At 39.4% G+C, this 72,089-nt stretch overlaps 1 long non-coding RNA gene across 1 annotated transcript; it reads left to right on the top strand.

Annotated features, from left to right (window-relative positions):
* Window positions 1–16,690: 16,690 nt before the first annotated feature.
* Window positions 16,691–24,750, top strand: LOC311520085. The gene is made up of 4 exons (XR_014711484.1): window positions 16,691–16,817; window positions 16,944–17,040; window positions 19,653–19,780; window positions 24,690–24,750. It is a non-coding gene; the product is annotated as an uncharacterized lncRNA (long non-coding RNA).
* Window positions 24,751–72,089: the final 47,339 nt, after the last annotated feature.

Here is a 72,089-nt window from a genome sequence, read left to right as displayed (position 1 = left end):
AGGTTTGTGATTTCAACAAAAAAGAAAAATGTAATCAAAAATTAAATTTTGCAGGAAAATTTTCATTTGCAATGAAAAGTTAGTCTTGATGACATAATTTTGACCAGCTGTACTGATTTTGTTTCCATTTCTTATCCTATTGCTCTGTTTGGCTTAAAAGGGAACAGTCAACATGGGTACACAGGAATTAATGAAACACTCATTTATTCTTACAGCATTACTTTCATTTCTTTCTCAGTATTGGATAAGGCAATCAACATCCCAACATCTTACTGACTACAGTGTTTAAACAATAAGCACTGGACTAGGGTGACAAAGTGGGGATTTCCCCTGGTTATGTTGTATGTGAGCTATGTGAGTCTTACTGTTCAGCCTATGTGAATCTTTGTTTTGCAAGAGTACTGTGTGTGCTCAGTTCCCTGTGTGCTGCACCAGTGCCTAGCTGGTGGGAATTAGGGTGTGTGACTTTGGCTGAGACCCTCTGGGGCAGGTGAGGCTGCTCCAGCTGCCTGAGTGTATGCTATGGCCGGTGCCCTTCGTAACCTGAGAACCAGGAGGAGGATCCATCCAGGTAACTCTTTGCCTAGGAAGCAAGACAAACACCAGGATGGGGAGCAATGGGGCTGCTGAAGGTCGGATAGCTGGCAGTGGGGCAGTCTGCTCTGGGGGACTAGAAGAGGGGGAGTCCAGGGTATCTGGCCTGGGGTTCCCCCAAGATGGACTTGGCTGAAAGTCACTGATTTCTGTGCTAGCAAGCTCTGTTCTACGCTCTGTTCCTGTCAACTAATAAATCTACATGCTGGCTGAGAGTCCCTGCTAACTGCGGAGTTGGGGTGCAGGGCACTCTGGCTTCCCTATGAGCCGCACCCGGGTGGACTCGCTGTGGGAAGCGCACAATGTGAAAGGGGATGCTGAATGCTCCGATGTCAGACCCAGGAAGGTCAAAGCTGTGTAAGCTTCTTGCCCTGCTGACAGTAAGCTCAGAGGGAGGAGGCATGCTACACCAGTGTCCTGACTGGCTTCATATGGAGTAGTTCCAGAGCATTGGCCCAGTGACTCCATGACAACTATATATATTTAGTCCAATGCTTATTTTGTGTGCAATTTTTTATATGTTCATGACAAAATCTTGAGGTGTTCAGTGGTGTTTAATTGAAATGTCATGTTTTTTGGCTTATGGGATTCTTATACCTAAGGCCATATACAGAGCCCTTTGCAAGGGATACACTATTGTCAAGGCTGATTGCCCACTCTGGCACTTTGAGTGCAGAAGGTGGGGGCCCACAAGGACTCTAATATTGGCCACTCCAGGCTTGTATTTAACTTCCAAGGTTACAGCTTTTCTCTGATCTTGGATTGGTAGATGCTGCCACCACCCAAGTGCAAAACCCCTTTCAGGACCCAGGAAGGTGCACTTTGGAATTCCTTCCTGTGGGGTACCCTCAAGCCCTTTCACTCCCCTTCCAGGGAAGAGCTGAGAAATAAAAACAAAGGAAAACAGCTCCTGCCACCAGCTAATTAAACAACATGTGCACAAACCTCTTTGGACACAAAAATCCGATCCTGTTCTTAAAAAAGGTAAATGTTATTAACACAAAATGAAAGAAAATACATCTGGAAACTCAGGCTATTGATAGATTTAAAAAGAGCAAATACAAGGATTAAGCACCAAGAACAGTTTCTTGAGGTCCATCTTAAAAGTTAGAAGCAAAACAAAAGCACCTGGGGTTAGCTCAGAGGAGTCAACAAGCCATAAAGAAATAAAAAAGGAGATAAACCTAATCACATCTTCCTTGACATTCCCTGATCTACTTACATATCTGGGGTTTCAAATGAGTAGGGCATATTAAAAGGCAAGGTGCACTAGAGTAGTCCTGCCAGACAGTATCAAATGAACTCAACCATTGACAGATGTATATAGATGAAAAGCTTTGGGCCAGGTATGATCTGATGATTTTTCATACCTGGCCCAAAGCTTCTTACAGCATCGCTACCCTGTTCCCTCTCTCCAGAGAGCAACAAGAGACAGACAAAAAGGGAGTTTTGTTTCAATTTTAAAAAGTTATAGCCTTCCCATTGCCTCTTTTGGCCAGGTGCCCACTCACTTCCTTTTACCTATGCATCACAGTGATACTTTTTAACGCTTTACAGATAAAGCAACTAGAGAACAGCTACTAAAAGGGATTTTATAGCAAACTGGCTAGCTAGGTCCATAAAAGGGAACTACTCCACACCCCTTCATTATCATAGCTATATATTGTGAAATGTTCAAAACAGAATGAGAAACTGTGCATTTAGAGTATCAGAGGGGTAGCTGTGTTAGTCTGGATCTGTAAAAGCGGCAAAGAGTCTTGTGGCACCTTGTAAACTAACAGACGTATTGGAGCATAAGCTTACGTGGGTGAATACCCACTTCGTCAGATGCATGTAGTGGAAATTTCCAGAGGCAGGTATAAATATGCAAGCAAGAATCAGGCTAGGGGTAACGAGGTTAGTTCAATCAAGGAGGATGAGGCCCTCTTCTCGCAGTTGAGGTGTGAACACCAAGGGAGGAGAAACTGCTTTTGTAGTTGGCTAGCCATTCACAGTCTTTGTTTAATCCTGAGCTGATGGTGTCAAATTTGCAAATGAACTGAAGCTCAGCAGTTTCTCTTTGAAGTCTGGTCCTGAAGTTTTTTTTGCTGCAGGATGGCTACCTTTAAATCTGCTATTGTGTGTATAGGGAGATTGTGTTCTCCTACAGGTTTTTGTATATTGCCATTCCTAATATCTGATTTGTTTCCATTTATCCTTTTACATAGGGACTGTCCAGTTTGGCCGATGTACATAGCAGAGGGGCATTGCTGGCACATGATGGCATATATTACATTGGTGGATGTGCAGGTGAATGAACCAGTGATGGTGTGGCTGATCTGGTTAGGTCCTGTGATGGTGTCACTGGTACAGATATGTGGGCAGAGTTGGCATCGAGGTTTTTTGCATGGATTGGTTCCTAAGTTAGACTTACTATGTGTGGTGTGTAGTTGCTGGTGAGAATATGCTTCAGGTTGGTGGGTTGTCTGTGGATGAGGACTGGCCTGCCTCCCAAGGCCTGTGAAAGGGAGGGATTGTTGTCCAGGATGGGTTGTAGATCACTGATGATGCATTGGAGATGTTTTAGCTGAGGACTGTATGTGATGGCCAGTGGAGTTCTGTTGGTTTCTTTCTTGGGGTTGTCTCGCAGCAGGAGGCTTCTGGGTACACGTCTGGCTCTGTTGATCTGTTTACTTATTTCCTCGTGCGGGTATCGTAGTTTTGAGAATGCTTGGTGAAGATCTTGTAGGTGTTGGTCTTTGTCTGAGGGGTTGGAGCAAATGTGGTTGTACCTCCGAGCTTGGCTGTAGACAATGGATCGTGTGGTGCGTCTGGGATGGAAGCTGGAGGCATGAAGGTAGGCGTAGTGGTCGGTGGGTTTTCGGTATAGGGTGGTGTTAATGTGACTGTCACTTATTTGCACCGTGGTGTCTAGGAAGTGGACTTCCCATATAGATTGGTCCAGGCTGAGGTTGATGGTATGGTGGAAGCTGTTGAAATCGTGGTGGAATTCTTCTGGGGTTTCCTTCCCATGGGTCCAGATGATGAAGATGTCATCAATGTAGCATAGGTAGAGAAGGGGCGTGAGTGGTTGAGGGCTGAGGAAGCATTGTTCCAGGTCAGCCATAAAAATGTTGGCATATTGTGGGGCCATCCGGGTGCCCATAGCGGTGCCACTGGTCTGGAAGTATATATTGTCACCAAATTTGAAATAATTGTGCATGAGGATAAAGTCACAGAGCTCAGCAACCAGTTGTGCTGTGGCATCATCAGGGATACTGTTTCTGACAAGTTGTATTCCATCTGTGTGTGGGATGTTTGTATAGAGAGCCTCTACATCCATGGTAGCTAGGATGGTGTGTTCTGGAAGATCACCAATGCATTGTAGTTTTCTCAGGAAATCAGTGGTGTCACGGAGATAGCTGGGAGTGCTGGTGGTGTAGGGTCTGAGTAGAGTCTCCACATATCCGGATAGTCCTTCAGTGAGAGTGCCAATGCCCGAGATGATGGGGTGTCCAGGATTTCCGGATCTTGGGTAGATAGAATAACCCCAGTCGGAGCTCTAAGGGTATGTTGATCTGTTCCTGTGTTAGTGTAGGAAGTGTCCTGAGAAGATGGTGCAGTTTCTTAGTGTATTCCTCAGTGGAATCTGAGGAAAGTGGTCTGTAGAATTTGGTATTGGAGAGTTGTCTGGCAGCCTCCTTTTGGTAGTCAGACCTGTTCATGACAACAGCACCTCCTTTATCAGCCTGTTTGATTATAATATCAGGGTTGTTTCTGAGGCTGTGGATGGCGTTGCATTCTGCACGACTTAGTTTATGAGGCAAGCGATGTTGTTTTTCCACAATTTCTGCCTGTGCACGTCGGCAGAAGCATTCTATGTATAGGTCCAGACTGTCATTTCGACCCTCAGGAGGAGTCCATGTGGAGTTTTTCTTGTGCTGTTTGTGGGTATCTGTGTATCAGTGCACTGTTCAGTGTTATCTTGAAAGTATTCCTTGAGTCAGAGACGGTGAAAATAGGCTTCCAGATCACTGCAGAACTGTATCATGTTTGTGGGGGTGGTGAGGCAAAAAGAGTCCCCGAGAAGGACAGACTCTTCTGCTGTGGTCTGTGCAGTATGTAGATAGCAATGGATTTTTCACCTTCAGTCCATTTAGTATGATGTCCATCCATTTGCATTTGGAAAGGAAGATGATATCTGTCTGTACTTGTGTAACACTTCAATCTCCCTATACACACAATAGCAGAGTTAAAGGTAGCCATCCTGCAGCAAAAAAACTTCAGGACCAGACTTCAAAGAGAAACTGCTGAGCTTCAGTTCATTTGCAAATTTGACACCATCAGCTCAGGATTAAACAAATGGCTAGCCAACTACAAAAGCAGTTTCTCCTCCCTTGGTGTTCACACCTCAACTGCGAGAAGAGGGCCTCATCCTCTCTGATTGAGCTAACCTCATTACCCCAGCCTGATTCTTGCTTGCATATTTATTATACCTGCCTCTGGAAATTTCCACTACATGCATCTGACGAAGTGGGTATTCACCCACGTAAGCTTATGCTCCAATACATCTGTTAGTCCATAAGGTGCCACAGGACTCTTTGCTGCTTGTGCATTTAGAGTTCGTTTTTCAAAAGCATATGAGGGATTTAGGAGTACAAGTCCCATTCAAAATCAATGGGACTTGTGTTCCAAAATCCCTTTGGCACTTTTGAAAATCTCAGAAAAAGATGAAAAATTGCAACAACCACAAATTAGCAGAAATGGTCACAGGAAACGGAAAAATTGATATAAGGCTAAAATCCTAGCTAACATAAATCAGGAGGAATTTTTCTAGTTTTCTAAAGGCACCCTTAGTAATATTTAACAGCAAAGCACAGCCATAATTCTCTTAATTAGGAGGAGTATAAATGTCTTCACTGGAAAAAATACTCATATTTTATCCCAGAGATGGCTGCATTTCAATGTTGGCAAATTGATGATTATATCTGTATCTATATCAAGGTTGAATGGGTTTTGGTATCTCTGAATGAATGACACTATGTAAATGTAATTCATTACCATTTACAGAAATGTGTCAAATGACAACCAGGCATTCTGTAATTTTTAGTACCTCTTCCAGCATGAGCTGTAGTTTATCAGTGGTCTCTCCCAGTCAGGCAATATCACCTACATACTCAAGATCCTCCAAAGATGAAGCTTTACATTTCACACCTTGTACTTTGGCCTCATTCAGCTTCATCATCAGATAGTCATAGAACATTAAATAACACTGGTGAGAGAATGCATCTCTGGCATACTCCTGATGCTTTTGAAAACAAGTCTGTAATAAGACCATGAGCCTTCCTATGGCTAAATGTATAGGGTTGCATTTTTTTCACTAGGCAGACTAAATCCTCAGGCACCCCATATTGCTGTAGCAGAATCCACAGTGTTGTTCAATGCATTGAGTTAAAAACAGCTGAAAAGTCCGTAAACGTGACATAACTTCCTTTTGTCACTCTAGTCATTTTTCAGTAGCATTCCACAGAGCAGAATCTATGGGACTTAAGATCAATGGTGGCATAACCAAAGCTGTGCATGTCTCCTATACAATGGAAATGAATGTCCCGATGACTGTGCATGTAGGTGGAAATGATATCAAATGGGTGAATAGCTAGGTCTCTCTGGGTAGCCAGTTGACAACAAGAGGTTCTATAGCTGAAGAAGTCTCATGTCTAATCTGTGTGGCCTAAACAGCATTTTGGCATCTTCAAAGGCCTCTGTTTGGATAACAGGATGTCTGTGAGATAGCTAAGCTATCGTATTCTATGTGGTAGTGATGACAACTCTGCTTTATGGAGCAGAAACAGTGTTAAAAACAGCTGAGGAAAGGAAACTAAATAGTATTCAGTGTAAAATGTTCTGGTGTATTCTTAACATCCATTGATTGATTTTGTCATAACAAAGGAGATAATTAGATGATCCCGTCAAGTTGCTGTCTTGCACATGTTAAGAACAAGATGACTGCAATGGTGGAGTTATGTAAAACGTGCAGAGGAAGGTATGCTTTTACAGAAGATTTATAAACCAGAGGTCAAAGGAAGTAGAGCACAAGCTGACCATGAATGAGGTTGGAAGATGCAATTCTGAGGGATTTAAGTCCTCTCATACTGAATCTTGCCAAAGGAAGAAGATTTGCATGGGACCATTCAATATGGAAGTACACTCAACATTCCACCAGCACTATATCATAGTCAAGTGAATCTGCCACTGTTGCTGCTCCCTAATGACAAACTTCTACAGAAATAATCAAGAAAAATGATTTCCAGTATTCTGAAAAAAAAAATAGTCAATAACAGAATTTCCTGATTGCTTTGACTTCGCGCAATGGAAAATCATGTACCACTCTTGCCAAGTATAGGGTGCATGTTTCTCTGCCTGCTGACAGCACAGTACATCAAGACAGGATACAGCCACTGAAATACATGGAGTTACACTGTTGTAAAATCATCCCCTTGGTCTTGCACTGATAATCATCCCAATTAGACCTTAAAACTAGCGTTCTACATTTCTATTGGTTGAGGACACTTTAGGAGTTAATTACAGCTATGCAGTCATGGTTAAGTATTTAGAACAATTTACTGTTTAAGCTACTTTTCAGATAACCGAGTCCGTGTACCACAATCAAATCTCTAGTGATTGTATCAAAATGCCTTATCTTATAAGAACTATACATTCCAAGAAGTGATGCTGACATTTGGGTTTCAAACACCTTTAACACTTTACCTTTTTATTTATTCAGTTATCCAGTAAAGTTCCTTTTAATTCTTTTTGTCACTTATAATAAATTAGCATTCAAAGTCACCAAAAGAAGACATTGAAGGATGCTGCATAAGCATCTATGACAAAAAATAAGGGGCTATGTCAGCATATATTGTCTCACTGGGAATGTTTGGTTGCACTACATTAATTTCAAAATGGGTCTTTAAACCAGAGACTATATAAACAAAATATATTAAACATTTGGAGCTTAGATCCCCTCCATTAGTTTTTTCAAAAGTGCTATTCCCTACTGTAACCAGTTTGGAACTGCAGCTAGTAATCCAGTTAAGAGCTTTGAAACTCAAATCTATGCTCTGTATAAAGTTTCCTCTTGTTGCACCAGTTGGTGCTTAAATTCTAGGACTGGTTTAAAAGGGCATCATAGCCCATACCCAGGCTTTTAGTTTCATTGAATTAATTTGCATACACTTAATTCATAATAAAACTCAGGATTCCAAAGCTGAGGACAAATTATACGTATATTTCTTAAGCTATCAATATATTTGACAGATCTTAATAATAGTTAATAAATCAGTATCTGAGCTATCTGCAAGTGAGTTACTGTTTGGCCAATGAAAAGTGACAATAAACCTAGGTCTTTATGTAGCTTTATTGCCTTAGCATGCACAGTAGACTGACTGTACAGAGAACTTTAAAAGCAAATAGTAAAGTTACAGTTTAAGCAACACAGGTCCAGGATAAATGAGTATATTTGTCAGGTTCTCACCCTCTCTTGGAACTCTGCTTTGTCTATGGCTTCCTTTTTTAGTGCCCTTTGCTGAAATATTAAATCATTCTGCTAAAGAATGGATTTCAGTTCCTTTTAATCAAACACACATATGATTGTGTAATCTCACTTCAGCTGTGGTGCTGAGTATAAAAAAAGCCCCAACACAAGTTCTTGGAGCTTCAGAGTAAAATTTTTGTCCCCATGGTAATGGATTCCATTGACATCCATGAAAAATATACAAATGTAGTGGATATACAACAGAAATCTGCATTGCACTTGAAAGTGATCTGAACTAACAGAACAGGGTTGGGATGTGAAGGAGATCTATGCCTGATTTCAGTCCTTTCAATCTGCTCCCCCGCTGCTTTCTGACTTGCCCTTCTTTACCCACTTGCCTTCAGGAAAATTGAACAGGAAGGAGAACAGCAGGAAAGAAGAAAGATAGGAAGCAATTTGTTCTGAAGCAGCTGTGAAAGTTGCATGTAGAGGGTGAAGGAGTAACCTGCTCCAAAACCACTAAACTGTATCTCACAATCAGCCATCGCTTTGGCAGCATAGCTAAGACCGTTCCAGTTACAGCACTGGTTGTGATCACTGAAATATGCACTTTGTAAAAATTTTCAATTAGCCAGTAAATGTGAGAAAAATATTTTTCAAGCAGAAATAGAAATGAAATTGTCTAATAAATTTCATTACAAATTATTTGTTCTGCTTTATTTGGAACTGCTGCTATGAAAACTTTTAAGGGAATAATTATGGAATAAAACCGAGACCCACAAGTATTGTAATTCATATAGACGAACCTAGGGTCAGCTTGCTATCCTTGATACAGAAAGCCCTGCGTGGAAGTGTTACTTGATTTCAAAATAAAATTTATGTTACCTAGCAACAGTGGGTCACTTCACCTTGACTAGTCCCTTAGAATATGTGCTATCTACTTATGCTAAACTCTCTGTTTGATCTTGTATTTAGCAATGACACTCTGTGTACCTTTCCCAGATCTGAAGAACTCAGTGTAGCTCAAACGCTTGTCTCTCTCACCAACAGAAGTTGGTCCAATAAAAGATATTGCCTCACCCACCTTGTCTCTCTAATATCCTGGGACTGACATGGCTACAACAACACTGCACCTAGCAACAATGACATTTTTAGAGTATCATTGAAATCAATGACCTTATCCATATCCATTTACTATTTTTTAATCAGGATTGCTCTTGGATTCTGAGGAAGTAGAATAGATTACAAAGAATGTGTTGGTGGAGGCAGGTGGCCCTAATATTTTTTCACAGATTCAGTGAGAATATTTGAGGTAAAGCACCAAAGCTGATGCATTTTGGTGCTCTTTAGGATCACTTTTTATCAATATCTGTTACTCCAAAAATTACTGTAGATATTAATATTAAATAAACAAACTGAAAACAAAGCACAGCAGATTTTGCTGACGTGTCAGCACTTTTCCACTAGGGATCAAATCCACCTATTAGACATAAAAATGGATTGAGAAAGACCTTGGAAGGATAAAATCTGTTGACTTGGAAACTACTGGTCTCTGGTAAATTATGTTTAGGAAAAAAGGTATCAATTTTATCAGGTATCAGGGAAAGTCATAAAAAAAAAGCTTATATGCCCCAGAATGCCTACACAATTGTGGCCATTTTCGTTCACCAGTGAGATGAATAAAACGAGGGAAATGGGTCATTTAGTCTTAAACAGGATCCATTTTTATTTTACGTTTGGATCTTTACATTGATTATGAGTTCTTGCAAATGGCAAAATACTAACATTTCAGAATGTCAAAGAGGATTAAGTTCAACTCTAGATGGCATGGCCAGTATATACTGAGTATCATCTGGATTTGGGATCCTTATCACGTAAAGCGGATGACTTTCTTTTTTTGTAGACTAGATATCTACAGCACAAACATATCAAATGCGTAGGAGAACCACATTCTAAAGTAGATTTCTTGATTTTGTTCCTTGTGTACATATTTTATACTGATTAAGGCAGGATTGGAAACATCAGTAGCAGTACTAAATTGATTTGCACAGTGTTATCAGATACAAAATGAGAGAAAACAACAGTTAAGAAAGACTAGTTGTAAACAGTATGTGATGAAGAAAAGGAAAGTCTGGCACATGATTAAGGCCACATTAAAAGGCAAGGTGCACCAGAGTAGTCCTGCCAGAAAATATCAAATAAACTCAGCCATTGACAGAAGCTGAGAAGGCTCATGGATCCTGCATATTACAATTTACAATGGCTAAGAATCAGTACAAATCTATTCCGACACCCCTAATGAAAGCAATTAAGGCTGAAATTTTTCACTCCTGAGAAATATGATGAAAGGTTTCCAGGTTTGGGGACAAAATTACTTGTTTTAGATCAGCAAAAAACCTCCCTATATCACCATCATAGGATCTAACTACATCAGCCACACCATCAGGGGCTCGTTCACCTGCACATCTATCAATGTGATATATGCCATCATGTGCCAGCAATGCCCCTCTGCCATGTATATTGGTCAAACCGGACAGTCTCTACGCAAAAGAATAAACGGACACAAATCAGACATCAAGAATTATAACATTCGAAAACCAGCAGGAGAGCACTTCAATCTCCCTGGACACACAATAACAGATTTAAAAGTGGCAATTCTTCAACCAAAAAACTTTAAAAACAACAGACTTCAACGAGAAACTGCAGAACTGGAATTAATTTGCAAACTGGACACCATCAAATTTGGCCTGAATAAAGACTGGGAGTGGATGGGACACTACAAAAAGTAATTTTCCCTCTGCTGATACTCACACCCTCGTGTCAACTGTTGGAAATGGCCGACATCCACGTTAATTGAATTGACCTCGTTAGTACTGATCCCCCACTTGGTAAGGCAACTCCAATCTTTTCATGTGCTGCATAAATATAAATATATACCTGCTTACTATAATTTTCCACTCCATGCAACTGATGGAGTGGGTTATAGCCCACGAAAGCTTATGCCCAAATAAATTTGTTAGTCTATAAGGTGCCACAGGGATTCCTCATTGTTTTCCCTATATACAGTATTTCTTATTTCATTTAATTTACAAACTTTAGAGTTGTAGTTCAGTGATATGTTTGCTGCCCCCAAAACCAATTTTATTTTAGTCTAATAGTCCATTAAGAAGGTAATTTGCATTACCACTTAGGCATACACAGTCATGTCTAATGCAGATCTCAGGGTACTTTTTATACTACATACCTCTGTGAACAGAGATCACAGAATAGGGTAACTTTTTTTTTTCATTATGCCCGTCAAGAAAAATCAGGAACAATTTAAACTCCATGATAGTGTAAACTGTATTTAAAGAAAATATTCTTTCTTCCACCATTTAGATTTTTTTAGCCACATCCCTGAATATCAATAAACTGTTGGGCCAAATTCAACACTTGGGTACATCAGAGACTTAAGTTACTGCAATATAACTGAGAGCAGAATTTGGCCCTCAGTCTATTTTTTGAGGTGATTTGGAAGTGGAGTGGACAGACCTTTAAAGTTCCAAATCCATTGCTTAATAAAATAAACTCCTTTAGAGTCAGAGTACACTTATTTCTTCCAAGACTTCTTCATTCTTCTGTGCAAGTGTAATGCACCCATGGCTGGTTCAATTGTGCAGACTGAAATTGAGATCTATGGGTTCAAAGACATGAATTGTTACTGACTGAACTAAAGGACTAGGTCCTTTAGTTTAGCTGCATCAGCAGACTCCAAAACCACTAAATGTTGACTAGCCAATAGAGGGGAGGATGAAATCACACTGGTAATGTGGATTACACAAGTTTCAGGTGATTCACTTGCCATTACATTTTGAAACAATATAGAGTATACATATGTTTATATATCCCTATTAGAAGATATTAGTTTTGTAGGGTTAAATTGTCCATTTTTAGCCAATGATCCAAGAGAAAATTATATTTTACATTAACTCTAAAACGGTAAGTGTTCAGTCTCCTCCATTTAATTCAAAACCAAATGCATTTTCAATGCATATTTACATTTTAAGGCTTACTTTAGTTTTTAAAAAAGGTGAATCTCTAGGGCATCTAACAACTTTTCATATTAGCAAATAGAAAAGGAATATTAATTTCAAATGGGATGTACTGGTGTCTGTATAGTCTTTATGTTCAAACACTGAAATCATAGAATAAGCTGTAATGAAATGTTGCTTGGTTTCCAAGCTTAGCCTTTACAATAGCATATGCTGCTATGGTTTAAAAAGAAATTTCATAATTTCACATATTTGCACTAATTTTCAGAGAAACTAGTCTCTCCAGGTGGTAAAATAGTCTAGCGTCCTTTCAGTTGGAATAGAGAAAAGAAAAATTGCCTTTGTTCCTGGAATATTCCTTGATTGCTGGGTGGTTGCAATCCTTTGTGAAGAAGACTGAATTGCTTTGGTGGTTGAGAAAATTGTCTCCTGTATCCTTCCTGCTGCTGATAGGATGTGTACTGCAGGGGTGGCTGATTAGAGATCTAAGATAACAAATCAAAAACCATGGTTAATAATCCTCTGAAGTAGAAGAGAAATGTATGGGCAACCGTATGCTTCTTTAAAATAGATCAAAATGTATTAGTTTGCATACTATAAACCATTCTGGTTCCAGTAGGTGCAGATAGCCATGGCAACTGCTAAAATAAAAGCTGAAAGCATTGGTGCAATCAAAGCTTTAATAAACAAACGTGATAGGATAATATACTTTCCCTAGAAAATGCAGTAGAAAAGTCAAGTTGTTATTAAGGTCATAGAGTCAAGTTTCTACATTGCTATTCTGTATTCTTTCTAATGATTTAAAGGAAAAGCAAAATAAATAAAATGTTGTCATTACATATAGATATGCATTAATATATGAAAGTTTTCTCATAATAGTGTAAGGGCTTATTAACTCCCTAAATGCATTTTTAGTTGGTAAAATAAAATTCACTCATGAAACTCCTTCCTTTTGTTTGCCATTTCTACAATAAGATACTTGGAAATGTTTAAATGAGGAGGGGGGAATGCAGAGTAAAACAAGTTGAAGTCTGTCAGTTTAGGAGGAAGCCACAGAGCTCTGGGCCTACTGAAGAAGCTTCTCTGACTTGTAGAGAGAGATCTATGATCTTTTCAATTTCTCAGGCACTGAGCATGGCTCTTGAATCACATGGAATCATCTTTAAAGATACCTTGGCCATTCAAACATTAGTATCTGCTAGCATCTATGAATATACAGAGCATCACGAGAAGAGTACTTATTACATATAACCTCATCCAGTGGGAATCAGGAATAAAAGAGTTAAAGTCTGTCCCCAGGTCTTTTGAACTCACCAATCCTTTTATGTAAAACACACAATACCATCTAGAATGGTTTCTACCATGATATAGTTTGCCACTGCATGTGGTGCCAGCTGTAGAATAGTGTTGAAATTCATGCTAAAAGATTATTGTAACAGACATAGCAAACTGGCTTAGCTAGTCAATTTAGAAAGGGATTTTAAACATGGTTTCTTACTACAGTTATAAATCCTGTGTAAATAAGACTTTAAATTGGAATTAAACCTATAAATCACTTAAGTTTTTGCATTCCACAAATATACTGTGATCCTATTTACTCTTTAGCTAGTAGAAGTCCAAGCAGTATGAGCTTTAACAACATGGACAAAAAAAGGACAGGACAAATAAAATTAGGGTCAAATTCTGCACTTATCACATATAAATTCAGTCTTACACCAAATTTACAGGGGAGAACAAAATTTGGCTCTACATCATCCTATTTCAATCAGAGTAAGAATGATAAACTCCTTGTAGTAGTAAAATTAGGCCTGAGAAATAAAATAGTTACAATCTTTTCTAAATGTAAACATGTAAAGGAAAAGAATTTCAGGAAAACGAACAACCTTAAAAGAGAAAATAAAGAGCAAAAAGTTATTAAAAGTGTATTGCAGGCAAAAATACATGCACATAAGGTTTTGCATGCTCAAATTGGAGGCCATCCTCTGAAAATTTAGGCCTTGATCTTCTAGAGGAAGAATTAAATACACAGTTTCAGAGTAGATAGAGAAGGTTTTGAGAGAAGCAAGGAGAAAACAATCTTGGACACACATTTATCTGCTAAAGTTTTAAAAGTGGCATGCTACACCTATAAGTTATAAGCTGCATTCTGCTTTTTGATTTCAGTGTTAGGTTTTTTTGGTTGAAACATTGAGGAAAAGAATTTCAAAACAAAATTATCAGTAAAAAATTTGCTTTTTGGTCATAAAGCTATTTTTGTTAAAGATGCTCTGGGGGAAAACTTTTTAAAAGCTCTACTCAATTTACAAAATACTTATTTAGGAGACTATGGCACTAAGATGTTAATTAATGTCTATTAACCAGAGCTGGTCAGGAATTTTTTGACATTTTTTTTTCCAATCAAAAAATGTAGATTTGTCTAAACCAAAACTTTTTGTGGGAAACGTTGGCTTTGATGAATTTCCTATTTTGAAAAGTTTCAGAGTAACAGCCGTGTTAGTCTGTATTCACAAAAAGAAAAGGAGTACTTGTGGCACCTTAGAGACTAACCAATTTATTTGAGCATGAGCTTTCGTGAGCGAGCTCACGAAAGCTCATGCTCAAATAAATTGGTTAGTCTCTAAGGTGCCACAAGTACTCCTTTTCTGTTTTGAAAAGAAACTTTGAAAAGAAGTTTCAAAACTGTTGAAATGGGACAAGTTCCATTTTTCATTTCAGAGCATCTTTGTTTCACAATTTAAATAAACTGTAGTTAAAAAAATTTAAATCAAAGGATGATATAAAAAAAGAAATGTTTCAAAATATGAAAATGAAACAGTTCAATTGTCCAAACCTAATTTTATTTTCAGATTTTTGGTTTACAAAAACATTTGAAATTTCAATTTTTGATGGGAAAAAGGAATTGAAATTTCCTGGGATGGGAAAACCATTCCTTACCCAACTCTACTAATAAAATACCAGGACTTGCGGTTCAAAATGTAAAACACAAAACTGAAAAATATATTTCTAAGATAAGAACAATCTTTGCAAAATTAACTGTCCCGACAACTGTGCACAAATGGAAAGGACCTCATAGAAGAAATCAGATTTGTTCTAGACAAGAAATCAAGCAAATAATTTCTGACTCTCCTGGCAATTTCTGACTCTCCTGGTCACCGTGTTTATCCTACTATAACCCAAATAAAAGTATCTATGCAATTATGGCCTAGGTCAGTATAAAAGGGAGTATACTCAGAGATCTGCAGCATGCCCAATAATTCTGCTAGTTACACATGGTTATCTATTATTGCTCTTTTCTGGTAGAATTTTAAGAACAAATTGCCAGAGAAGAAGCCAAGCCAATGTCAGTGCGTTGGCAAATTTCATCCTTTCAGACTTTTATCATAATTAAAGAGCAAGATTTCAGCACTTGATCAATGTCTGCTGCTATCAGTGATTCTGCTAGCTAGGCTTACAGTGAAGTAACTTCTACAGCATATATATCATGAAGTTGTGGGCTGCACATTACAGCAAAGCCTATGAGCGAGAGAGAGAGAGAGAGAGTGCAGTGCAAGATTGTACAGACAGCTACTGGCAAAATTCTTATCTAAAATGTCAAATTATGGCCAGGGATTGTGAAGTAGAGATTGTGAAATAGAGGAGAACAATGAAAACACATCAACTCCTCCTCATTCTATTCCTGCCATGGTAAATGTATTTAAATGGTTTACATTAGAACCAGGGGTGAAAGTAACTGAGGCAAGTTACCGGTACAGGGTGGGGCAGCTCCGGTCCCCGGAAGGGACGGAGCCTCGGGTGGAAGGGGTGGGGCTGGGGGGGGGGTCAGCGTTCCCCAGCCAGCCCTTCCAGTCCAGCTAGCCCACGCCGCCCAGGGCTCCTGTGCTGATTTAAAGGGCTGTCGTAGCAACAGCGGCATCCGGAGCCCTGGGCCCTTTTAAATCGCCGGCCCCGGGGCAGCTGCTCCCTTTGCCCCCCCTGCCCATTGTTAAAGCACTGCAGGGTCCTTTGCCACAGCCCTGCCGACGGGGGGGGGAGGGGGGGGCGCAGCAACATTAAAGCGGCAGCGCTTTAATGTCCCTGCCCCTTTCGCCTCCCCTGTCGGTGGCCCTGCTGGGACGGACCCTACCGGCAGGGCCACTGACAGGGGGAAGGGCAGTGAAGTTAAAGCACTGCAGCGGCAGCACTTTAAGGGCGGTCCTTTGCTGCGACAGCGCTTTAATGTTGCTGCCCCTTTCCCCCTCCCCACCCCCGCGTCGGTGGCCCCGCTGGTACGGACCCTACCAGCAGGGCCGCCGACAGGGGAGGCAAAAGGGGCAGGGACGTTAAGGCATTGCAGCGGCAACACTTTAATGTGGGCTGGGTATGGGGCGGTGCCGGCTCACTTTCACCCCTGATTAGAACTAATGTACACTTCAATCTTCCTGGACATTCTATAACAGATTTAAAAGTAGCCATACTTGAACAAAAACTTCAGAAACAGACTTCAAAGAGAAACTGCAGAACTTAAATTCATTTGCAAATTTAACACCATTAATTTGGGCTTGAATAGGGACTGGGAGTGGCTGGCTCACTACAAAAGCAACTTTCGCTCTCCTGGAACTGACACCTCCTCATCAATTATTGGGCGTGGACTGCATCCACCCTGATCGAATTGGCCCTGTCAGCATTGGTTCTCCACTTGTGAGGTAAATCCCTTCTCTTCATGTATCAGTATATAATGCCAGCATCTGTAATTTTCACTCCATGCATCTGAAGAAGTGGGTTTTTTACCCACAAAAGCTTATGCCCAAATAAATCTGTTATTCTTTAAGGTGCCACCGGACTCCTTGTTGTTTTTGTGGATACAGACCAACACGGATACCCCCTGATATTAGAACTAGAGCAATCTCACTCTGGCAGGATTTGCTGGTGAGTGTTTAAAACTACCCAACTAGAACCACAAAACTGGTGACCAGGTGAATTATAGTATGCAACCTTTGGATCATAGCTGTTCATGGAAATTGTGCCTGTTGAAATCATAAGAAATCTCATAAAGTCAACATTTGCAATGTATGCTAGAAGAAGCAGTGTCTCATAGAAGATAATGTTTAAGAATTGCTTTAGTAGATACTACCTTTTGGATGAGCTGTAAAGTTATGGCCTGACCACATGTGGCCTTTAAAGAATCATGACAGGATATAACCACAAAGTCCTGATCAAATTTAAATAGCTAACTGCAGTGTTTCACCCAACAAATGGCTACATTTCAATGGTTGGTGCAGTGGATCTTAAAAAACAAACAATATGCCCATGTTGTCAAATCTGCTTTCTTCAACAGGTAGGAACATTTACACTGTCAAACAAAGGAGAAGTTGAGCCATGTAATCCTTCCTTTGGGCCTTTCCTTTGTGCTTCATAATCGAGAGTATTTGATAGCGCACCATAATTTCTCTTAAGCGATTAAATTAATATTCAAACAAATACAGTGTTGTCAGATAAAATATTCTGGCTGCAAGATGTAGGAGTTTGCAGGATATTTAGTGCTGTTCCTGTAGAACTTCAGTAGTGCGCACAGATGCTTTACTGACCATTTGACAAACTCTGTAGTGATCTCTAGGTTCCTGCAATGTGCATAACTTCAGTGTTCTCTTCACCTAATATGTCTTGCAAAGGAAATAGTTGTAAAGAAATAGATTTATATGCATCAAGTGTATACATTAAAAGAAATCCAAGATGTTTAAATGACTAATTTATAATCACTGAGACAAGGTGGGTGAGGTAGTATCTTTAATTACATTCCTAATAAATAGCCAACTCCATGCAAGTTCAAGCAAATTACCTCCAAACTTAAAACTTAATTATATACATACAGTCTCCTGAGAATGATTATACCTCCCATCAGACAGATGCTCAGGTGTGGATGAAATTTTCTACATTCCAGCCATCCTAATTTGATTGAATTCACTTTCTACATTCTAGAGTTATGTTTCTAAGTGATTGTGGGATGCATGTGTCCTGCCACTTTTGCTATTAAGTCAGTATTATGTCCAGAGGGAACGAGAAATGGTCTGTTGAACAAAGTAAACTACTAGGACCATTATCAGGATGCCTCTGAGGCTGCACATTATGGTGCAGTTTACACAGTAAGAAAAAGTCCCTGCATGTAAGAATCTGAGATGCCATTAAAAAAAGAAAAAAGAAATATGTACTCCCAGAATAACCCATTACTGAACCTCCAGATTCCCCAAAACGAGCAAGAAATTGGCTTGGAGGAAAAGAAAACCAAGTTAGAGTAATAAACAGTAAGTGACTTCCAGATAATATAACATTCAAGCTGGTGCTGCAGACAGAACATTGTTTTCCTTCCCCCATGATGGTTCTGTGTACATCCCATTGAAGATAGAGGAAAATTGATCCAAATACAAACTTTACTGTGCACAAAATTACACATCTTTATTGTGGTGTTCTCTTCCTCCATCAGTAAGTTTTTGGGGACATGAGTGAGGAGCCTGAGTCCCCCCAACATCTTGCTTAGCAAGCGACTCAGACATGTGATCAAGAAGCTGGCTTTTTTCTCTCTTTGGTATCACTGCAAGCCTCCCCCTAATGTACCCAGACTGCTTACTCTGAGGAGGCTGGCAGAGGGAGTCATGACCCTATCTTCTATTCCTATCTGTTTCTCCATTGGGTGCATGAATGAAATGGATCCAGTAAGATGTGTTGGGCAGGTTTTTTGGATGCTATGCCACAAGTCCCAGATGTAATCTAGCCTTTAGTATAAGAAGTCCTATGTTTTAGGAATGAATGATGTTTTTGTTTGTTTTATCATGGACTGTGAAATCAGATAGTTTGCATATTTCAGATGTAAGATTTCATATTCTGTTTTCTGGAAATGTAAAGTGTGGTGATAGTCATTGATACTATTTCATAAATATTTAGCTGTAGATTGTTGGCATTTTCTTCCTTAATGGACAAAGGAGGAAGCCTACAAGTGCCTGCAACAAACAAAAAATGGTTGAGTATTTTGTGTGTTTTCAGCAGCTCCTCATTAGCTGTGTAACAAAAATTCCCAGCCCTGGAAATGGATCTTTCCCTAAACACTGTTGAGGTCCATGGTAATCACTTGTTAAGACTTATTTGACAAGTTATCTGAATAAAAATAGCAGGACTTGAAAGATTGCATTTCAGTGAGCTTTTTTAATACTCTGTGAAACATGCCAGCCAAGTCTCTCTGATTTATATTGAGATTTGTTCAATGTAAACTGCTTTAGAGGCAGTTTTTAAAGTCCCTGAGTTTTAAGTTCTTCTGATTAAGGTGTTTGTGATGTTTTTCAAGGTCCATTCCTGCTCCGATTAATTCCAGAAGTGCTGCAGTGGTTCCATGAAAGCTATTTAAATTTTACTTATCTAAATTGTCACAGCTTGAGATGCAGGGTAAAAGGCTGGTGGCATATTACAGTGACTGAAGGGCCTGTCAATGTAATCAAAGAGACCAAATAGAATGTAAGAAACTGTTTCATCTTGATCTCTTTCATCTGCAGAAACCTGATAGAACCCGCTAGAAGATTCTGGCATAGAAAAATGTTTAGTCCAGTGCAGCTATTTGGATAGACTCTTCAGAACAAAGGGAGATGGAAGGATGGTGTCACCATGCCTCAGTGGGTTGCAGGTGAGGACACCAGATTCAGGACAAACTGCTGAGAAATAGCGCAGACTCACCCCCAGACTGGTGGTTATTCTATCATTAGATTATACCAAGCCAGTAACAACAAAAGTAAACTTCTGTCTCACCACACTGGTTAACAAGAAGTCAAAAATGCTGTCTCCTTAGGCATTCCAGCCCTTGTCGCACCACCCAGACAATAGACTTTATGATGAGTGGTTACTGAAAACCAATTTCCTCAAGCAAAGGGTTCTTCTGATCTCAAGAGATCAGCCACATAACCAGGTTAATATATAACTCATCTTACCCAATAATCACACTATTGCCTATCCTTTAGTAACTAAAATCTAAAGGTTTATCTGTAAGAGAAAAGAAGAAAAAAGTTAAAATGGTTAATAGAGCATATACATACAATCATTGCAAAGTTCTTATATCAGGTTTGTAGCAGTGATATTATGGACTGCTGGCTTGTAAAGTCTCTGGTAACTTCAAAAGATTGGAAGGTCTTCAGTCCATAGTCAATATGCTCTTTTCAGTTGTAAATCCACAGTCCAGAGAGTCAGAACAAGAAAAAGAGGCAAGATGGAGATGTTTCCAGAGTCTTTTATACCCTTTGCCATGTACTTGGAATTTTACTGCCCCAAAACAAAGTTCAGACAGCACAGTTTGCGGAAAATTACAGGCACAAGATGGAATCCAAGGTCACTTAAGTCACATGCCCCTTACATGCTTGCTGACTCACATTGGAAGGTGTTTCCCAAATTCTGGTTGGCTTCTGGCTGGAACATTCACAGGAAGACTCACCAGGTGGGACTATGACCTATTGTGAGAGTTAATTGCCTTTGATGGACCACCAGCACAAAGCCTTCTGGCTTCAATATAGATTTTACCTGGTGGGTGTTTGGGATACATATACATATACATATATACATATACATATATATATATATACAGAGAGAGAGAGAGTTAATATTCAAAACTTCAGGTACAGTGATGATACATGGATTTAAACAAGATAATCATTTTAGCAAATTATAACTTTTCCATTGCATGATACACTTTGTACAAGTTTTGTTGCAATTGTCTAACAGTGGCAATATTAATTACATACATGGTCATATTTCAATCATACAGTATCAGAGGTAAAAGATAGAATATTAGAACCACTGGTAATAGACATTTTAAAATAAAAAGAGATTAATGAGACTAATCTATATGTACACTAATTTAGGTGCTGTGGTGGTGTGAGAGGGCATCCCGGGGCCTACACATGCTAGAATGTGTAAAGACAGTATCCAGGTCATTTGCACCTGTAATCCACTGACAACTCTGCAGTACTATAATAGGCTTTAAATACATTGAGGTCCAGCTTTTGTCCTAGTGTAAGTGACTGCATCTGACTTCATGGGAATGGTTAGTGCAAAACCAAAAGGGGCTGGAGATAAACTTCAGGTTCTCAATAAACTGGACACATACACAGAAAATAAAATATAACAGCTCAATCTGTTACTGAGCAAGCCACAAAAGCGGCCCTGCAGCAAGCTGAAATTCAGCACAGCATCCCTCTGAAAACCATTTAGCACCCAGGCGACTACACAATAACAGCACTGACAAAGGAAAGGGCCACTGATAAATGTGATTTAAGCACCAATCCTGCAAAAACTTACATGTCTGCATAACTTTGAACCTGTGAGTAAACCTACTAAAGGTGAGGGGACTATTTGCATGTGTAAGTGATTGCAGAATCAGGGTCTTAACAGCCAAGATAACATCTATCAGTCTCTGGCAGGTGGATAAAGCAGTCATGAAAGAGTTGAGTGAGCTTGGGACCAGCTGCCCCAGGAGGACCATTGTCATTAGCAATATCAGAACTGGCCAAATCTGGCAATAGAAAAGTTATTAAGCAAATTACTGTCACTGTACTCTTTATAGATATACACATATTAATTAAATTATATTATTTATATTTAAATACACACAATTTATATAACACACACACACACACACACACTTTACTTTCAGTGGTTGTGCATTCCTGCGCTTCAAAATACTTTTCTACAACCTTACCAAATGCACAGAGATAGTTCTCTAATTGTTCCCAGGTGGGCCCACATCTTTTTTTGTTATACCAAGACCAAAAATGAAATCAGCGCAAAATTATGATGGATCAAGAGGGATAAATTAGAAAAGCAATAAGAGCATCTTAATAATTGCAAATAACATTTCAAATCCTTTTAAGGTCTGATCAAAAGCCCCTTTTAAGTCAGAGTATTTTCCCAGGTCTGGCCATCAAAGAGCAATCAGAGCCCAGTACACGTGACATAATACATAGAATTGTGACAATGAAGGTGATGTAAAGCAATACATGACATGTGGGGTTTTGACCTGGAATTTCTGCAGACCTGTTTCATAGAAAAATAAACTGAAAAGGAAATATGTAATCTTAATATCTTGGTACATGGGAACAAATGGTAGGGAGAAAAATGTGATTTAGTGGTGTAACAAAGTAAAAAGTATTTATTACCAGTTCATAAATTTGTGAGTAAGTTATATTTCATGCGGCTAACACAGTAATATATCATTTCTCTACAAAGAGGAAGAGGTTCCTTATAGTATCAAGATTTAAAATACACTTGTACTTTAAGAGGCTGGTTCTATTATGGAATGTTGACCTCCTAACCAATCTAGTTGTGGGAAGAATAACCCATGACTAATGGCCTACTAGCTGCTCAAGTGTCCCTTATTTGCTAAGATTGTAACTTTCAGAAATGTTCCGTTTTATAGATCTGTATGTATAAAAAGCAGCCAAGGCACTACTCAGGACACAATAGATATTTTTTCACATTAGTATTCAATAGATTATTGCTGTCAATAGTTTCCAAACAATTACTTTACATACTTGTGGGACCAATCCCAAAACCTGGTTTTGCAGTAGAGGTGATCTTAAAAAACCCACCACTAACAACCAAACAAAACCCCCCAAAAACCAGAGCATAACAACTGAATTCAGTGTGTTTGGGAATATTTAGTACTGATCTTGTAAGACAGTACATATACCTAATAAGGGTGTTTCACTGCACAGTTTTCACTATATATCACCATTTGTATCTAAATTATTGTGGAATCGAGTACAGTCATAACACACATCTTTCTGGTAAAAAATCAGAGATGTTATCCGTGAAATGATTACTATTATTAATGTATTTTGTTTGGTACCTTCACTAATCCTCAAAAGCCTTTGCAGAATTACAAATTCCATAGACTACCTATAGGGTTAGGTTGTATCTATTAGTCACAGGTCTGAGCAGAGGTGGTATAGATTGTCTGGCTATATTGAAAGGACAGGAGATATTTGACATGGGTTTAATCAGGCTGCAACTTTATTATTAGATGTCTGGGACTAAATAGCAGATAAAAGTGTACAGTGCAGGTAACCCCATGTTTATTCCATAATTACTCCAGGGGGCTTTTACCATTTCCCCCTCTTTTTCCATCCAGGTTCCTCCAGCAAATCCATTTGCTGGGATCTTACCATCCACTCCCTCCCCATAGGAGGGTTAAGATGCGCTGTAAGAATGGGGGTTGGCTCCCTGCCGTACCAATCATAGGAGTCCTCAACCACCCCCCATTTGTTCCTTTAATGAACACCTCTTTTGAAGTAGTTTTCCAAACCATTTATCCAATCACTGTATACCGCTAGCGGGCTGCGAGACAGTTTGTTTACATTGACTGTCCGCATGCACAGCCTCCTGTAGCTCCCGGTGGCCATGGTTTGCCATTTTTCTTATATACATAAATGCATGTTTACAAATTGAGGTGGCTAGACTTCAGTCTCTCTCTCTCCGCTTGTTATTAAGCTTTGCCCAGGTAATTGTATTTTTTAGATATCAGTAAGGAAAAGGGCAAACTATACTCTTCACACAACACAACTTGTCTGCTATTTTCCTCACTAGGGACAACACACTTGTTGCTGGCAAAGAGACTTATTTCAAATTAATATTAGGAATTCATTAAAAATACTGCAATCATTTAATATACCATAGTTACTTGCTAAATGCTAGATCAACTTCCCTTACTACCATTAGCCACTAAAGTCACCTCTTTTGAATCACAACTGTCCACTCCAGTTTCTCTTCCAACATTATTCTATTAAAAACAATGCAGCAATTTATTTTGCTTATTTGTTTGCAAAAAAACATGAAATCTGCAATTTGTTCTATACTTTTAGAAAGGTTTTTAATTCAATCTTTGTTCTCAACAAGGTCAGGTAAAATCAACCAGATCATTTCATTCAGTGGATCAAGTAATTTGCTTTTAGCTTCCTATAAATTTAAAATGCTATGCTGGCAAAGTGACAAATGTACTAATAATTCCACATCTTAGCTTTTATATTTAAGTGCAAAATAATATATGTTGTTTGCTATACTTTTGTAAGTAAATGTTCATAGAAAGTGAACCCATAAGTGGCATGAACATAGATTAAATGAATTTATTTTGAAGTGAATAAAAATTCATAGGATTTTATTTGCCCAGTTCTAATTAAGATCTTAGAAACAGTTTTCTGGTAGATTAGCAATATATACAATATACAACTGCTTTTTGGGGTTTTGTGCAGCTAAGCCTAGGTCAGTTTTGTCTGTATCAATGCCTTTGTAGTCACTGCATTTGGAATGGTATTATTAGAGAAGCTTTCTCACCATTCTGAATTTTTTCTCCATGTAGAAATTTGTTTATGGGTGTTTTAGGAGCCTTACAAAGTTCTACTGATTCTTGTTTCCAGATTCTGGAGAGAAGCCAGTGCCCAGATTAATTATGCAAAGACCAGAACAACTGGTGAAATATTATGAATTGCAATTTTCTATTGCTACACAACTTTTATAATCGCATTTCTGATAGTTGTCTTCTACACCTACAGGGCTCAAAAAGGCACGCTAATGATTGGATTTCAGCCTTACCTTTGAACATCCTTGCTTCTGGAGACTGCTTTCCTATATACAAGTTACATCTTTAAAATTCCTATAAAGTAGTTTTTAAAGAGTTTCTTTTGAATGGCTAGAAGTCCATAGATGTTCAAGTGTTTTCAACATGCTATATAACTTTTAGTGAACCTCTCCCCTACCTCTAAGGGCTGAGAGTAAGTGACAGGATCTAACAGTGATGACTGGTGGAAAAATAAAACATGTGCCCTAGTTCCCAGGGAATCCCCTGACCTTCAAACATTGTTATCAATATGGGCATAATCTGACTTTTGTTTTGACTTTGAGGTTTTCATTTGTTTCTCTTTCACAACCTGCTATATAGAGCCTGGGGCACGAAGGGTGTAAAAAGCAGGTTGGTTGAATCACCTGGACATAAAAGAAATGAAAAAGGGAATTTTTATTAATTAATAATTATTATTATCATCATCATCATCATTATCTATTCGATGAGCCCTAGTCTTGGACCAGGACCCCATTGTGCTAGGTGCTGTACAAACACAGAGCAAAAAGATGATGCCTACCCAAAAGAGATTAAATCTAAGTGTTTAGTGATATTGGGGAAAAGGGGCAATTAACAAGATGTGCAATTATCAAGACCTAACATTTTGCCTGTATGTTTACCTGTCTTGTCTATTTTGATTGTAAGCTATGTTGGACAGGAACAGTGTCTTCCTATGTGTTTGCATAGTGTCTAACAAATTTTGGGCACTACCACAATACATATTGGATAATTATTATTATTATTATCTCATTTATATTTAGAGAACACCAGGGCTTCATTAACAGTGAGTGATGCTATTAAAGTACCTACATTTTTTTTTTTACACAACCTAGAGGATCACTATTTTTTACCAAAAAACAATTCCAGTTTCCAGATCTTCAGGAGCATTCATTCCCATGATATCCTGTTATCACTGTGACTTCTGTGGGAAAAAACTGCATGACACCCCTGGATGTCACATAACAAAGAAGCAGTTGAAAAAAAGACGAGCTAGAAATAGAAGACAGGGCTGGAAGCAAAATGTTGTCTGTAAGTACTTTTTCAGGCTGCATCAAATATACTGGAATGTTAGCTGGCTAACCTATTTATATCACATGGCTGCAGTAGTCTATGTGCAGTAGTCCCAGATCACACAGAACAATAATATGGAGTGTTAAAATGTATGTTTTTCAAATGTGCTTTTCAGACTGTCTCCTAGATATGTTAGAAAACAGGAATATCATTGTTGCCTATTTTAGAAATCAGTATATTGAAAAGGTAAAGGAAAAACTATTTCAAATAGGCCTTTTTTAAAAGGTTTTAGTCAAGACCTTTAAATATGCCTTTTTAAAAGGTTTTAGTCAAGACCTTTAAATATAGTCAAATCCATCAAATTGTTTTTAAAAAACCCTCTTTGTACAAATTTGGGCAAACAGCTAACCTCATTTTGCCCTTTATTTTTTGTAAAGCTTTTAGATTAATTAATTCATATATGAATATAATTTGATAAGACATATTGGATGCATTCTGAAAAGCAGTCATTAATCATTGTAATGTATGATCTCAATCGTGTTTTCTCTCTTTAAAATATATTGTTATATTAATCAATAATTGCTGCAGTCATGCAGTTGTTTGTGTTTTCCTTTTAAAGAATGATGGCAGTCATTCGCTTGATGTTTGTAATGGCAAATTAAATATTTGACTTTTGACTTTCTCATAATAGTCTTCTCCAAAGCAAACTGGATTTCTGTTTGCTGAGTGTCAGAATTGAGAGCTAATGATGTAATCTGATTCTTTACCAGCAAGGGAGAAAAACATTTGGCCTGAAGCAAAATGTTTCAAATCCTTCCCATACAAATGTCAAATCATATAGATCATGCTCTACCCATTGCACACCTTTGATTGACAGATGGTCTATGCTACATTGACTGTGCATTTTTGTAAGTCTTTACTGTGAGTGGCAGTTTAGTAACTGAACCCCAGTGTTGTGTTGTCATCATACACAAATAAATTTATAGTGATGTGGTCTTAAACTTGACTTTTCTGAGATTACTTTAGAATTTACATATATATTTAAAGTCTTAAAAAATGAATATATTACTTTCCATGCTGGATGGGAAAGGCTGTGTGGTCCAGTGGACAGGGCAGAAGACAGGGCATCTGACTATATAGGTTCTATTCCAGTCTCTGTTTGACCTTGGAAAAGTCTTACCCAATCTGTGCTTTGGTTCCCCTGTTGTCAATAACAGCTACCCACTGTAGTGGACCTTACACCAACCTTTGCACAGGATTATTTAAAACATATGGGTGAACTAAAGCACAAAAATAAATACAAGATCAAAAAGCCCTACATACTATAATCCTCTGTTCCCCCTCATAACTAGTATAGTACGGAACCGGCAGTACCAGTCCAAGCTCCCTCATGCTGCCCTGCCAATGTGCTTTATCTTAACTCAGGAGGGACAAAAGGGTCTCACCTTCAGGGGTGAGTGGTTGAGGCCGTTTCTATGTACTTGTTTCATCTCTGGCCTCTGTGCTGAGACTGACATCAAGGACCAGTTATAACATGATTCAGGGACAGGTACATAAGGACTGCTCAGACACTTTCAGCCGAAGCTATTTTTAATGAAAAGTTGGGTTTTGATTAAATTTTTTTTTCAAAAATATCTGCTTTCCACAGAAAATTTAAATGCATTGTTGTGATGCTTTCGGGGTTCACCCAGACCAGTAAGAGGTGTGTCACTGCCTGCCCTGCAAGCTTCTATCCTGTGCAGCTTTGTCTCAGAGCCTTGCCACCAGTAGCATGCTCACAGCATAATGGCCTCTCCTTTGCTTCCCCCAGCCTAGTTTTTCCTTTGCAGGCTGATATCAACAGTCCCCTCCAGTCCTGAGTTTCTCCAAAACTGTCACTCCTGTAGTGTCCAGTCCCACTCACTGCATCCTCACAAAAGTTATCAAGTTCACTGCCTTCAAAGAGACAGAATACACACCGAGCTCCTAGACAAACTAAAATAATGAAACCCTCAGCTTAGTATACAGCACTGAGATAGTTTTGCAAAATTAAAACAAGTTTATTAACAACGGAACCTAGATTTAAGTGATACCAAGTAGAAGGAATAGGGATACAAACAGTTACAAAGAAACAAAAGTGAAAATGTGCTTCTAAGACTAAACTCTAACTTAACACATTAGAGTCTTTTGTTCAAAAATGTTTTCTCACCACAGTCATTCTTCCAGTCATCAGCCAGGATTCTACACAGAGCCCAAAGCACTTGGTTTCTTTGTCTCCTCAGGTAAAGGATGAGACATTTGCTTTTTGCCTCCCCTTATATCTTCCCAAAGTTCATTGACCTATTTGAAGGGGCATGAAGTCTTCCTGGGAGTGCAATCTCCATCTCCCATTGAGATTGTTAAGTGGTCATCTTCCCACCATTGCTTGCCTGATGGCTTTGTTTACCTTGCATGTAAAAGTGCTTTTGCTGGTCTTAGGTTTAATTTATGTTGGAGACACAGTCAAGGCTGTGAAATCCTTTTTGTCTAGGGCAGGCTGTGATTAGGAACTGTGTGCCAAACGCATTTGAGGAACGTATATCCAGCACACATCTATCATTGTTTATAGACTGTCCATGCATACATCACACAATAATATTAATGATCAGCATGTTATCAGTTTTCATATTACACCTTATAGATACAGATTACTACAACAGTGAGTTGGGGCAATGTGTGTGTCAGGTCTGATGAGTTATGGTATGGTGTACCCTTTGCCACTTGACATTGCGAGTTTCCTTCCGTCACAATGGTCAAAAAACGGAATACCTGAAAAATGAAAGATTTTCATTAGGTTATGCCATCGCCGTCCCTCATGAGAGTTGTAGTTCAGGTGCCTCAGCTCCCCATTCTTCTCTATGATCTTGGATTCTCAACTGGATTTCTTCTCCCATGCTCTCTTAGAGACATGAGGCTCACACAATGCATCAAGTGGCTCACAAAGAGAGGAGCACATGGTGCATCACGGAATATGTACTCCAGCCAGGTAACCTGGCCTATTAGGGAGAATGGAAGCATGAGGCTCGTGAACTACAATTCCCATGAGGCACCACAGTGGCATTTCTAAATCAAATGGTGCTGGGTTTTGGCTGAAATAATTTGGTCTTTGATTTATTGCTGAAAAATCAAAATTTTCTGTGGAAAAAAAATCTAATTTTCAAACTTGGTCTAATGTATATTTATCTACTAGTATCTAAATTGAGACCATCAATTCCTTTCACATAGGAAACCAAACAGCTACTACAGTTTTTGATCACTGCCAGTCTAAGCCAGATTCAGATGAGTAACCAACAGGTGAAAAGATAAAGATCTTATTAATAATTCCCAAAAGTCACCACTGCATTTGGCAACCTTTTATCCTGTCTTGGCAGACAGGCCAAATTATGGACATGAATTAGCATGGAAACAGCACTACATTCTCACTCCTAGCAGTGGTCCCTCCAGTTCAGGGAGGAAGTATAATGTATTCTATTATGTTAAATACGGTGATGGGGTTCTACCCCACACAGGTGTCAAAGAGGTTAATCTCAGGTGTGAGCAGGGGAGAGGAGTCTTCCAAGCAGCCTAGAGAGGCTGTGTTGGGTGCAACAAATCAGAGAAGCGCTGCAGGGGAGCAACCAGTCATGACCTAGCAGGTTCACATAAAAGAACCTGCTGGGTCAGAAGTGATCAGTGGGTGCTGGCAGCTCAAACAGTCAGAACTGTGTCTCTAGTATGCTGCGAGTCCTGCAGCACCATGGACAGAGCAATTGCTGGCAGAGACTGAGGCCTGGTCTACACTAAGTGGGTGGGGGGGAGAATTGATCTAAAGGTATGCAACTTCAGCTACGTGAATAACATAGCTGAAGTCAACATAATTAGATCTACTTACCGCGGTGTATTCACAACGGTAGGTCGACTGCTGACACTCCTCCATCGACTCCACCTACGCTTCTTGCTCCAGTGGAGTACCGGAGTCAATGGGAGAGCGCTCGGCGATCAATTTATCATGTCTTCACTAGATGCGATAAATCAACCTCCGCTGGATTGATCACTCTGGAGGTAAGTGTAGACATGCCCTAAGGGAGAGTGCAAGATCTGCTGGCTGGCTGGCTGCTAAGACTGACATGCTGAGGCCCTGAGGTAAATGTGAAGAAGGTGCTGGTGCCATGGGGAAACAGCTCTGGGAAACATACTGAGCAGTTGGAGGGGATGCAGCACATGACTGTCATCTACAAGGTCCCTGAGCTGGGACCTGGAGTAGTGGATGGGTCTGGGTCTCCCCCACTTACCACTGAGGGAGTGGCTGGACTATTAGACTGTGATACTTACCCCCATAAGGGGGGAACACAGAAGGTGACACAGCCAGAGGGCTGAGTCGCAAAGAAGGAGCTGTGATTCCTGAGGTTGCGAGAGGGGATGAAGGCAGATGCAGTGATGGTTATCAAGCTGTAGATGGGGAGTGCTGGCCTCAAGGTAATCCCCAGAGTGTCCAGGAAGAGGCCCCAGCCAAGCAGTGAGTGATGCGAGCCATTTCAGATACAACTGGTGCGAGGCACTATGGGGAAAGCAATATGATGAAGTATACTGAACCTATGCTTTGGGTAGTGGATTTCAGTCTCCAGGGATGTCAAATTCATGTTTTGTTAGCCTTAAAATTCATTACTACTTTTAAAAATTTAATCCAGGCTTATGGGCCTACACATTATTCAATACTAAAATTTTTGAATTTGTACAAATGTGGTTACACTTGTTTATTTTTATTATGAAAACTTTATAACTGAAATATAACATTTTTGACCACCTTTAGGTCCCAGTTCAAGAAAGAATCCCTATTTAGGCCATAATGTAAGCTCACGCTTAAATTTAACCACATTGCTCAAGTGCTGTCCTGAATAAAGATAGACATATGTATAAATTTCCAGTGCTTTCCCGAATCAGGACTTTAGTTTATGCCACACTAGTGTATATACTACATAACACTTGCTTAAATTCAGCAGTCGATATCCACAGTATCAGTATAAATACACCCTAGTTCTAATCTTTCAGCATTGTAAAAATATAATGTGATTTGTAAATGCCTCCTCATCCATTCAAATACAATCATAAGGCATGATTAAGCATCATCAATGTTTTTGATTTTACTATTGGAGCTATACTGTCAGATATGCTTGTCACAATATAATATTTCCCATTATATTTCAGTATTTTGTTTTCATCACAAGAAAATGAAAGTGGAGGTAGACAAGAAACTGCTCTCAAAGAGTTATAACTATTTGCTGTTCCTTTTTTTTTTTTAGATCTTTCATGCAATTAAAGACATCAGCATATCTATATCTCTTGTGAGTCTTAAATGTTTTACATAATATTTAACACAGAATTATAGACCTTATATACCAGTTTAACTATCTTTTTTTTATTCTACTTCTTACCTGACAGAGGCATTTGACCAAAAGAGTGGAATGTCCATGAATGATAAATAAACTAAGTATCTGTTTAAATTTAGTAATACGATATAACTGTCAATGCATTACTGGAAATTTTTGTTTGCTTTGGGTCATAGCATAGACAACAGGACCTTCACCATTCAAGAAGTATCATAGTTACTTATAACGTACTGCCTGGAGTGGTTTTTTATTGCTACTCTGAAATGAAATTTATAAACAATAGGAAAACAGGTTATATTTAGAGAGCATGTCTCCTTCGGTATGTCAGCTATTCCAGCATTACATTCATCTCAATGAGGTCTGAATTTCCAAGCTATGTTTGGACAATTTATATGTTAACTTGTGTGGACAGTTTTTTTCCCTTTTTTCTTTTTTTGAATTTCCTGATTTTTAAAAGTAACCCTTTTCATATAACAGGAGTCATGTCAGACTCATATCTCCCTATAGATAAGAACAATGGGGCAGATCTTCACCTGGTATAAATTGTCATAGTCTTATTGACTTCAGATCCTTCTCATACAAATATCAGTTCATATATAAATATATATATATCCTGCTATACAGACTGTCTATGATGAGCATTTTTGAAAATTGCGCCATTTAGATAGCTAAATATATTTTTAGGAGCTTCAATATAGGCACCTGTTAATGAAAATCTTGGTCAAGATTTCTTGCAAATAAGGGTGTCTAAGAAAAATAATCAAAGTAAATCTTAGCATGAAAAGACAACAAACATTGGAAACAAAAGGCTGTTCATAGATCAAAAGTGTCTAACAAATGGATGACTAACTTTCCTTCTGGGGGCTCCAAAAATTTACTCAAAATTACTAGTGTAGGCTGCATAAAATTTCACAGTAGGAAAAGATCAGGAAGAATCCTCTTAGGACTCAAAGTGCAGCACAAACAAGAATTTTAACTCTGGAGAAGTTGGCTTTTTGCCAAACCACTGTTCAACTTTTTTCTTCTCTTCTCATCTTGTTTTGGTAACCAGCTAAATTACAAACTTCATGTCCTCTGCAGTTGCTATGTTTTAGAAATGTTGATAGGCCTATGATTTTTTTTTTACTTACCCAAAAGAACCAGTGTCATTATTTCATAGCCAACTTGTAACAGCAAAAAATGAACATATGGGAGGACAAATGAGCAAATGTCACTGTAAAGTTTATCAGCTTTCTAGCCATCCATTGACTAATGACATAAAAAAGAATGCAACATCATTCAGTCATCCAAATGTATAATGCTCAATATTCATCTAAAATATTCAGCCATACTTTATAATAATGGTACAGATATAAAATTTAACATGAGTTAACAAAGGATTAATAGATGTAATAGGCATTTTACAGACTAGACTTGGCAGTTCATAGCCCCGGCATCTTGGGGCTTGCCATGTCAGTTATGAAAGTAAAAAAATTGCTTGAGCCCTGGCACATTTTTCATCACAAATTAAGCACTGTGTATGAGCACAGACCTATATAGTCCCCCCCAAACCCCTTCTGGTCCCCTGTGGGTGGAAGGGGGCGGTCAGTGTCCCTATTCTGATCTGGTCTGCATCTGCAGGAAAAAGTCACTTCTTGGCTCTCTAGCCTTAAAGGGACACACACACCTTTTCCAACAAGCCAAACAATGGCCCCCACTGCTTAATGTGCGGTGAGGTCATTCTGTAAATATAGTTTATTATATGCTACAAGTGCTGAATCCTCAAGAATTTATTAAAGATTTCAAAAAGATTTACATATAATGGCTTATATGCAGTGAATCAAATTTTATTAGCATCAGGATACAACTACTACTTAGTGGTGAATACTTCATATGAAAACTTTAGAGTTTTTAGTTAGAAGCTATTAGAATTTGTCCAATATGATAAAATGTTTTAGAAGAAGTTTGATAGAGCTTTATTCATGGAACTATTGGAACAGTTCATAGGATGACAGCACAATTGTCCTGTGAGCAATGTAGATGTGAGAACCTGCGGGAGAGTCTAGTTGTACAGGTAGATTTTTGGCAAACCAGTAAAGTGCCTGACACAACTATTGCTTATTGCTAAAAGTAAAGTCAAGTCAGCAGGCTGTAAACTGTTCATGCAGCAGCCGTAGCATAACCAAGGCAGGAGGGGAGGGGGTTTTGGGTGCCACAGACAGGGCAGCTTGACCCCGTGTCCTTCCTGCTAAGAATGTTGAAATTCCTGATATATGTATTTTAGAAAAACAGGAAGTTTGTCTATAATGTACCCTGAGGAATGTGTCTGTCAGGGTCACAAGGCATGGACACTCTGGATAAAAAGACAACCATATCTGGTTAATTGACGATCATAAGGAAACCTCTTGCTTGACCTTTAAAAACCTGCTTGCTTAGCAAGTTCTCCTTAATGGACATGTCATTGTATTACTAATGTATAAATAAGGGGGGGAAAGTTTGAGGTCGCTGGATTTCTCAGAAGGGGCTCTTCAGGGACTCTCCTTCTGGATGCATCTTGTGTTCCCCACCAGCAGACGGGCTGCCGCTGTGCCACCTGAGAGCCCCACACAGCTTCGGTAATTATCGAGGGTTGGGGGTGTTTTACTAACCTGTTGCGGATGTGTCCAATGCTTGAGACTAAGTAAAGTTTAGCTTTAAGTGAAATCACTCTTGTGTTGTCCTGTTTGTGCCAGCCATCTATTGGTCGGATGGCCGTGTCTCCCCGATTTATTTCCTGACACCTCCTTGCGCAGAGTAAAAGTTACCTAGAGCTTTGGGTTGAAAGAACCCTGGGTAACACAGTGATGCCAGGAACATTTGTAGAATGATTTGTACTGAGTACAACATCCAAGGGCAATTTTGGAAGATGAGAATTTTTTGATTAAAATTATGCAAAAAATTCTATCAGCTTGTGAAAATGATAGAACCCCCCCCCCGTGTTCTTTGATTTGTGGGGGGAAAAAACACCCCCTCACCTGTTATATAGTCACCTCCAGATGTTAGTGCAAATTAAGGGTGGTTTTACAAGTAGAAATCTTCTTTTAAAATATATATATTCAACCATCTCTGTGTTCACCATCCCTGTCATATTCCTTCACCACTTACAGACAACTTAATAGTACCAACATGTCACACCAGTAATCAAGAACAGTCTTCTCTGGTAATACATTTATCCACTATGAGTAATATCCCTATAACCATGAGATATTCATTCCTTACCAAGCTGTCCAAAAGAAAATACAAGTATCTGGACAGCCTTCATCATCATTTGGCTGAACGTGGTCTCTACTAATTGTCTTTTCTTTTGTGAACTCATCTTTATGTATCTCTATGAAACTAATGTTTTTTGATACAAGAGGATTCAGCTGTACATCAGCGAAGCAATTCAAAGTAGTACAAAAGTAAGTGCATGTTTTTGGTGACCTTGAGTATACCATTATAAACCATTAATTTACTGCTGTTCCTCTTGCCATGTTTATAGTCATAAGTGAAAGCAACAATTAATAGAGCCAACTTTGAATTCTGATAATTTATTGTAATAAATAATGCACTTACAGAACAGTGTCATTAAGGAAATAGACTACTTATTGGAATGTCAATTATATTTAATTCAAAGGCAATCGCTGGTGCACTTGACAAACAACATTTTCTACCAAACAATAATAAAATAAAATAATTATTCTACTGAATAGATGCATCATTTTTGCCAGAAGCACATTGATTACCTTTTCACAAAAAAGAACCAGGATGGCAATTTTTCATTATGTTCACAAGAAATTTTTGATGAGTTGATACCGAGTAGGGTAACCAGATGTCCCAGTTTTATAGGGACAGTCCCGGTGTCCAGAGCTTTGGGTCTTATATAAGCACCTATTACCCGCCACCCTCTGTCCCGAGTTTTCACATTTGTTATCTGGTCACCCTAATACTGAGTATAAATTGTGTTGACCACTGTTACTACCTTAAAATCTAGCATGAAACTTCCTTTGTCCTGCTGTTTGCTTTAGAAATCTGTACTGGTTTAAGGTATAATGCACCTTTTAGGCAGTTCTCCCAGCTTAAAGTCAAAATGAGCACTGGGTCAAATTTTCAAAAGTGCCTCCTAAGTGGACTTTTAATGAGACCTAAGCTCCTTAGTGCCTAAGATAATTTTGAAAATGGGACTTGGGTGCTTTTGAAAAAATCACGACTCCTCCTTTTGACCAGTATTGAAGGCTTTCAAAGAGCCTGATCCTGCACCATTGAAGTCAATGGGATCTTTGAGATGGACTTCAACCAGTGAAAGTTCAGGCCCAAAAACAGAGCATTTCAGTCATGGAACCACATTAAAAAAATTATAGAGTGCTGGATCTGAGAATGCATTACCTATGTATCTTTTAACATCTATTTTTTTTCTGTGTCCAAGAATATGCGAAGGTATTTTGACCCCAATAGATTTGGTGCATGCTTATTAGTATTATCACAGGAATTTAATTTGCCATTGTGGTGACTCAATTTCAGGCAGAATTACAGATAATCACCGGGTAGGTTTATATTTATTTTTAAACACATTTAAAATCTTAATCTTCCATGTTGAAGGAAATAATACTGGAATTTCTACATTTTTGGTGGAAGGATCCAAATGCTCATTTATTTATTTAATCGCCCTACAGCTACCCAGGGCACAATGCTACAATGAAGTCAGTTAACAAGAAATATTTTTATTAAAGAGTTAATATAAGTGGGGCTTCTGGTGGAGTGGAAAGTTACCACACATGGCCTCAACTTACCCCCAGTAGACTTCCTGTATTGATAGGTTATCTACTAGGGATTTGTGGGTGCTCAGCACTTTTAAAAATTGGGCCATTTTAATAAGGTGATTAATATGCATTTAAAAAACTTACTTTTAAGACCCCATATTTTAAAATGTTGACATTAATTTCTTTTAAATATTGCTTCCATTTTATTTTGATTTCCTCTGAACACTACTTCTATGGTACTAATCTTCTTTCAATTGGTTACTTTCCAAATGTCTAAAATAAACCTCACCTTTGTTTCCTTTACTTTTAAATTGGCTCCTTGAACAGTTTTGTCTCGTATAGAAGTGTCTTCGGTCCTTTCGAAGAATTTGCAGAAAAAAAGCATTTGCTGTCTCAAAAGATGGAAACAGCTGTCACTATCTGCCACTTATTATTTGAGTGACAGCTAAATGCTTCTGTCAGAAATTTTAATTGATGCTGGCGAAGAGAAGAAATTTCTACATCCCCTGAAAACCCACTAGGATGGAGGGAAGATGTTGGGGGTGAGGGAAGGGCACCTGTTAAAGAGGGCCTTTGTTCCATAAGGGTTTGCATACATACAAACAGGGGAGGAACAGACAAACTAGTAAGTAATACCCTGTTGGTACATGAGGCAAGGGATGACAGAACAAAACACAGATGTATAATGGCAAAGTTCCCACTCTTATGAGTTTAAAAGTTATGAATAATCATAATTTGAGCACTCATAATGGATCAACACCATTCTCTACAACCTTTGACCCACATACAGGATCAGATTGTGCTTGGACCTCTCATTGGTACACAAGGGATATGAAAACACAAGGAGCTTTGCATATGTCCTCCTACACTCCCTGCACCAATACTGAAGTGTTTGCACTCTCCTACTTACCGGAGAAGAAGGGGGGGAAGCATGACATGGGATGACACTCTGTACCTCAAAATAGCACCCTGTAACCCCCACATTCACCACTCTTATATGGTTATGATATTTTATATTCAGAATCCCTTGTAAGGTACCATATGCAAAGTCATGATTTTCTGAACTTCATTATTCATTCAAAATATGTATATCATTGTATATGGAATTAGGAGATTTTGCTATATGGTTGTTGCTGAAATATGTTGTGAGTCTGGAACATGCCCACAGCCAGCTCTCCAGTGGTAACACAGGGGGTGACCCACACCCAGGCAGGTGTTAAGCGACCATCATCAGTCATTGACCAGCAGGGGAATTCAATAAGAGACCATTGCTCAAGCTCTACGCAATGGAGATTACTTAATGGCATGACTCAGCAAGGTATCAGGACATGTGATGCTTGACTCAATGTTTGAGCCAGTACTTTTCCAGACACATGAACTGAGAGTATAAAAGTAATCATGAGTCCACCCCTCTTACTTCCCACACCTCCTCTGAAGGCAACAAGAACATTTGGCAGAAAATACTTTGTCCCAGGTTGAGAAGGAAACTCAGCCTGTGTATTAAGAACTGTGATCTCTTACATTTCACATCTTGCTTAGTCAGATAGTTTAAGATTTAGACTGCAATTTTACCTTTTATTTTTTATGTAACCAACTCTGTCCTCTATGCTTAACACTTATAATAGCTTAAAATCTATCTTTCTCTAGTTAAAACATTAAAATAAATGTTTCTTTACCAGTGAGTTTGTCTAAAGTGCTTGGGGAATCTGCTCAGATTACAAAGGCTGGTGCATGTCCACTAGCCTTTGAAGTGGGAAACTAATTAATGAGCCTGCACTAGTCAGAAGATCTTGAGTAGTGTAAGACGGTATATTTCTGGGGTGCAAGGCTGGGGGGATTTGCTGGTGTCTCCCTGTGTATAGTTCATGAGAGGCTGGGAGAGCCTGCCTGTAACTTTGGGTATTCCTTCACTTGCTAATAGCTGTGCAAAAGCAAAGCCAGAAGCAAAGGCCTCTGGGGGTGTCACACACGACTCCACCCTTCACACACATCAGCAGAACTCAGCAGAACAGGCCAGTCATAGAGGGAGCTTGTGCTCTACCCACCTAAGAGTCTGGAGTTGCAATGTGTAATAAGACTTCACACCACAGCCGACATAGGTCATTGCCTTAATCTGGCTCTGAGTAAAACAGTTTATATTGCTGTATACTGCATGTGATTGAGCATAATGAGAGATTCTTTTTATCTAAGTATTTGTATTGTTCTACTATCATGGTATCAGAGTGCTTCCTGAGTAGTTAAATATTGAAATAACAATTTCTCTCTTTGAGAATATAAAGAATGCATAACGTTTAGTGTATAAGCATGAGGGTCTGAATTAACGTTGCGATAGGAACTTTAATTTTGAATTTGTTTAAAATTTCAACCTTACTGTTGTATGAACATAATTTCTCATATAATGTAATCATGTTAAAGCATAAAGTTACAAAGAATGCCCAGGAAGCCATGAAACTATTATATGCCTATGCAAGCCTCAGTGATACTATACAAGCCAGCATTATCACTCTATATATAGCAACCTAAAATTGTAGTTTAGAATCTGTCATTAGTCATTTATTACTATGGCTACAAGGAAGAGGCAACATGAACTTAGCTTGGATGAAAAGATTGAAGTATGCAGTTGTCTCAGATCAAATTTATTTCAACCTGAGTGAAGATTATCAAGATACAATTTGCCAGATGAAAGAGATTTGGCTAAAAGAAAGCAGCATGCCACCCCCCAATCTAATTCATGAGGTGGGAAGACCAGTGATGCTAATTCAGCCCCCCTGCTATGGTTCCAGATGGCAACTGTACAGTATACTCAAATCAATGCTATGATTTTTAACAACAAGCATCATGAGCTTTAGAGGTCAATCAAGATTTCAGCGTTTGCTACAGCAAATGGATTGATATACTATTGAAAGCATACACAGCACTATAGGATTTCAAAGCGAATACAAATTACAATTCTTATGGGCTCACCCCATGAGGAATAAATGCTGCATATGTCTGTGCCCAGTATTCTGTATCAGTTTTATAGAGAAAACCAGTTACTTTTTCCTCCCATGCTCTGTGGAAGGATGCTTTAGCATGAGCACTTAAACATACTAGGAAATAAGCAATATTTTGTGCATTGTTGTTGGGTGTTTTCTATTGGCTATATGAGAGGACAGCGGGATCAAAACACTGTTTCTATTCCTGCCTCTGCTTCTGAGTAGCTCTGTGTCTTTTGGGAAAGTCATTTAACTTCTAAATGCCTCACTGTCACATCTGTAAAATGGATATAAAACTACCTTAAAGGGACTATTGTGAGGCTTAACTAATGCTTATGAGGCAAAAGCTATGATATAAGTGCACTGTAATTATTAGCTGACCTACATAAACTTGCTGTGATTCAGGAAAGGAATCCTACAGAGCGCAGAAAAAATATTTTCTCTCTTGTGCCCTGTGATAGCTAGTGTGTGGGGCATAAATGGAGCACTGGTTGTAACTAATTTCCTATTGAAATGTGATCCTGAAGTGCTCACATGATTGCAGGGGCATTCTTCATTCATAACTCTTAAGTCTTACTGAAGTAATGTCACCTGGTTAGAATATCTACAAAATTTCTGGTACTCTGCTTTTCTGCTTCACCAGTTCAACTTCTGGACCAGAGAGTCAGACATTCACATTAGTGTTTTATCACCAGTGTCCAAGTCATCCACTGTGTAGGTGAAGGATTCCAAGACAAAACTTTGACAAATGTAGTCCAGAATTTAGTTTATATCTTAAGTGCTAAACTGTCCAGCATAGTAAACTCTAGCTGGCAGACCTATGAAAGTGTTCAAGAATTTCTTCATTTGCACTCACAAGGAATTAGGACTTAGCTCAATCAGAAAAAATGAGGTTCACATTTGAAACAGGAGCTGAACAGAACAAACAGTGCTTTAGAAAAGCCTCTGAGAAAGATGTCAGTAAAAACAAAAGGCTTAACAAATTGTAGCCAAAATTAACAATAGGAAGAAATACAAATTGTGCACGGCAAGGAAATATGTGCTGGGCATTTAGCTATGCCTGGCTTGAACAGGAGTAAATGAATAACACACATCAGCATGATGGAAGATGTTTTTAAGTATGCTGAAATGATATAAGTTGAAGCATTGTAAAAATTTGTTCAAAAATCTATGCAATTCAGAATGGAACAGCAAAACTTGAATCATCATTTTATATTGTCTGAGTGGCTGTGGGTTTTTTTAGCATGTCACTTTTCGTAACTGGTGTTAAGTGCAGCCATGTTTAGTTTTATTGCTGAACAGTTTCAGAATCTCTTAACCACTGGGACTATTGACAATTATTATTATTAATTATTATTTATTTAGTTTGAATTTAGCTAAACTGAAATATCTCACTAGGGAATGTTATTTTTTTTAACTGCAACATACTTCTTATTCTCTGTATTGCGTTCAAAGAGAGAACATTACTTACTGCAAGGGGAGCATGCCAATTCAACCTCCTACCGCCTTCTGAGAGGCAATCACTTCAAAACACACAGTGTCCATTACTTTATATATCTCAGTCCACAGTCCCGTCATGCTACAGTACCAACAGCCTCTTCACACTGAGCAGAACTTCTGTGCTCTTGGTACCTGGAGACAGGGTAGCCAAAGAACCATATGTAACTAAGTCCTCAATGTCTCAGTGTTAATTGGAAAAGGAAGATACTAATGAGAAAGGACAACATGGCCCCACAAAGGCAAAGACCTACCAGCAGGCAAATAAATCCATTTTCCTTCATCTAGTTACCTCTGCATTCCTCATCTAGTTACCACAACAAATAGGGCAGAAGACAAGATGGTCAAACTTTTACTGCTGAATCACCATGCGTGATCTGATTTGTGATGTGGTACCCAAAGAAGCTTGCATCACTAACACTTGACTTATGTCTACTTTTGAACCATCTTCTACCTAGCTAGTCCCCACAGGCTATTATGCACAAAGCAAGACTGAGTCCAGAATTGGGCAAAAAGAAAGAAAAAAGGAGGTGGAATATCAGTCACGTTCCCCTTCAACCTCAGCTAAAAATTACTCCAGCCATCCCACTAAAACAGGAACCAGAGAGTGGTTATGGACAACTCCTTCTCCTCAAGGGTTCACAGGGATGAAATCTACCTCCCATTCTCTTCAATATCAACAGGAGACTACTTGGAGAGTTGGTGTATCACTGCATGCTCTGCACTGACAATGGTATACTACACATCAGTATGTATATCACATTTTTCACTGATGCAACCAACAGTATTCTAAGGATATCACAACCCTATAAGGATCAGCTCCTGGATGAACAACACTTGGCTCAGATTGAATCCAAGCAAGAACAAGGTGATCCTGGTCAGAAGAAAAAGACATTTATGAGGGATGTTATCCCAGTCCATCAAAGGCATCTGCACAGTCTCATCCCTCTTTTATCAATGTCACAGTTTGTGTCCTGGCAAGCTGCCTATACAGTCAGATAGCTTTCTTTCTCCTGCAGTGCTAGGAAAGTCTGTGGGACAGGAATTTGGTCACAGTGATCCATGTACTTGTCTCTTCCAGACAGGAGTACAGCAGTTGACTTCATCTGGGGTGGAAGGTGGATACAAAATAGAATATCTGCTCATAGGCATGACTTACTCCTTCTCAATGGGCTGGACTGCCCTCAACATATTAGCTCTGTATTTTGATCCCTCCATTAGCCTACCATCTCTCCCATTGTTTAAACTTGGTCCTGGTATTCAAAGGTTTCAATGGGGCAAGAGATCACCTACATCAGTGAAAGCATCTCCACTCATGACCTACATAAACAGCTCTTCTCCTCTACAATATTTTGAAAGCCCCAGATGAAACACTTGAGAGCAGAAATAACTTCTTTACAGACGGGTTTTGTCTGTGGACTGAGCCTCCTATAGAGATTAAACTAATCCAGAGTCTAACCATATTCAGGGCACACAAGAAATCTGTCTGACAAACTTTCCACCACAACTGCAATAACAATGATCGGGAGGGGTGTGAAGAGACAAATATTCCTTAACCAAAGCCATGGAGCAGAAAAAAAAAAAGGACAAGGAATTCCAGCAGGGCACTCACCAAGTCGGTTTAAGTTACCTGGGAAACACTTTGGGCCACATTTTCAAGGGTGCTTTTAGAGTAGATACCCACCTAGTGGAATTTTCAAAAACACCTCAGCAGATTGGACACTTTCCTACCATTTAAATCACCTTTGCAAATCTGGCCCTCCGACACTATGGCAATGGATATTATAGAAATCTGAGGAAAGAGAGATTCCTGTATCTATAGAGTTGAATCATTGGCATAAGTATACATGATGACGCTTTGACTGGCCAAAACCATGCCATTAGTTGCACTATGCAAATACATGATGCTATGCCTGAGACCCAATATCAAAAGTAAAATCAAGAAGGATTTTATTTCCAAGGCAGGTGGACACTTAGAACATGAAGATGAGGCATTCAGTCCACTTGACAGAAAAGAGGAAGAGGCTAGAGGAAAGTGGAAAAGATGAGAAAGAATGTTGCATTTGGGTTGGGAGCAGGTTGAAGGAAATAAAACAGTGCTCTGAATTAGAATACATGTGGTGTGATAAATGAAAGGTAGGTAACTCCCTTTTGTGGACACCCACCCAGCCAGTTAGGTACAAAATCCCTCTTAGTAGTTGCTCTCTACTTGTTTTACCTGTAAAGGGTTAAAAAGTCTCCGTGAATAGATAAAAGGAAGGGAGTGGGCACCTGACCAAAAGAGCCAATGGAAAAGCTAGAACTTTTTAAAATTGGGAAAAAACTTCCCCTATGTCTATCTGTTGTTGTTCTTGGGGAGAAACAGAGACAGGGCTGGAACTATGCCGCAAGAAGCTTGGGGCCAGGTATGAAAAATCTGAATCATACCTAAAAACTACTCACTTAAAACCTCCAGATATGTAAGTAGATCAGGAAATGTCTAGAAAGATGTGATTAGCTTTATCTCTTTTATTTCTTTATGGCTTGTGGACTCCTCTGTGCTAACCCCAAATGCTTTTGTTTTGCTTGTAACCTTTAAGCTGGACCTCAAGAAAGTTATTCTTGATGCTTAATGTTTGTAAGTGGGTTTTTTAAATCTAACAAAAACCTGAATTTTCAAATGTATTTTCTTTTTTTGTTTTTAAGAAAATTTAAGATTAAGAACAGGATTGGATTCTGTGTCCTCAGAGGTTTGTGCATACGTTGTTAATTAACTGGTGATTCTTACTCATTTCTCTGCTCTACCTACTAGACATTTCTCTATTTCTCATTAAAAAAATCACTAAATTAATTTAAATATTATTTGAAATAGATAGGCAAATCCTACCACCATTTGTCTCTTTCACTTCAGTTTGAATATATACTTTTTAAAAGGCAATAACTTAAATCAAGGGGGGTTATGATATTTAAGCATTTTAGTCAAGGCCTAGGTGACAGTAGTTTAGTTCTGCTCTGATTAATTTGAAATATGAAATTTTGTTTTCCATAAATATCTGCAAGTTTGCACATTTTTCGAGAAAACATGCATTCAGTTGGGTTAAATCGTGGTATCACTTTTGGGTTGCAATCCATAGGTTGAGAAACACTTCTCTAATGCACAAAAAATGTAGTCTAATTTCAAACACAACTACATTACTGTGCACTAGGGAATTTAGTGCTTGCCAGAAGGGTTCATACGGGCCAGTTATTATGCAACACACTGGTGCACATTAGAATTCACACCCCTCTGAAGACTAACACATCGTGTAGACACCCTGAATTGCTATTGATCTACATTAATGCTCATCCCAGATCTTTTATTTGCCGAAAAATGACAATGATTTTTATTAGTGTTTTTCAAGTACACTCATGCAAAGCAGGTATAAAATTAGAACAGTTTTTATACAGAGAATAAAAGTAGACCTGCCAATTGTATTTTGATTCTTTTTGATCTTGAGTGCCTTCCCCTATTATACACACACTCTATTTACAAAGGTGAATACTGGACACCCCTTATATGCTACCCCTCACACCATGTCTGAAATGCCATCTAATATATGAAAACACTAACTTGGAAAATGAAGTGATGCAATGGTGATTTGAGCATGGGATCATCTTCAGAAGTATTTTCTGCAGGGAAAGGTAATCTTACAACAGAAAACAGTGCTGCTTTCTTTAGAGACAAAAAGGAGAGAGCTGAATAGATCATTCCTGATGAAGCTCTCATGGCCAAAACACTTAGCTAACTTCATTTTTATTTCCAACATGAACTTCAGGCTCTTTTGTACCAATGCACTGATACAACATCCATTGTATCTTGTTCCCAGATCTGATATTGCATGGATAAAAGGTTAAAAAGAAAAAAAAGAAAACCACTTTGGAAAATGGAGCTGATTGTAGTATGTAATGCTATGGAATTTGTTTGAAGGGCTTCTCACTTGAGTACTTCTTTTCTCTAGCTAGTTCTATGATTCACAGGAAATTTAAATTTGACCTTGAAGCTTGATCTTGACCTTTTAGTTACTTTGATTCTAGTAATGTTAGGAACAAACATCATTGTATGTCATTGAAAATGAATCTATAAAATATTTCTAAATGGTTTTAGAAGGGAGGGGAAAGTGAATAATATCTGAGCAGTGATATTTCCATAGCTACATTGTCAGAAGGGGTTAGTGCAAAAACCTGGAAAAATAATGGTTATAAGGTTTTATGTTTGTTTCAAAGAGCGATAATTGGATCATTTTTCAAATATACACTCCAGCTTTCACACTCCTATCATTGCAGCTAGTAGTTTTTGAAAAGTCATAATGACATTACTGGGAAGTATCATAGGAAAGAAAGGTCTTGCTGTTATCATCGAGCTATTTTTTAACTATTTCAAGATGTAACAACTTGATGAAGTAATATGGTGGCAAAAGAGATAAAATGGTTTTATTCTTTCTGGGCTTGGTTTTGAGCAGTTTTAATAATATTATGCTTTGATATTTAGCATTCTTAGAATGATTATGACTGTACAATACTCTGCTCAAAGGAATGTGAAGTCCCCAAAGGAATATTTGATTAAGCTGAACAGAAATGGCAGGTGTTATTTTGCATTCCAATGAAATCAGTGGAGAAATCCCCTCCTTTATGGCCGTCAGTAATGCTATAGCAATTACCATCAATGTCATTACCAGAATCCTGGAATATCTTCAAGGTATATGATTAGTAGTTATGGAGGCCATTAAAAATAGCTATTGATTCTATTCACTATTTAAAATAGATTTGAACTATAATGCAGCATATGTAATTGCAATTTTATATTATCTGGTAAATGTTTCCCTTCCCTCTTTCACAGAAGTGTGCTGAATCACTATTCATTTCCCTCCCACCTTCCTCTTCATTACCAGAGTAAAAGGCTGTGTAAAAGAAAGCTTTTTATTACAGGTAAACACATTCTCCACAATGCTAGAATGCTTGTCCAAAAAGAATATGTAAACTAAAGCTCCCTTCTTCCCCCATCACCTTTTTTCCCCTCATTCTTCCCTGTCATTGACATCAAGGTTTTTCCACCTGCTCTGCTAGCCCATATCCCTTTGCATTATGACCTCCTTCCAGCTCCCTTGTTATCCATTACATCAGCTTTCTTTTGAATCTCTCATTCTCCTCTGGTTCCTTCCTTCTTACTGTACAAACATGCTATGGCCTTTCCCATCCTAATAAACCCCATTAGAAACCCACCTGCACCTCCACCTCCAAGCCTATCTCCCTTCTTTTCTTCATCTTTAAACTCATTGAACATGTCATCAGTGCTCATGCCTGTTCCCTTTCCAATCAACTGAAATTGCTCTCATCAGGTCTCTAATGACTTCTTCCTGGTGAAATCTCAGGGTTCTTTCTCCATCTTCAGCCTGTTTGACCTCTCTGCTTTTAGACACTGTTCGTCATACCCTTAGTCTTGACAAAGATGATGTCATCTATTTTAGTTCTATTTCTCTGTCCTCTTTAGGCAGAACTTTTACAGAAGTCGTCCATTTAGGAGGTGGCTTAATATTTCAAACAATGCCCAATCAAAAAAAAATCATAAATAAGCAACCACTATTCCAGTGTGCTGTGAGATTTCATTTCCACTCTTTGTTCCATGGAAGGTAGCTCAAATTACTCAACTTTCAGAAGCAGTAAGGAGTATTTTTATAAATTGCCTTTTTTTTTAATCTCATTCTCAGCATTTAGCTGCAGACTTTACTTTCTCACCATTTATTCAACAGGATTATTTCATTTAATCTAGTGATGATATATGCCTGCTTTGATTAAGTTTGAAACATATGTATCTAAAAACTATGCAGCTATTCTGTAAAGATGAAGGCTAACATCTCTGTCTTTCTGAAGAAACCACTAATGCTTCAATGCCTGTAAACCTTGAAAGTTAAGTTCTTCTCTTATTTCTTTGCCTACATTTAATTGAAGAGTGCCTTGCCTCAAATCTTTTTTTTCTTTCTAACATTGATGCTGAAGCCACGAAGTGTTCATGTGCATGTAGACTACTTCTAGTCTACATGCTCTGCTCTGCTAGCCCATATCCCTTTGTATTATGGCCTCCTTCCAGCTCCCTTGCTATCCATTACATCCGCTTTCTTCTGAATCTCATTCTCCTCTGGTTGCTTCCTCCTCACTGTACAAACATTCTATGGCCTGTAGCCATATGTACTTCTAGTCTACATGCACTAGTCTAGACTAGTTAAGCACATAATAACATAAGAATTGCCATACTGGATCAGACCAAAGGTCCATCCAGCCACGTATCCTGTCTACTGACAGTGGCCAATGCCTAACTATATTCACTTTACAGGGATTACTCACATTCTTAAATTCAAGCATGTGCTTAAGGGCCAGATTATGAAGGTATGGAGATGCAGATAGGTGCTTAGTGAGATTTACAAAAGCAGGTAAGCTTGTTAGGCACCTCATTCTCACTGACTTTCAAAATGCAAGATGCAGATTCTCCTCAATGTATAAGAAAGCCATGTAGCAGAATGGGAACCCTATTCCTGGCAGCGGCGGGGTGGGGGTGGGGGCGGGGGCGAGGAGGGCACAGTGTTTATTGAACTGATACTTGCTCCACAGCCTGGCTCATTTGGACTGTTGGGCAGCCCAACACCTGCAAAAGCCTAACTACTAGAGGCTCTCTGGGAACAGCTCAATGCTGCAAGGAATTGAACCTGGGTCTGCAGAGCCTGGGATGGCTAATGTTTCCACACTGGCATTAGGAGGCTATGCAGAGACCCACAGAGGGATCACTGTGGATAATAGGCACCGCAGGAAGTACCACCCAAGGGACCCAGAGTGGCAGTACCCTCTGGCCCTCTGATTTATCAGCCACCCTCTTTAACCCAAGGGTGCCCCAGGAAATTGTCTCGGTAACAACACAGGCTTTGGGCCTGTAGTGACTCCAGCCTTCACCTTGTCACCTGATCTGCGGTCTCTGATCCCAGCCTGACTCTGACCCAGATTTCTGCCTCCCAATTCCAGCATGGTGCTACCTCTGATCTCCAGTGTTTGACCTTGGCCTGACTTTCACTCTGACTCTTGCTTATTGAACCGGGCTCTAGCTATTCCTGCGACCTCTGCCCACTGACTACCCTCCCTGATATGTGGATCCCACCGAAGCTCTGACTGCTAGGCCAGACTGCATATGCCCCAATCCCTTTCAGATGCTGCCCTCCCTATCTCTGCATTGCTCTGTTACTGCATCAGTCTTCATCCCTTCCTCTACCAATTCATCCACTCTCATCTTTGTGCCTTCTTCTGTGACATTCCATGTGCCTGGAATGAGTGTCCTATGCCAAAACATCCACCTACCTTCCTCTCTAAATACAAATTCCTCCTGAAAACCAACTTCTTCTGAAACCTCAAAACATCAACCTCTATTAGAGTTACTATGCGATGTGTAGTTGCACTATAGTAACTCTAACTCAAGAATCAATCCATGCAATAAACCTCAATGCGAACTCTGCCCACATATCTACACCAGTGACACCATCACAGGACCTAACCAGATCAGCCACACCATCACTGGTTCATTCACCAGCACGTCCACCAATGTAATCTATTCCATCATGTGCCAGTAATGCCCCTCTGCTATGTACATTGGCCAAACTGGACAGTCCCTACGTAAAAGGATAAATGGACACAAATCAGATATTAGGAATGTCAATATACAAAAATCTGTAGGAGAACACTTCAACCTCCCTGGACACACAATAGCAGATTTAAAGGTAACCATCCTGCAGCAAAAAACCTTCAGGACCAGACTTCAAAGAGAAACTGCTGAGCTTCAGTTCATTTGCAAATTTGATACCATCAGCTCAGGATTAAACAAAGACTGTGAACTACAACTACAAAAGGAGTTTCTCCTCCCTTGGTGTTCACACCTCAACTGCGAGAAGAGGGCCTCATCCTCCCTGATTGAACTAACCTCGTTACCCCTAGCCTGATTCTTGCTTGCATATTTATACCTGCCTCTGGAAATTTCCACTACATGCATCTGACGAAGTGGGTTTCACCCACGAAAGCTTATGCTCCAATACTTTGTCAGTCTATAAGGTGCCACGGGACTCTTTGCCAATAATAAATAAGCCTTTTATGATATGGCTAAAAGTCAGGTTTTACAAGGAAAATGCTGTCAAATTTTTAACTGTGTCAGCTCTTCTGCAATTCATTTCAATGATGAAACAAATACACATTGATAGGTACACATAGGTAATTTTAAAATGAAATAAAGATCTTAAGAGGTATTCACAGTGCCCAAGTGTTCTTTATGTTGCTACACATTCTGAATTTTCACAGCAGATGTGCTCAAAGCTAGTGTTTCAGTTATTGTGCTAAAGTCTCTAAAGAAATGTAATGAAGTCCCCAAAGACATTGCTGTGGATTTCCCAAGTATTCAGTAATTCTCAGTCTTTCACTACCCAACAAAGGTAACACATTGGACTGCATTATATAGCAGTTAGATATCAAGAATTGTTATAGCTCAGATAAAATAAGGGCTTCACCTTTCTTCCAAAACAAACTTTGCCCAATCCAACCCTTTTTAATGACATTTCATAACATTCAATTCTGTATCCTTACATTATTTCTCATGATCTTGTGCCTCTGTACTTCCTGGTTCCAGTTAGAATTAGAAACAGAAGTGCTGGAATACTATGAGGGGGGCTTTCCATCCTGAAAAGAAGATGGTCTTATGCGATTTCTAGCCAAGTTTTTCAGATTTGTGATGCTCAGTTACTGAATAGTTGAAAGGATTCAGACTAACATCCAAACTTTTGGTTGATAGTTTGAGGTCAGATTCAGATTAACTGATAGATTGTGACTTGGAATATATGTCCACACACAAAATAGGATCCTTGTGCGGGTTATCTGGACCTTGAGTCATGTTGTGCAGGAGTAAGGAGATGCTGCATGCCCATTTCCTTCCACCCATCCCCAAGTTTACAAAGTGCTTCACACAGACATTAGCTACTCCTCACAACTGCCTTGAGAGGTAGGCAATTGTAAGTATTATCACCACTTTATAGGTGGTGAGACTGAGCTTTTCCTCACATCCCCCCCATGCAACAGGTGGGCTGGAGTGGTGGGGAAAGGGTGGAGCTGAGCCAATGTGTGTGTATGTGCCAGGGTGTGATTATATAGTTATTTACTGTTGGTGAAGACCAGCACAGAATTATTACTCCTCTGAATGCAGGGGAAGTAGGGATGAGTGGTTTCTGGGGCTTCCTGGTGCAGCTGGAAAGATAATGTAGCCCTACACACCACTTTTTTCCTCAGGGTTCCCTAACTGTAACCCTCAACTATTGCTATACTCAGCTTATTGCTGTTTGCTTCATTGTATATCTAAAACATATTTGTACTACATTGTACTGAACACATTTTTAAGAGGTGCTATAAAGGCTTTACAAGGGGAGCTTTGGAAGTAATGATTTCCAGCTGCATTAACTTGTGGTAGTGTGCAGTACTCCCCTTGTGAAGTCTTGTGACAGGAATGAAATTAACTCATGTCACCACCATGAAGCAAGGTTAACTTACAATGAACTGCATTATGTTCCTACACCCATCCACTTAATATTGGGCCTGTCACAAGGCCGTTAGAAGATAAAAGGGCAGCAAAAATAGCAAAGATTAAAAAGTAACAGAATATCATGATTAGAGTTTATAACAGAATAAAGATCTGTCTTCTATAGTCTGGAGTGTTACAGATCTGAGCTGGGCTTCAAAGGAATGGTCTGCTAAATGTGGCCTTAAATTTAGGTTTTGTTTTAAAAGGCTTTATAACATGTAGGCTTTGCATGAATAAAAATGAAAGAACAGAAGCAAGGAACCAAAGGTTAACAATGGACAAAGCAGGAATTCACAACTGGCCTTGTAAATAATACATAGCTAGTAGATGTAGTAGTAAAAATAATTAATTAATAAGAGTAATGTGTGACATTTGCAGCTGCAGCTTTGCTTATGAGCACTCTTTGCAGTGCCTGGATAACTCCTGATCTACACAGGGATTGGTTCACAAAATTAGTAAATCAATCCTAAAGCATGTGAGTGGAACTGAGTGGAATTGGTCTCGGAAGGAATCCTAATTTAACCTAGATGGTAAGATTTTTTTAGGGAAGAGATTGTACTTTGAACAAGTGTTTTCATAGTACCTACAGTAATGGGGTTCTGATACTACATTTGGGTCAATGGGCCTTATTACAAAGAATAATAAACAAAATAATAATATTGGAAACTAATATCAATAGATATATTCCAATGATTTTCTAAAAATGCCAAACCATTTTTAACCCAAACATTACAGCATTTTGCTATTGTGTAGTAAACTGTAAAATTATAATTGACTAGAAAATGTTTTTCTGAACAGTGAATCTAAGGGATTTTTTTTTTACTGTCCTATTTGGGATTACTGCAAAAACAACCAACCAATATAGGGACCAGTACTGACTCCTTTATTCAGCAGTATTTTACTCCATGAATAATTCTGTTGAAGTCAGTGGACTAGTTTGTGCAATTTGTCAGCCCTCTGAAAGAGGCAGCAGGTAAATACAGTGCCTTGCTCCAGGGGGTAGTAATCTGATACTATTATTATTAATAATTGTATCACTAATTAATAATAGCAGTGTATTAATTTGCATAGGTAGACTCAAAAGCATCCTATTGTAAATGCCAATTTTTGTAAATAAGCTTTACAGTTTGTAAAGCAAAATAGCAGTAAAGTTTTTTAACTATGTGAAGCCTGAAAGTATTGCTTTAAAACAGAATGTACTGGGCACTATTCAGGAGCTCAAACAGGGAGAGAGAGGGGAGTATGTTTTCCACTCTCTGAGGAAACCCTGTTCTTAAAATATGATATAAAGTTGTCAGGGTGTATTAAAAGCCATTTTAAAAATTAATTTATTAAGTGGATAGAGCACTGGGCTGGGACCCAAGAGACGTGGATTCTATTTCTGGTTTTGCCATTGGTCTGCTGGGTGTCCCTGGCCAAGTCTCTTCACCTTGCTGTGCCTCAGTGCCCTTGTCTGTAAAATGGGGAGACGGATACTGACATCCATCATAAAGTTCTTGGAGATCTTTACTATTATAATAACACTACCTAGTTAGAACCAAAATATTTTACAAATTGATTTACTTTCTACTAGTTACGGGCCAGATTCTGCCTCCCTTAATCATGCATAGTTTTACTTTACTCCACAAACAGGCCCACTAAGGTAGAATGTAACCTGTGTGCATGGCCAACCAGGTAGGTGATGAGTGACAAGACCTAAACTACTAGCTAATGCAACTAGTGAATGTAGGAAGTCCCAGCCCACCTGCCTGCCTATCAAGCCTCGCAGTAGCCCGAGCTTTATCTGTTACCTTCAGGATTTGTTCTATGGTTCATTGTTTGGCCTTTTTTTAAGGTAAAACAAATATATCCTTCTGCTAGAACTCTAAGAAATAGAACCTAAATGACTTACTCATAGGATTAGGAACAGGTATGCATGAACTGAGCAGTTTGATAGGGTCACATAAAATACCTTCCCTTCCCCCAGAATGGTTATTGATTTTTATAGTCTGACCCAGTGTGGCCATTCTTATGCTGTGAAATCAATTCCCAAGTATTGTCACTTTTTCTTAGCTGTAGATAAATGTTTAAAGTTGTTTCCCAGTAGCTCAAGGTATCAATATTTGAAGTTACATTGTGCCTAAGGTGAACAGTAATGCATTGTGGTTAACAATGTGCAATATAAAATGTCAATTTCAATTTTTGGAATATGTGCAGCCACAAACACAGTATCACCACATTCCTCTTGCCCATTCAAAGTAGTTTTTCTTCTTCTGCAGAGTAATGAAAACATATAGGTCAAGGGGATCATATGGTTGACAGCCACACTCAATGCTCATTTGTTAGTTGGCTTTCTTCTTTGATTTAATGATGGTGCACGATTGGTATGATTGTCCTCTGATTTCAGGATACGAAGTGTTCATTTGGGCCTCATAATATCACATTTAAGTATGGAATGGATTCATATTGTTGCAATGCCACTGGAGCGTACAGAAATAAAAGAGCCTCAAGTGTACACTCACTGCTTTATGGTTACAATGTACTAATGTACCTCTAGAATGGCACCATTTCTCTAGCTAGCCATTTAGAGAGTAATTGTGAAAGCTGTACTCAGGCAGTCAACAAAACATACAGAAGATGGAAGCTTTCATTGTTCAGCAGACAAACGACATTAGTATGACTGCCTGAAATAGCAAGGATGAGGAAGCTACGAGAAGGGTTCATGTCATTTCACTTGTTTGTAGTGAAAGAATGACCACAATAGGATTTAGTGCCTCAGACAGGAGGTCATTTTTGCTGAAGAAGGTTGTAGCTGAGGTCTGCCTGGGTAAGAGTTCACAGGAAAAAATAAGGCTGGGCATTTAGCTCTTTTTCTTGGGTCACTTGTCAAGTGTTGCGCTGCCATCATTGGTTTTATAAAATGATTTGTGCAAGAGGAGGACATTTAAAACAGCTACAGCACCTAATGTTACGCTGAGAATTCCTTAGAGATGCTGCACTCATTTTTATCACCAGAGCAATGTGGAAAATCCTCTTCTAACATGTGTAGTGTGAAATGTGCTAAAAAAATAAAAGGGCCTGGTTCTGCTACCAGTACTAAGGGAACAACGGTGGCAGAACGGGGCCCAAGTGTGTTAAAATTAGCATTTTGTAGGCTATTGATTGGCAGGTGATGGTATGACATCATAGAGACGTATGGGAACACAATGTGAATCTACTTCCATCTAGCTTTACAATTGGCCCTGCTAGTATCACTCACCAATAGGGTCAGTTGGCCCAAGACTAGGACACAGCACATTTGGGTTGCAGTTTTTAGCTACTAAAGAGAAGGTTTGGGAACGTAAATCTTGAATTCTTTCTTTAAGACTTACACATGGGGGGTGGGGGAGGAACAGTGCTGAAGGACAGTTCAGGTGGGGGATGGCAATTATTGTAGGGAAGGGGTTACCAGAAGTCTGTAAAGGTGAACCAGAGCAGTGAGGTGAAGCAGGAGACTTGGACAGAAAAGTGGAGGCAGCTAGGCAAGGTAGCTACAGCAGTAAGGGGAGCCAAATGGGCAAGAGGTCTGTGAACAATGGTTTTATTTTCATCTACCTTGTAGGGGCAAGGTTGCGGAAGATTGGCAAGGAGCTAAGTGGTGGACTGAGTATGTGACTGGATGTAAGCGGAGGATGGAGGCAGTTTCAATGAATTTTGTCCAACAGACCCTGCCAAAAGATATCATAGCATAGCTCAGCATATTTTTGCCTGTAAACAAGTTAGTTTATGTAATAAGCATACATATAAGAATGTAACCAGCTGTTGACCCCATGTAACTCCGAGATAAGCGCAGAGAATATAGCGCTGCAGAGGACTTGCCGCCGGTGGAGTCCTGCCTGGTCAGCTGTCCCGAACAGCCAAAGTCCCCTGCAGCCCCTCCACGCATCCTAGGGTCTCCCCACGCAGATTGGAGCGTAAGTTCTTCCTTCCTTCCTTCCTTCCTTCCTTCCTTCCTTCAATAAAGCGTAGTTTACTATTCTTAGGCCTGAGTGTCCTCCTTTTGCTGATATCTTCCCCCCGGGCCCTTGTGGGCACATACCTATAAGAAGAGCTGTAGCTATGTGGAGAAGTCAAGCAGTCAGGGGTGGAATTGGGGAGCAGAAGTGGAGCTTACAGTAGAGAAAACTCTGAAAAGAGAGAGCTGCAGAACAATGGGAGCATAGTGGCCTCTGATCTGACTTGTCTTCAGTGATCACTTTAGAACTAAAGGGTCCAGAGCCTTGACCTCTGATACCGCATGAGATGCTTCCTTTTAACAATCTATTCACATGTTCAGTAATAGAACATATTTACAGATAAAGAGAATATCTATAATTTAAAAAAATTCCCTTCCCTCCCCACTTTTATTCCTAAGTGAGAAATATGAAAATAGAATCTTTGTTACTGAGTATTTCATCTGATTTCTCTGTAATGTCATAATCCCCTCTGAACCTGATAAAAAGCAATGAAAACACTGCAATTTACTTTAGTGTACTGTGGGTCATGGCCTAGGTGACATCCTTGTTGGTTTATGTAGAGATGAATTGTAACTACAAGTAAGCAGCAGAAGCAGATAAGCTCTTGTGACACAAAGATCCTTTTTTCACAAAAATGTCCTTACTAATAAAAGTGAAGAAAGAAAACAATCAGAAAAAAAGAATGGACAGAATTGTTCTAGTGAAACATTTTCCAGGGGGCATCAGATGCTTCTTGGCATCAGAACGTGACATTGACTGTGGAATCAGAACATACTTCATGCAAATATGAAACAAAGAATGAAAAATAGTTTACAGTCTCTAACAAATGAATTAATCTCCAATATCACCCTTCTCTCAAAACCTGTAATGTAAGCCAAATTCATTCTCACCAAATAAGGTCTAGAGTAGTGTTTCCTAAACCTTTTAAAGCTGACCTCCTTTGGGAAAATACAGGCGTATGCATCTTAACATATACATCTTCTGCACACCTGCCCCAGCTAGATCTTGTGCCCATCAAATTGGCATAACCCACACTTTAGGGAAAGCTAGTGTAGATCTTCATAATAGGATACTTCCTCCCCCCTTTTTTATGTTTTTTTAAACAGACATATTTAACAATGTTGACATATAAAGTATCCATCAGTCTGCACCTCAGATATTGTTTCAGGCTCTCTTCAAACTCAGGCAGATGTTTCTGTTTCAAATTTTGAAGGTTTTTTTCACAACCATAACAGCTAAGGACTTCATTTTAAAACTGAAAGCAGAAACTATGGACAGCAAATCCAAGGTTTTTCAGGGTATTCTCCCCCGATATAGTCCTTCACGCACATGCAGGGGGAGCACTCCACAATTTGGGAGTGGGCTAGAGACAATCTGGACCACTGTTTTTGCATATGATACAACTGTGAAGAAAGTGGCCATCAGCTAGGGTTAGAAATGCAAATTTTATTTATTTCAGTTTCACAGAATCTACACTCAGAACTCATTGTCACTTTCATATCTAACAGAGTGTACTTTCAAAACAAAGCATTGAGCAGAATTGAAGTATGTCTCCTTCAAGTTCATAACAAAAGTGCCCCAAACAATACTCAAAGGATGAAATAAAAATTAGGTATTTCCCATAACGCTGCATGGGCCAGATCCTAAACTTGCTTAAATTATCATAGCTCCTTTGAAGTCAGCACAGCTATGACAGTTTACACCAGCTGAGAATCTTCCTGCAGGTCTGAGTTTGGGAGGAAAAGGGACCTCAGAAAAAGTCAGAGTGAGCTCAGTACAACGAATGTTCTGCTCAGCCTTTGAAATTGCCTGCCCTTTCTTTCATTCCTTCTATTTGCTATTTCATTTTTGATACTTTGCTTGGTCAGATGAAACACTGAACTCCTTTTTTAACATAAGAGAAGTGCGGGGACTCAGCTGTTGGAGAGGAAGTTCTGGAGCTCAGTTTCTGGAAAATCACTTTGAACATCTGGGCACAAATCTACTCTAACCCATCAATGATTGCTTTGCTTGCCATAGAAGGCTTTGTTTTAGATATGTACTTACAGTGTCTGACATTGACTGCTGTAGTATGTGTTGCCTTTGAAGAGACAAAGGCAAAAGTGTATATTAACCTTTCGGCTATTTGTTGTTTTCTGAATGCATTTGAAATATGCAACATCCCAGCATTTGAAACATGTATTTCCTTTGCTTTGAAACATGACTAGCACATACCTGGAAATTCACTTACCAAGCACTTAATCTGTTATTTCCCCTATCCAAGTACTATTCTTCCTTCCTCCTGCTGCATTTCCAAGAATTTAGCTAAGAGCCAACAACTATTTTACCACTGCTATACCCCAAAGTAGCATCATAATGTTATTTTTATAACAAAAAAGTAGAGCCTTAGGAATCTTATAAAATCATCTTGACAAAGAGAACAAAGTGTTCCAACACACAAAAGCGGATAAAATCATAATGAATCATTTTTAAACGTTCATTTGCATCCTTCTCCTCATCTCTAGCACTTTTCATCTTCAGAGCACTTTATGCACATTTAGGACTAGGTATTTTCACACAGCTAACGCCCATAGTTGTTTCATCAACCCAGGAACATCCCAGGGATGGGATAGTGGTCTACAGAGCCACAGATCCCTCTATGCTCCTCTATTGTTCCCAGGCAACAGTAATTCATCTCTGGCCTATACCACCAGTAAATTATAATTTCTGTCCCCCATGCTGGTGAAGCCAAGAGTCCACTCATTCTCTGTCCACCTACTGTGGCAAAGTAGTACTTGTGTACATAGCTCCCTTAACTCCTTCATGGCAAAGATCCAGATAGACCATATAATCATACGACTGGAAGGGACTTTGGGAGGTCATCTACTCCAGTCCCTTGCACTCATAGCGGGACTAAGTATTATCTAGACAATCCCTGACAGGTGTTTGTCTATCCTGCTCTTAAAAATCTTCAGTGACGGAGATTCCACAACCTCTCTATTTATTAGAGTGCTTAGCCACCCTGACAGTGAGGAAGTTTTTTCCTAATGTCCAACTTAAACAGCCCTTGCTGCAATTTAAGCCCATTACTTTTTGTCCTATCCTCAGAGGTTAAGGAGAACATTTTTTCTCCCACATCCTTGTAACTATCTTTTATGTGCTTGAAAACTTATGTCCCCCCTCAGTCTTCTCTTCTCCAGACTAAACAAATCCAATTTCTACAATCTTCCCTCATAGGTCATGTTTTCTAGACCTTTAATCATTTTTGTTGCTCTTCTCTGGACTCTCTCCAATTTGTCCACATTCTTCCTGAAAAGTGGTTCCCAGAACTGGACACAATATTTCAGTTGAGGCCTAATCAAGGCGAAGTAGAGCAGAAAAATTACTTCTCATGTCTTGCTTACAACACTCCTGCTAATACATCCCAGAATGTTTCCTTTTTTTACAACAATGTTACACTGTTGATTCATATTTAGCTTGTTATCCACTATGACTCCCAGATCCCTTTCCGCAGTACTCCTTCCTAGGCAGTCATTTCCCATTTTGTCTGTGTGCAACTGATTGTTCCTTTCTAAGTGCAATACTTTGCATTTGTCCTTATTGAATTTCATCCGATTTACTTCAGACCATTTCTCCAGTTTCTCCAGATCATTTTAAATTTTAATCCTATTCTCCAAAGGACTTGCAACCCCTTCCAGCTTGGCATCATCCACAAACATTATAAGTGTACTCTCTATGCCACTATCTAAATCCTTGATAAAGATATTGAACAGAACTGGACCCAGAAGTGATCCCTGTGGGACCCCACTTGATATGCCCTTCCAGCTTGACTGTGAACCAATGATAACAGCTCTCCGGGAACAGTCTTCCAACCAGTTATTCACCACCTTATAGTAGCTCCATCTAGGTTGTATTTCCATAGTTTGTTTATGAGAAGGACATACAAGACAGTATCAAAATCCTTTCTAAAGTCAAGATATACCACACCTACTGCTTCCCCCCCCCATCCACAAGACTTGTTGTGCTATCAAAGAAAGCTTTTGGGTTGGTTTGACAGGATTTATTCTTGATGCAAACTGCAAGCTGTTACTTATCACCTTATTATCTTCTAAGTGTTTGCAAATAGATTGCTTAATTTGCTCCATCTTTCCAGGTACTGACTGGTCTCTGATTCTCTAGATTATCCTTATTTCCCTTTTTATAGATAGGCACTATATTTGCCTTATTCCAGTCCTCTGGAATCTCTCCCATCTTCCATGACTTTTCAAAGATAATCGCTAATGGCTCAGATCTCCTCAGTCAGCTCCCTGAGTGTTCTAGGATGCATTTCATCAGGCTTAAGTGACTTGAAGACATATAACTTGTCTAAGTAATTTTTCAATTATACATTCCCTATTTTAGCCTCTGATCCTATCTCATTTTCAGTGGTGTTCACTGGTATGCTAGACATTCAATAACTGCTAACCTTTTCAGTGAACACTGAAACAAAAAAGTTGTTTAGCACTTCTGCCATTTTCACATTTCGACAAGTCTGTTACATGAATAACTCCAATAACCAAAATTTCCTGGCTCTTGCCATAATGCCCCAGGAATAAAGAAATCCACACAATCTCCCTTCTGTCTGTTTTCTGGAATAATTCCTATCTGCAGCAACTCCAGTAGTAGTCCTTTGGAAGTACTGCCTTCAGCCCCTCAGCTTTCTGCAGAGTATTGCAGTTCTCTCCTCCTTTTCCTGCTGCCCTCTTTTATAAGGGTTAGCTAATTAAGTTCCAGCTCTTTCTCAGGTACAGTGGCACAGGGCTAATCAGCCAGATACCCACCTGCAGGCCTCTGATCCCAGAGGAATGGTATCCCTTATATTTTCACACCCACCAAGTTGAAAGCACAGCAGAAATTATGGGCAGTGACAACTGGCAAAGGTTCCAAGTCAATATCAAAGATCAGCTCCTTACCACCCTTAACTGAAGTATTTACAGAAAATGTAAAATGATCACATCTTCAGGTATGAGTGTGCAAAAGTGCTTTAAGAAAAGGAGTACTTGTGGCACCTTAGAGACTAACCAATTTATTTGAGCATGAGCTTTCGTGAGCTACAGCTCACTTCATCAGATGCATACCGTGGAAACTGCAGCAGACTTTATATACACACAGAGATCATGAAACAATACCCCCTCCCACCCCACTGTCCTGCTGGTAATAGCTTATCTAAAGTGATCATCAAGTTGGGCCATTTCCAGCACAAATCCAGGTTTTCTCACCCTCCACCCCCCACACACAAACTCACTCTCCTGCTGGTAATAGCCCATCCAAAGTGACAACTCTCTACACAATGTGCATGATAATCAAGGTGGGCCATTTCCAGCACAAATCCAGGTTTTCTCACCCCCCCACCCCCATACACACACAAACTCACTCTCCTGCTGGTAATAGCTCATCCAAAGTGACCACTCTCCCTACAATGTGCATGGTAATCAAGGTGGATGGCCCACCTTGATTACCATGCACATTGTAGGGAGAGTGGTCACTTTGGATGAGCTATTACCAGCAGGAGAGTGAGTTTGTGTGTGTGGTTTTTGGAGGGGGGGTGAGAGAACCTGGATTTGTGCAGGAAATGGCCCTCCTTGATTATCATGCACATTGTGTAGAGAGTTGTCACTTTGGATGGGCTATTACCAGCAGGAGAGTGAGTTTGTGTGTGTGGGGGGGTGGAAGGTGAGAAAACCTGGATTTGTGCTGGAAATGGCCCAACTTTAGATGAGCTATTACCAGCAGGCCAGTGGGGTGGGAGGAGGTATTGTTTCATGATCTCTGTGTGTATATAAAGTCTGCTGCAGTTTCCACGGTATGCATCCGATGAAGTGAGCTGTAGCTCACGAAAGCTCATGCTCAAATAAATTGGTTAGTCTCTAAGGTGCCACAAGTACTCCTTTTCTTTTTGCGAATACAGACTAACACGGCTGTTACTCTGAAACCTGTCAAAAGTGCTTTAGATCTAGATGCACCACTCCTTGATTCACTGCAGTGTGGATGAATATGCAATGACACTTCCAAGTCTCTGTGTCCAAACGCGTCACCAGACAATGTCATGTTCGCTTCTCCAGGTGTTTGGAAGTTAATCAAGTATTCTTGTGAGAGTGGTGCACTGTGAATCTATTAGATCTGTATATAACAAAACCAAACTGACATTTACCATGTTATGTGGATGCCAAGCCTGTGTGGTGTGTTGCAATGACCTGAAAAAGTAAGCGTTTTCATTTGGAAATGAAAACAGCATTGACAAGTAGTGAGAAGGAACACTAGTAATCATTTATAATGATCTGACAATGAAATATTTGGTTAAAACCATTGTTACTATAAATATAAACTTGTTGAACATATATATTTGTAATGAAAATGAATTTATAATGAATATTTTTCACATTAAAAGGAGTGATCACTTTATCAAATGAAATTGAGGGCCACATTGTACACAACTCCCTTTTCAGATACCCCCATTTTTCAAATATGTGTTAATTATTCCTACTGCAAATGTTAAATACATGCATTTCATGTATTAGAACTCTTCTGCCTTTATTTTGTATGCCCCAAACCATGCAAACTCTTACTGATTAAGAGGTGGAAAGAGTGAGATGAAATATGGATATTTCAAAATGCTGCACGGTGCTGGAGTGTCATCAGGCAGATTCTTGAAATGAATGATCCTGAGATACAAAAGCCACAAGAAAACCCTAACCTTGTATGGATCTTGAAGTGAGGTTGACGAGAGTGGCTGCCAGACTATTCTACTGCCCCATGGAAGGAGAAGATAATGTAACCCACAGTATGCATCACATCCCCCTTAACTGAGTCACACAAAGAATCAGACAGAGTTACTCCTTTAGCTCAAGATGCCCATGGTTTTAGTACCAAAATCCTAGGGTTTAATCCCTGCTGATGACTCATGCAGAGAGTTGATACAGCTGTCAGCATCAGCCTTAAGCAGTTCTTGTGCTCCCTGAGTACAAGGACACAGGCCATGTCTACACTAGAGACCTTACAGTGGCACAGCTGTACCATGCAGCTGTGCCACTGTAAGATCTCTTGTGTAGCTGCTCTATGCTGATGGGAGAAAGCGCTCCTGTCAACATAATTAAACTACCTCCAATGAGTGGCAGTAGCTATGTTGATGGGAGAGCTGTTCACGCAACCAATTATGCTGGCAAAACTATGTCACTCAGTGGGATGTTTTTTCAGTGACAAAAGTTTTGCTGACATAAGTGATTGTCTCCAGGAGGCAGAAACAAGGGGAACATTTCTTGCATCCGCTCCACTTTGTTCACTCATATATGATGAAACACTCTGATCCTTAGCTTTCTTGCATGCAGTGTTATTGTAGCCATGACAGTCCCAGGATATTAGAGAGACAAGGTGGTTGAGGTAATATCTTTTATTGGACCAACTTCTGATGGTGAGATAGACAAGCTTTCCAGTTTACACTCTGAGTACATTTCCCAAACCTGAAGAAGAGCTCTGTGTAATAGCTAAATACAAGGTGGAACAGATTTTTTAGCAAAAGTAGTTAACACACATTCTAAGAGACCACTCAAGGTAAAGTGGCCCATTACCACCTCTAGCCACAGGGTGGAAAGGCGGTGGCAGGGGCAGTTTTGTTAGTCAGTTATAGGTTGTTGTAATAGCCAAAAATCCAGTATCTCTCTTCAGTCCATGATTTTTAGTGCCAAAGTTATGAATGTTAGCTCCCAAGCTTGTCTTTTGAAAGCATTGTGCAGTTTCCTTTGAGGACTGATATGTCAAACATAGAGTGATCGCTTTGTGAAAAGTGTTCACCCACAGGTGATATGGTGTTTTTGTCTTTTGTCCCTTGAAATATGTAGATTACTTACACTAAACAATCTGTTCCACCTTGTATTTAGCACTTGTGACACTTCAGTTATGTTACCCAGACCTGAAGAAGAGCTCTGTGTCAGCTTGAAAGCTTGTCTATCTCACCATCAGAAATTGGTTCAATAAAACATATTACTTCACCTACCTTGTCCCTTAGCTTTCTTGGTTGGCATCGTGGGTCTCAGATCTGCTTGCAGACTCATACTTTTGAAAACATACTCAGTAACATAGTGGCTGGGTTAGAATTTCTAAGGCCATGTCTATGCTACCACTTAGGTTGGCAAAACGTATATCTCTCAGGGATGTGAAAAAACACCCCCATACACCGAGTGACAAAAGTTTTGCCGGCACAGTTCTCTAGCACAGACATAGCCTTAGTCTTGTGAATTACATTAAAAGAAGCCTGTCATAAATATAAAGGGAAGGGTAAACCCCTTTGAAATCCCTCCTGGCCAGGGGAAAGCTCCTCTCACCTGTAAAGGGTTAAGAAGCTAAAGGTAACCTCGCTGGCACCTGACCAAAATGACCAATGAGGAGACAAGATACTTTCAAAAGCTGGGAGGAGGGAGAGAAACAAAGGGGCTGTGTCTGTCTATATGCTGGTCTTTGTCGGGGATTGACCAGGAATGGAGTCTTAGAACTTTTAGTAAGTAATCTAGCTAGGTATGTGTTAGATTATGATTTCTTTAAATGGCTGAGAAAAGAATTGTGCTGAATAGAATAACTATTTCTGTCTGTGTATCTTTTTTGTAACTTAAGGTTTTGCCTAGAGGGGTTCTCTATGTTTTTGAATCTAATTACCCTGTAAGATATCTACCATCCTGATTTTACAGGGGGGATTTCTTCATTTCTATTTACTTCTATTTTTATTAAAAGTCTTCTTGTAAGAAACTGAATGCTTTTTCATTGTTCTCAGATCCAAGGGTTTGGGTCTGTGGTCACCTATGCAAATTGGTGAGGCTTTTTATCCAACATTTCCCAGGAAAGGGGGGGTGCAAGTGTTGGGAGGATTGTTCATTGTTCTTAAGATCCAAGGGTCTGGGTCTGTAGTCACCTAGGCAAATTGGTGAGGCTTTTTACCAAACCTTGTCCAGGAAGTGGGGTGCAAGGTTTTGGGAAGTATTTTGGGGGGAAGGACGCGTCCAAACAGCTCTTCCCCAGTAACCAGTATTAGTTTGGTGGTGGTAGCGGCCAGTCCAAGGACAACGGGTGGAATATTTTGTACCTTGGGGAAGTTTTGACCTAAGCTGGTAAAGATAAGCTTAGGGGGTTTTTCATGCAGGTCCCCACATCTGTACCCTAGAGTTCAGAGTGGGGGAGGAACCTTGACAAAGCCTAATTACATTCTTAACTGAACAACAAGAGGCCATTGTTTGGTTTCTAAAAAAACTTATCCTAATTGCTTGCTTAGTGGTGTACGAAAGGTAAACAGAGCAGTTAGGGAACTCAATTGTATTTTTTTTTTGCTCAGATGATGGACCTGATTAGGAAGTAAATGTGATCTTTAACATCCTACTTATTTGGTATGATGCCCTTTACTTTACAGTCTGCTATTTTATTGTACTTAGCTTCAAAACATATATCAATACACGGTAACAAGATGTGAAAATGACATCATAAAATACAAACTGAAGTAAGATGCAACAGAAACATAACAAGGAATGTTAGAAACATCTGAAATAAATAATATTTGAGAATAGAATTACCCACTTTGCTAGCTGAATTACCCCTGAATACTTTCTATGCATGGATTATTTATAACCCAGACGTTTCATGGAAAAAAATATACCATGCAATATGATATGTTGCCCATACAAAGAGCAAAAGAACATCATTAGCCGCATCTGAACAGCTTCGTGGTATGTTTTCCTTTGTGTGATTGGTTTCAGACAGGTGGGAGATAAAGCCTTATTGTAAATCACTTGAAAGACTCTCAATTTGGAATAGTTATGCTATCTCTCAGGCTTTCTTCCCTTTCTGTCTTTTGCTATACAATAAGACTCTCCTGTCACATAATGAATTAATCTTTACTATTCAGCAGTGGGGAAAAAGGTTTGTGCACTAAAAGAGGGGAAGCAAGGATTTTCGACAGAACAGGAGCCCAGCACACAATTATATGTGTGAAAGTGAGAGCAATAGAGCTTTGCATAGAATACAGCAACTGGTAAGAAAAGTCATTTTTTAAATAAACACAGCGGAAAGGCTTGTCAGTCCTGACAATATTTATGGCCTGAGATCAGATGGTTCCATTTTCCTTTGATTCTCTCTCCATAAAACTTCTTTAATCAGTTGAAATTGGACACAAGGCTCTGCTGCCATAAATTCTGTGAAGTAGTCAGTTAAATGAGACATTTCTCAGTAAGTATTTCCACTACATTTTAAAGGCTCTTTAATACGAGAAACAGGAAGACTTTTAAAAACCATCTTAAACTGTAATAGGGGATTGTCCATTAATACAAGAAACTAGCGATCAATGTTCCACTTTCTGTGTAGCGTACTATAAAGGTCCTACATTATCAAAAACTGATTTTGTAATTCTTTTTAAATTGCCTGTTTTTACATTTTGCCTTGCATGATATTTTAAATTACTGTAGCCCTGGGCAGTTGTTTATTGCATTATTCCTCAAGTAGTAAGTCATTATGGGCTCTATGGAAGCAAGAACTGTGCCAGAAAAATCTTGCACTTAATTTCAGGAAAGAAACAGAAATTACTTTAGGAATCATACAGATAACACATTTGGTGAAGATACTATGAGGCTGATGAGACATTTTTTCCCCAAATTATATTCTAAAGACTTGATTAGGACTCAGTATTTATTTTGGCTCTAGGGTCTACGTAGGGCTTCTATGTTTCAACTGCTGAAGAGTCTATTCCTGTTTCAAGAAGCAAATATTTCTTTAGATTGCTCCTGTCAAAATCAGGCTCTGAGTTTTAAAGACTAATCCTATAACTAGGACAGAGCATGATGTCACACCTCCATAGCATGAATTAAGACCACCTGACCATGTTCCGGAGTAATTTCCCCTCTGTGTGTGTTTGCTTTTGTAGATTAAAGCTAGTGCTTTAAAATAAAAGCCCCACTTGCTGCCAGAGTCTCCTACTTCTTCACAGCAAAAATGAGGGAAAGCAATAGATCTTATTAAAAGGACAGGAGCTGTTTAGGTCAATAAAGAGCAATGAATGCAAACTGAAAATGCAGTCTCTCCCATCCTTATTTTTAATTTGACTTTTATTTTTATTCTGAAGCAATCTTATGTGAAACCTAAGAAACATACAATATGGATACTCTCAAGCAGCTTTAATCTAAGAGGAAGATGAAAAAAATATGGCAAGCTTGCTTTCACCAGCAAGATCCACATTTATTCATTTCTGAAGTATATTAACATATTGTGTGCATACAAATTACATTACATGGTTACACGTAATCTTCATTCAGTCAACTCTGTCAAACAAATGGCTCTGCTACAGCAAAACACTTTCAAAGCATTATATTATATAGCAATAAATAAACTACTTTCCAGTAAATTATTTTATGAAAATTTCTTTTATAAAGATTCCATACAGGCTTGCGATTCCTAGTGCAAGACTGAATACCACATAGTAGTAAACTATTACTTTATTTGCCTAATAATGCCTGATTCCTTCCGTTTGCTTCAGCAAAGGTCATGCAAAAATAATCAGCACAAAACTCTGATAATTTGAAATGGAGAAGAACTGTATAATAATATTAATTGGAAATCATAAAATGCATATGTTAACTAGTGTTTACATTCCAGATGAGCCAAAAAAATCCACCCAAACCCAACTCATGCCCTGCAGTAGATAACTTCTCTAGAGGTTTCTAGAGAAATTAAGTAATTTAATTAACACATCTGTATCTGAACCAGCTGAGGCCCCATCTTAGTGATATTGTCATTAGTGATCCTAGGACTGGACAAAGTGGTTCAAAGCATTTTGTTATATTTCAAAGAGAGTTCCCTTAAGACTGGAAGGAATTTCAGTCTCAATGTCCATGTGATTCTTTGCATCTCTGCAGCCACTGAGGATGATATTATTGGTACTAAGTTTTGTGATGTTTACACGATACAGCTGGAACTGAACTAATATTATCTGCTCATTTCACTGAAATATCCAGTTTTTAATTACCGGTACTAAAAAAATTAACAGGATTAAAATCTGTTACTTAGTCCCTGTGATGGGGTGCCTGCCCCATACTGGCTCTGAGAGGGATAAAACCACCCCAGGGAGGCTCCTATTGAAAATTCCAGGGGAAGTGGGTGGGCGTAAACCCACCCACAGCTAAAGGACCCTCCCCCAGCCTAGGGATGCTGAGCTGCAGGCAGCCAAAGGTCTGTGGCCGCAGACAATTAGGGTGGCAGCTGGACCAGCCAATCAGGGCCCAGCCAGCTCAAATAAAAGGAAGCTGCAGACCCGTGCGATTTAGTCTGCTGCAGGGAGCCCTGGGGAGAAGACTGGCTTCCTAGAGGGCTACAGAGAGACCAACACCTGGGGAGGGGCAGCTGCTAGCAGGGACTGAGAGAGCTAGAGAGAGCTCTTGATGGGCTGCCAGGGCTTACAGGCTCAAAGCCCTGGGAAGAGGGCAAAGGAGCTAGAGGCAGAGGCAGGAGCAGAAGGAACTAAGGCTGTGGGGAAGTGGCCCTGGGAATAGAGGTGAGGTGGAAGGAAGAGGCAGCAGGAAGCTGCTGTTTGCACGGTCCCTGGTTAGGGGCCCGGAGTAGTGGGCAGGCCTGCCCCCCCACTAGCCCCTTAAGGAGCACCCGGCTGTGTACTACCAAACTGCTGCAAGCAGTTGCTGGACTCTTGTTGGAGTCGTCCCCCAGAAGTGTGTGTGTGTGTGGGGGGGAACCAGATGGTGACATGGCTGGAGGGTTGTGCCATGAAGCAAATGCCGAGAGAAGGGATCTGTAATGGGCCTGCAGGCAGAGGTGAGGATGGAGGAGCCACCACCACCTGAGGGCACACCTGCTGGGACTGAGCTAATTCCCAAAATGCCCAGCAGGAGGTGTCAGTGTGGTGAGTGATCCCATGACAGTCCCCAAGCCTACAAACATGTAAATATATGCACAAGTTTATGTACCTTAGTAGTCCCACTGATTTCAATGGATTGATAAAATAGGACAGATGCCAAAGCCCATTATTAATTCCTTATGCCATCTGGTCTCTTGAAGAACTGAAGGCCATTTTTATAATAAATGCCTCATTTGTATCCTGATAAATAAACACATACCCACAAATGGGTAGTGCCATATGCAAAAACACTATTTTTTCTATGCGACTGTATTTTCCATTCAGACAGCAACTTGCATCTCACATGCATTCATGTTTTGAGAGCACAATTAAAAAAATATTCATTCCCCCACCCAAATTCTATACTTTTTAAAATATCAGAACTGTTGTTTTTTGTATATGCAAAGAAGAATACACAACCCCAATATTAAAAAAATTATTGTTTTTCGGAATTACTTGTATTAAAAACTGTCCGACTCATAAAAGCAGAATTTATGATCAAGAAATTGTTTTCTGTATCACAGTGAAGCTGTCATTTAACTGCAGCCCAAATCATCTTGTGATCTTCCATTGAAGCCTTATGTATATGTTGAACCGAGAAGGTAACAAGATTGAATGAAGCTCAGTGGGACACTACGTAGGTCAGGGAAAAAAGCACAAGTACTCATCAAAATCCTCTGGGATCTCTGCAAGAGGAAACTAGCTTAAAATGACTCCTTTCCTCCATGATAGGTCCAATACATAAGTTGCAAGCACCTCATGATCAACACTATTGAAGGTCACTGTTAAGTTGCAAAGCATTAGCAAGGAAGTCTGACTTCTGTCCATAGTGCTGAGAAGCTTTTTATGAGCACAAACTGCTTTCTTCCCACTTTATCCATATTTAAGGCTGATTGGATGGAATGTAGGACACTGGAGGAAGCCAAGAAAGATGGTGATAGGCCACTTCCTACGACACCTAATCTCCTGAGGTACTGGGCAGTTGCTCTTCTTCTGTGAAGGCCCGAACATGTACACACCAGCTTCATTTGGGCTTCTTGCATCTCATGCTCAACACATCCATGAGGCTACAGCAGGAGATCATGAGAAGATTTGTACTTTAGTTTAGACTTCAAGGTCTTATTTGGGGAGTTCAATGACCACAAATTCCTGTTTGTTTAGTAAAGAATATAGCCTCCCATTTTTAGTGATGGCTAGGGTTCCAGAAATACTTGTACTGATTTTGAATACAAGTAGAGGGAAAATATCTTCTTCTGAGTGCATATAGTAATTGCAGAAATATATATGAGTTTCCTCATGCCTTAACTCATCACAAGACCTTGTTTGTTAAGGAAAGTTTAGCTTCAGGTTAAGGTAGAAGAACCAATTGTAACAACAAATAGTTTGGACACATCAATACACATGAAATATTTAATTATCTCTTACTGTTTCTGTGACGCATTGAGTCAAAAGTGTAACTGCATGAATATGACATACTAAATTTTTCTGTTAGCTGTTCATAATCATTATACTGTCATCAACAGTATTACAGAAACTGTATCAAGCATGAGGGAAAAGGTTAGCATTTTTTTAAAAAAATGATGTGTTAATAAATATATTAATATAGTGATGGGCTTCATTCTCCTTTGTCAAGTCTCAGTGGGTAGCTGTGTTAGTCTGTATCCACAAAAACAACAAGGAGTCTGGTGGCACTTAAAGACTAACAGATTTATTTGGGCATAAGCTTTCATGCCCTAATAAATCTGTGTTAGTCTTTAAGTGCTACCGGACTCCTTGTTGTTCTCCTTTTTATTCATTTTAGAGACCCAAATAGGACATCTATCATCCCTGTGGAAAGCCAAGTGCAGAGGAGCACAATGTTTGGGTGGAGACATATCTCTTAGGGATGAATTTATTAAAAGGGGAACTATACATCCTAGTAAAGAGTATAGGTAAGAAGTTGGTAAAGTACAGGTAGGAATTAGTGAGGAACAGTCAAACGTAAGAGTCACATTTAAATATGCCACTTGAGGGCAACCAACTGAATATTGACAAAATATTCAAATGCTTATATACAAATGCTAGAAGTCTAAATACTAAGATAGGTGAATTAGACTGGCTAGCATTAAATGAGGCTATTAATGTAATAGGCATTGTGGAATCTTGGTGGAATGAGGATAATCAATGGGACATGATAATACCAAGTTATAAAATACATAGGAATATCGGAGTAGGTAGCATTGGTGAGGAGGGTGGCACTCCATGTGAAAGAAAGCAGTCATATAAATAAAGTCTTAAATGAATCAAACTATCCCATAGAATCTCTACTGATAGAAACTCCATGCTGAACAATAAGAGTATTGACTACCTGACTAGGATAGTGACAGTGATTGTGAAATGCTCAGAGTCATTAGAGATGCTACAAAGGCAGAAAATGCAATAATAATGGATGATTTTAACCATCCTCATATTGACTAGGTATATGTCACCTCAGGATGGGACCCAGAGATAAAATTTCAAGACACCATAAATGACTTCTTGGAGCAGCTAGTCCTCGACTGCACAAGTGGAGAGGCAATTCTTGAGTTAGTCCTAAGTGGCACACAGGATCTGGTCCAGGAGATGAATATAGCTGAACAACTCAGTAATAGCAACCATAATGTATTAAATTTAGCTTCCTTGTAGGGAGAAAAATACCAAAGAAACCCACCACAGTAGCATTTAACTTTAAAAAGAGAAACTACGCAAAAACGAGGAAGCTAGTTAAACAGAAATTGAAAGAAATAGTCACAAGGGTAAAATGCCTTCAAGCTGCATGGAGACTATTTAAAAACACCATAACAGAGGCTCAAGCTCAGTGTATATTCCAAATAAAAAAAAAATCTGTAAGAAGACCCAAAAATGCCACCATGTCTAAATAGCAGAGTAAAAGAGGTCGTAAGAGGCAAAAAAAAACCATCCTTTAAAAACTGGAAGTCAAATCTTAGTGAGGAAAATAGAAAGGAGCATTAATTCTAGCAAGTCAGGTGTAAAAGTATAATAAGGCAGGCCAAGAAAGAATTTGAAGATCAACTATCTAAGGACACAAAAACTAATACCCACACAGTGGATCCAATGGACAATCGAGGTGCTAAAGGAACACTCAAGAAAGAAAAGCCATTGTGAAGAAGCAAAATTAATTCTGTGCATCGGTCTTCACTGTAGAGGATGTGAGGGAGATTTTTAGGTGCCAAGCTGAGAAATTGGCCCAGACTGAGGGGTCAATAGAAGAGGTTTTGGAACAAACTGATAATTTAAACAGTAATAACTCATCAGGACCAGATGGTATTCACCCACAAATAGTGAAGAAACTCAGTTATGAAATTGCAGAATTACTAACTGGCATGTAACCATCACTTGAATCTGGCTCTGTCCCAGATGACTTGTGGGTAACTATTATAACACTGATATTTTAAAAAGGCTCCAGAGGTGATCCTGGTAACTACAGGGCAGTAAGCCTAATTTCAGTAACAAGCAAATTGGTTATAGGGAACTTATGTTTCAAACTGTATGGCCGTGCAGCAGCCTATTAAGGGCTGTGCAGGCGCTCAGGCTGCGGCGGGGAGAGGCAACTCTCCCCTGGTGTGCTGTGGCATGGAGAGGTGCTTCTACCAGCTGGCCCCAGCCCAGCCCTGGACCCACCCTGGCTGAGGGAGAAGTGCTCCGGCCCCAACCCAGCCCGGCCCACACCTGCCACTGCTGGGGGAGAGGCACCTCTTCCCCGCCCCCAACCCAGATGCTGCTGTGGGGAGAGAGAGCTGAGGGGAGGCATCTCTCCCCACCATAGCCCTGGGGTATCCTGCTTCCCAAACCTTTCATCCCCAGCCCCACCCCAGAGCCCACATCTCCAGCCAGAGCCTTCAACCCCTGCACCCCAGTTCTCTGCTCCAGTCCTGAGCCCGTCATCCATGGCCCCACCCCAGAGCCTGCATCTCCAGCCAGAGCCCTCATCTCCCCACAACCAACCCGCTGCCTTAGCCCTGAGCCCACTCCAAACCCCTTAGCCCCACCGCATGAATTTCGTTATGTGCACCAATATGGAAGTGATGTGTCACACATCACTTCCATATTGGTGCACATAACAAAGTTCATTCCACACATGCATGGGAAAAATTAGAGGGAACACTGGTTGAAAGAACAGTAAAGAATAAAATTATCAGACACATACTGGGGAAGAGTCAACATGACTTTTGTAAAGGGAAATTGTGTTTCACCAATCTACAGAATTCTTTGACCAAGTCAAGGACAATCCAGCTGATATAGTGTACTTAGACGTTCAGAAAGGTCCCTCACCAAAGGCTCTTAAGCAAAAAAAAAGTATGAGAGAAGGTCCTCATGGATTAACAACTAGTTAAAAGATAGGAAACATAGGATAGGAATAAATTATCTATTTTCACAATGTAGAAAGGTAAATAGCTGGGTGCCCCAAGAATCTGTAGTGGGACCTGTGCTGTTCAATGTATTCATCAATGATCTGGAAAAGGAGGTGAACAGTGATGTGGAAAGTTTGCAGACGATACAACATTACTCAAGATAGCTGAGTCCCAAAGTTGACTGCAAAGTGTTACAAAGGGATCTCATGAAACTGGGTGACTGGGAAACAAACCAGCAGATGAAATTCAATGTTAGTAAGCGCAAAGTAATGTACGTTGGACAAATAACCCAAAGTATACATTCAAAATAATGGGGTCTAAATTAGCTCTTACCACTCAAGAAGGAGATCTTGGAGTCATTGTGGGTGTTTCTCAGAAAACATCTGCTCAGTGTGCAGTGGCAGTCAAAAAAGCTAATGGAATGTTAGGAACCATTAGGAAAGGGATAGATAATATGAAATAAAATATAATCACTATATAAATCCATGTTACACTAACACCTTAAATAATGTGTGCAGTTCTGCTCTCTCCATCTAAAAAAAAAAGATATATTAATTGGAAAAGGTGCAGAGAAGGGCAAAAAAAATTGATTAGGTATATGGAACAGCTTCCGTACAAGGAGAGATTAGAAAGACTGGGACTGTGAAGCTTAGAAAAGTTGACTAAGGGGTCATACGATAGAGATCTATAAAATCATGAATGACCTGGAGAAAGTGAATAGGGAAGTGTTTCTTACCCTTTTGATAACACAGGAACCGGGGGTGACCTGATGAAATTAACAATCAGCAGGTTTAAAACAAACAAAAGGAAGTATTATTTCACGCAATGCACAGTCCATGTGTGG

The sequence above is a fragment of the Lepidochelys olivacea genome (assembly GCF_965140295.1).
Source record: "Lepidochelys olivacea isolate rLepOli2 genome assembly, chromosome: 4".
In the NCBI taxonomy this organism is placed as follows: Eukaryota; Metazoa; Chordata; order Testudines; family Cheloniidae; genus Lepidochelys; species Lepidochelys olivacea.
This window is presented reverse-complemented; position numbering and strand designations above follow the sequence as displayed.